The sequence below is a fragment of the Vidua chalybeata genome, chromosome 27, assembly GCF_026979565.1.
Source record: "Vidua chalybeata isolate OUT-0048 chromosome 27, bVidCha1 merged haplotype, whole genome shotgun sequence".
Taxonomy (NCBI): domain Eukaryota; kingdom Metazoa; phylum Chordata; class Aves; order Passeriformes; family Viduidae; genus Vidua; species Vidua chalybeata.
In genome coordinates, this window is record NC_071556.1 from 1089285 (window position 1) to 1157216 (window position 67932).

Below are 67932 nucleotides of genomic sequence, written 5' to 3' on the forward strand. Positions count from 1 at the left end.
CTGTTCTGTGCCTCGGTTTCCCTTGGCATCTCTTTCCCCCCTGGTTTTCCTGATGCCACTTTCTGCTGGTCCCTGCAAGATGCAATGATCCCATGGGAGTAACATGGTGACACCTTTGCTTGTGCCACAGAGCCACCAGGATCAGCAGGATGGCAGCGTGAGCCCATCACCTGGCTCCACGGCAAGAGGAAGCAGACGGGGACAGGATGGAGCCCTGTCTGAGCTCATGTCCCCAGTGATGGAGGTGGAGGTCTCTGCTTTACTCTCATGTGGGACCCCTTCCATGAGGGCCAGCACCTGGAGCTGGGTGCTGGTCCCTGTCTGGGACCACAGCAGCTTCTGCAGCCCCTGAGCTGGGATCACTGCCCATATCTGAGCATTTCTTTGGGATGTCACATTTGGTGGCCCAGAGGAGAGGGGGGACAACAATGGGGGGTGACAACGACAGTGTGCCCGCACCTGCTCAGACCCATCTCTGAGCATGTCCAGCACGGCCCCGGGGGAGCATGCCGGGGGGGTGGGGTAAATTCTGCACCCCAAAACCACCCCCCCTTTAAGGCTGTGCAGGCAGGACACAGCTCCCCCCACCCCAGCCAGACGACTCCACCCTCCCAGGGAAAGGAGGCACCACAGCCCCCCAAGGCTGTACGAGCCAGCCAGACGCACCCCCCGAGCAGCACCGTCCCCCCCTTCGGGCAGGATCTCCCGCCCGTTCCGCCGGGCGGTGCGGCTGTGCCGTGCTGTGCCCGTGTGCCGGGCGGTGCCGGTGTGCCGGGCGGTGCCGTGCCGTGCCGTGCCGTGCCGGTGTGCCGTGCCGTGCCGGTGTGCCGGGCGGTGCCGTGCCGTGCCGTGCCGGTGTGCCGTGCCGTGCCGGTGTGCCGGGCGGTGCCGTGCCGTGCCGTGCCGGTGTGCCGTGCCGTGCCGGTGTGCCGGGCGGTGCCGGTGTGCCGGGCGGTGCCGTGCCGTGCCGTGCCGGTGTGCCGTGCCGTGCCGGTGTGCCGTGCCGTGCCGGTGTGCCGGTGTGCCGGGCGGTGCCGTGCCGTGCCGGCGTGCCGTGCCGGTGTGCCGGGCGGTGTGCCGGTGTGCCGGGCGGTGCCGTGCCGGTGTGCCGTGCCGTGCCGTGCCGTGCCGGTGTGCCGTGCCGGCGTGCCGTGCCGGTGTGCCGGTGTGCCGGGCGGTGCCGTGCCGTGCCCCCCCCGGGCCCCCAGACCCGCCTGGGCCCCGGCGCCGGGCGGGGCCCGGGGGCGGCGCCGGGCGGGCGGGGGCGGCGGTGACGTCAGGCGCTGTCCGCGGTGCTGAGGGAAGATGGCGGCGCGCTAGAGCCGGGCGGCGGCCAGGGCCCCCCGCGCCCCCCGCGGCCCCCGGCACCCACACCGGCGCCATGTCGCTGCTCTGCGTCGGAGGTACCGGGGCACGGGGCACGGGGCACGGGACGGGCGGGGGGCGCGTCCCGCAGCCCCTCTGTGCTCGGGGCGGAGAGGGGGGAGCGCGGGGCTGGCGGGGCTGAGGGGAGTGTGGGCAGGAGGGGGGCGGTGAGGGGCGGGGGGGTCGTGGGAACGGCTCCATTCACGAGCGCCCGGCGCGTGGATTTATGAATGAACCGGCGGGGGCGCGCGCGCGGCGCGGGAGCCGGGCGTGGGGGAGGGGCGGGGGTGTGGGCGCGCCCTGCCCGCACAGGGATCCCCCGGAACCCCCCGGGATCCCCCCGAACGCTGGTCCTGACCCCAAAACCCCGCCGGGAGCGACGGGGCTCCCTCCGCGCCTCCCCCCGCCCCATGGGGACGGGACTCCCCCCGGAACCCTCCCTGGCTCCCCCCCCGCGGCTCCCGTCCCGCTGTGGGAAGGGGGCTCCCCCCGGAACAGCTCCTGGGCTTCCCTCATAACCTCCCAGCGCCGTGGGGCGGGAGCTGCCCCCATAACTTCCCACCGCCGGGGAGGGAAGGGGCTCTCCTATAAAACCCCCCTGGGCTCCCTCCGTGGCCCTGCCCCGCCGTGGGGAGGGGGCTCCCCCCTCGCCGCCCACCCCAGCCTCTCCAGCTCGCCGCCCCCTCGGAGCCCCCTTCTTCCCATCCCGCCCCCTTCACGTCTCTTCCCACACCCCCCTCAAGCGCAGACCTCCATGTGCTCAGCCCCCGGACACCCCTGCCCGTACACCCCCTCTGCCACCATCGCATCTCTCCCCCTATACCCCCCTCCCCAACCCCCCCAGAACCCCACCCCACCCAGGACGCCTATCCTCAGGCACCCCCATCCTGCAGACATAGCCCTCTCCATTCCCAAACACCCCCTCATAAAAAACACCCCATATGTGCCCGCAACACCCCACATCGATCCCCAACCCCCAGTTACACCCTGAAGCACCCCCGACCCCTAAAATCCCTCCAGTCTCAAAATCATCCATCCCTATCTATGTATCTCTACATTCCCACTCCCCCGAACAGACCCCATGCACCCCAAATCCCACACTCTCTCCACTTCCCTCTGTGAACCCCTAAATACTCCCCTCAAATTACAGCCCGAGCCCCAGCCCCACCTCCTGCAGCCCCCTATGCCCCTGCAGGTGTTGCCCGACCTGGCAAGGGGGGTGCTGGTGGGGGTCAGGGCAGATGGGGGGGTCAGGGTAGGAGCCTGGGGGTCTGGTGCTGGTGTGTGCCCAGTGAGGGAATCTGGTGCTGGTCACCCCATACTGGGATGAGCTGATGGGAGTGCTCAGGCAGGAGATCCCTGCATCCAGCACATTGAGCCCTGCCCAACTCGGTGCCCAAATGAGTCCTGCAGGCTTGGCCTCAGCCTTGCTGGTCAGTCTGGGTTGAATGCTCAGTAATGGGGGGACAGAAGTCGGGAGGGGGTCCCTTTACCCTCTTCTCAAGGCCCTATGACATCCTGATGGGGACAGGGTAGCACTCGTGTGTCTTGGGGTCATAGGATGGAGGTGGCAGGGTGACAGCTGGGACAAGGTGGGGCATAGAGTGCCTGGGATTCCCCCACCCCAGGCGAAATCTGGAGGAAAATGGGTCTGTCTTAGTGCTGCCTGAGATTGTCAGGATGGGGGCTGTGCCCCCACCACCACCTGACATGTCCTTGAGGTTCTGTCACAGCCCCCTCTCTGGTGGCAGTGCCACAGCTGGCATGCCCCTGTGTCCCCCCCCGAGCCAGCCCCAGATTTCGGTACTCTCCTCTGGCAGAAGGGCACCTCTTTACTGCCACTTAAAGGACTGTCACATGTGGTGACACCCTTGGTGGCGCTGGGGGTGGCTGCTGAGAAACAGCTCCGAGTGGGTTGGGGCTTCTCCCAGCGCCCTGTCACCACTCGCTGGTCACGCTTCTCATGCTATTTTTGGGGGTCCCGGGGGTGGGGGTGCCACCCCAAAGCCTCCCCCAGGCTTTCCCTGCCCCGCCTGGGGGGCTTTGTGCCTGGGGCTGTCCCTGTGTGACAGGCACTGGAGTGACCTGGGAGTGTGGGGTGAGTGGGGACAGGAGGGGGTGTCTGGAGTGGCGGGACGCAGACGGACAGATGGACAGGCGGGCGGATGGGCATCTGGAGAGACAGATGGAGAGACGGAGGGACAGATGGATGAAGGGGACGGGAGACATGATCACGGAGGCTGAGGGGTGGGCGGGTGGACTGACAGGGAGAGGAAGGACAGAGGGGTGGATGGAAGGACAGACGGGTGGGTGGACGGATGGAAGGATAGATGGAGGGGTGCATGGAGGGTTGGACAGAGGGTTGGATGAAGGACAGAGGGGATGGGGGATAGACACAGGGATGGGTGTGTGGTGGACAGATAGTGGGGTGGACAGGCAGAGGCATGGGTGGGTGAACAGAGAGGGGAGTGCACAGAGAGACAGGTAAATGGATGGACAGAGGGATGGACACACAGGAGATAGACAAATGGTGGGTGGTGGGGTGAATGGGTGGACTCAGGCAAGTGGATGGATAGACAGAAGGATGGGTGAGTGGAGAGACAGAAGGATGGGTGAGACAGGCCAATGGATGGAGAGACAGAAGGATGGGTGAGTGGAGAGACAGGAAAATGGACAGAGGCATGGGTGGATGGATAGAGTGGTGGGAGAATAGATGGACAGCAAGATGGGTGGCAGATGGATGGGTGGATGGCTGGAGGGATGGGTGGGTGGAGGGAAGGGTAAATGGACAGACAGCAGGATGGATGTACAGAGGGATGTGTGGACAGGCAGAGCATTGGCCTGTTGGGGCATGCCAACAGCCCAGCCCAGTTTTCATGCCATTCCCAGTCCAATCTCTGCCAGCTGCCTCCTGCCTCAATTTCCCCAACTGGTCAACATCCCCTGAGAGGAGCCAGATCACCCCAGCCTGGGAAGATCCCAGCTTGTTGATGTTACATGTGTGTCACACTGTCCTCAGCTCCTTGCCTGGGGCCTCAGGTTGAATTTAGCCCCAGGGTGGCACCCGAGGTCTCGCCACCCTTGTGCCAGCTTTGGGGACCCTTTGATGGATGGGAGGGCATCACATCCCGCAGATGGTGACAGCAGGACTTCTCCCTGGCAGGAGATGACAGCCAGGAAAGCCACGTGTTCCCTGGGTAATTGTTTGTTCCTGTCAGCTCGGGTATTTTTGGAGCTTTTCCTTCCTCTGCTCTCCCGTTCCTTTTTGGAAGCAGCAGCTGGTGAAGAGTAGTGGGTGCCCCTGGGCCCGGGGGAAGGGGGATCCCTGTCAGCCACAGGCAGGTTCTGGCTCCAAATGCTCCATTAGAATAGAATAATATCAATTTATAATCTGTATAATATAATGTATAAATACATTATATTTCATTTACATAATTATTACACACAGTGGTGCCAGTCATCCCCAGACAGCTCCCAGGCTCCCAGCCTGGTGTCACTGGAGGATCTTTGGGATCCCGGAGCCTTGTGCCAACCCCCCAAGTGTGAATTCCCCATCTCTGAGTGAAGCTGCAGCTCCTGGAGCCCTGTGATTCCCTGGGAACATGGCTGCCGGTGACGTAGCTGGTGACCTTCCTTCGGGCAAAAAGCCACCCAACGTGTCACCCTTTCGGTGGCACAGGGCAGGCAGCCGAGTCAAAGGGTCCCCGGTTGTTTTCTGAGGCGATGATTTCCCTTCCCTCAGTTTCCCCGAGGTTTCTGGTGGCCTCCTCCCAGCCCTGCCAGGCACGTGGTGCTGGCGGCAGCCTCACGTCCCTTCCAGCGCTGGTGGCGGGTGATAAGCGGCTGGCGAGTGGCACGTCTCCGAAATCAAATTACCTTTGATGTCGCCAGGGCTATTTTCATCCCTGCTCGGTCACGTTGGTCCTGCACCCGCTGGCACCCGCGTCATTTAAGTGTTCTCCGGGTGCTGTGTCATTCCCTCCCCGCCTGGTCCCCTCCCGACAGCCCCGAGGACACCCTGGCCCCACCGGCACTGGCAGCGTCGGTACCTGGCTGTGCTCGGCTCCTTTTGCCCCCCACCACTGCAGCCAAAAGCTGGGGACCGACCCCCACCCAGCGGGGTAAAGCTGGGGGTGTCAGCCAGAACTGGGGGAGCCTTCCCATGGAGCTGAGCAGGATCAGAGGGCTCCTTGCACCCCTCAATGGGAAGGATGGGAACCAGCCCCACAGTGCCCCCATGGGGGAGACAGGGCTGGGATGCAATGGGGGTGTTTTGGGGCTGTATAGGATTTTGGGGGGAGGGGCATCTCCACCACCCCTGGGGCTGCTTTGGGTCAGGGAGGGTTACAAGCCCCTTACCCACACGGTTTTCCTGTGGTTTGGGTTTCCTCTTCCAGTGGTTTGGGAGAGCCTTAACCCTGGTCCTGCTGGGCTGGTACCACCCAGAAGGGACTCGAGTGGGGAACAGCATTCCCCAGACCACAGATTTTCCTCTGGATATGGATGCTAACATCATCTGTTTCTCCAAATAAATCCCAAATCAAAAGTGTGGGGTGAGGGGGGGGGTAACACCCCCTCAACAGAGGAAAGCTGGTCATTTGGGGTTGCAAGCTGTCCCAGAGTAGCAGGTTTTTTGGGGGAGCATTTTCTCCTCATTGATGCCCACCTCCAACTCATATCTGATCCTTCACCCTCACTTGGCATGGGGGATCCCAGCACTTTTCCCTCCTGGCAGCTGGGGGGGACATGGGGGTCAACCAGGACTGGGGTCCTCCCACCACCTTGACACCCTGGTGGGGATCCCCAGCCTTTCCCCAGGGTCTCAGCCTGATTTTCTTCCCTCCCTTTGTCCCTGCAGTTAAAAAGGCCAAGTATGATGGGCCCCAAGGTAAGTGAGACCCCACCTGCCTGCCCACCTGAGGGGAGAGGGTGGGGGGCTCTTGGGCTGGTTGGATGTGGCAGAATCAGAGGAGGGGCTGGGGAAGGGGGTCGAGGGGACCCTTAGCTCTGGAGGCACTATTTGGCAAGTTGGGGACACACACACACAAATGCGGGTGCCCTGGATGGAGCGGGGGGCTCACATCCTGCCAGCCCTGGCAGATGTAGGATCCCTCCTGGGACTGGGGTGCTGAGGGAAGTGTGTGTGGGGGTGGCAGGGGGTGGTGTCGGAGAGTAGGGACACACTGAGGGTCACTTCGCCCTCTGCTTGTTCCCACAGAGAAGTTTAACACCTACGTGACCCTGAAGGTGCAAAATGTCAAGAGCACAACCATTGCAGTGCGGGGCAACTTGCCCTCCTGGGAGCAGGACTTCATGTTGTGAGTGTCCAGGGGTCCCCTGACCTCCCCCATCCCTGCTGCTCCCCCCCACAAATAACACAGGGAGTCCCCCACTGTCCTGACCCCAGACCTGAGGGGCTCACCTGAGTCCTGGGCTCAAGGGGACGGGTAGAAGATGGGGTGGTCCCAGGAGGCTGCTGAGACCTGAGAGGGGGTTAACTTCATGGCAGTAACCTGATACCTTTCCTGTCCCCAGTGAGATCAATCGGCTGGACTTGGGCCTGACTGTGGAGGTGTGGAACAAGGGACTCATCTGGGACACCATGGTAGGCACGGTGTGGATCCCCCTCCGGACCATCAGGCAGTCCAATGAGGTAGGGAGGCAGGCACAGGCTGAACCCCAAGGGACATGTGCCACCCCCAGCTGTCCTTTGGGCCAGGCAGAGCCTTCCCCATCCTGCCTGGGGCCACACCCTGTGTGCTGGGGTTGTGGGGAAATGAAATGGGGGTCTGGGAGCTCTCCATTTCTACCTGACAGGAGGGCCCTGGGGAATGGCTCACACTGGACTCCCAGGTCATCATGACCGACAATGAGATTTCAGGCACCAAGGATCCGACTTTCCACCGCATCCTCCTCGACACGCGCTTTGAGCTGCCGCTGGGTGGGTGCCCCATCCCTGGCCCCCAGGCCCAGGCTGTGTCTTTCCTCGCCCTCAGCCCCAGGGGTGCTCATGAGCTTTGGAGCTGAGGCTGAGGTCTGACCCTGTGGCCCCAAAAGCTTGAGGGCTGTTCTGGGGGAGGTCTGTGCACCAATTGGGGTCTTTGCCTTTGCAGATATCCCTGAGGAGGAAGCCAGGTACTGGGCCAAGAAACTGGAGCAGCTCAACGCGATGCGGGACCAGGATGATGTGAGTGCTGCCAGGCCTGGGGTGAGGGGGCAGGGGCAGTGCTGCCAGCAGGAGCCCTCACCAGCCCCTCTCTCTCCAGTATGCCTTCCAGGAGGAGCAGGAAAAGCCTCTGCCTGTGCATGGCTCACAGTGCTGTAAGTGCTGCCCTGTCCCTGCCCCACTGTGGGACCCCCACACCCTCCTTTCTCCCCACTCCCACACCGAGGAATTTTAAGGGGTGGGCTCTACATCTGCTTTGGGGCATTGGACCCCAACCCAAGTGGGGTTCAACTTCACTCCATACCCGGTCCCCATCTCCATTCCTGTTGTCCTTCCTGTGTTTGCCAGTGTTTCTCTGCTGTCTCTCAGCTCCACAGTGGCTGAGCCTTCCTGTGGGTGGAGGGGAGCAGGGCGTAGGAGCTATGGGGCTGATGAGGATAGTTCCTCTGGGGCAAGGGGCAGCAGGCTGGTTTTGAGGGCTGCTGGATGGGGGCCCTGCAGAGGGATTTGGGGTGGCAGCTCAGTTTGTTCCAACACATGCCTCAGTTCCCTCTTCTGTAACCACCCCAGGGGCATGCATTGTTTGGTGCCCCTGTGCCCAACCCCAGGCCCTGTCCCTTGTCAGTGCCACCATGCCTGGCCATAGCATTGTCCCCAGCCTGGGTCAGTGGCACCATGCCCACCCCAGGCACTGTCTCCAGTCCAGCTTGGAGTTGTCATGTTCAGGCCCAGGCAGTGTCCCAGTGCCAGTGTGTCCCGTCCCGGATGCTGTCCCCAGGGCAGTGTCCCCAACCCAGTGTGCCCTCTGGGGAGATGCTGGTTCCTCCCAGCCAGCTGCCTCCATCTTTATTGTTTCTGCCCCTTTCTTTGTAGGCAACTGGAATTATTTTGGCTGGGGAGAACAGCAGAGTAAGTATCCTGCCCAATCCTCTCTTCCCAGCCTGGGGGTCCCCAGCACATCCCTCTTTCCCTGGCCCAGGGCTCAGAGGACCTGGAGTTTGGATCTAGCCTGTGGCCTTGTGCCATGACTCTGTACTGGGTGAGGACAGTGTCACCAAGTGCCCTGTCCTGGGCAGGGCTGTCCCCAGGGGCTGGTGGGGACATGGCACCATGGGGCTTTGTGCCCTTGTGGTGTCCCAGTGGCAATGAGCATCTCGGGCTTTGCCTCTGTGGTGGAACATCGGTGGGGCAGAGGGAGGGTCCCTGCCCCCATCCTCTTCCCCCTTCTGTATGTCCCAAATCCCCCCTCCACCTTCCCCTCATCCCCCCAAACCCCTCCTGTGCTGATAACATGTCAGCTCGCCCCTCATCCTGCCCTAGGCCCACTTCCCCAGCACAGTCCCACAGCGGTGGGGACACAGTGGTGGCACTAAAGGGTCTGTGCAGGGTGGGGGCAGATTTGGGCCATCCCCTGCCCCACTCACTGTCGCCCCTTGCAGACGATGACCCCGACAGTACCGTGGATGACCGGGACAGTGACTACCGCAGCGAGACCAGCAACAGCATCCCCCCACCCTACTACACCACGTCCCAGCCCAACGCCTCCGTGCACCAGTACCCCATGAGGCACCAGCAGCAGAGCTCCCGCGACTCCTACACTGACTCCATGCAGAGCTACGAGATGGACTACTCAGACCAGGCTCCCATCAGGTAGAGTGGCCACAGCCAATTCACCCTGGGCCCGGCTCTCTCAACCTCCCCCGCCGGTGACAGAGGCCAGCACATCCCCAGGGTGACGCCAGGGATGGCGCTCCCAGTGCGGTGGGTGACAGAGGGAAGGATGAGGTGAGGAAGAGCGGGGTGGCGCTGGCCTCATCCAAGCCTTTCCTTCTCACTGGGAAGTTTTCAAACTCTTTTGGGTCACTGCCCTCCTCTGTCCTCACTGGGTTTGGGGCCCCCCATCCCTGGCTGTCCCTGCTGGGAACTGGGCAGTGGAGTGTGGGGTGGCTGGGAACACAGACGTGGCAGAACTCAGCCCAAAGTGCCAGCCCCATCCAGGTGGACAGAGCCTCCCTGCCAGTGTCCCCACAGCAGCAGGGGGTGGTGGGTGGCGGTGGGACCTCGCTGACCATGTTCCTCTCCTCCCCTGGCAGACGCTATGGTAGCGTAGACTCTGCCGCAAACGGGCGCAGCGACGCTGAGTCCGGTTCTGAGTCGAGCAGGCGGACCAGCCGCCAGCCTTCCCTTGAGAGCAGGCGGTCCCTAGACCTATCGGATAGGTGGGTCACTACCTGTGCCGTGTGCCGTGTGCCGTCGCAGAGTGCTGTGGTCGGTCCTTGCAGCCATGGTGAGGCCAACACCAGTCCTGGCAAGGGCGGCCTTGTGCCACCCTCCCCGTCCCGAATCAGCCTTGTACAGGGACAGCTTTGGGATGCTCCAGGTGTCCCCCCAGCCACTCTTGCTGCTGCACCCCAGTTCACGGGGTGACATCCCAGCATCCTGGTCCCGCTTGCTGGCACTGCGACTGTCTGGCACAACTGCTGCCTGTTCCTTGTCATGTCAGCGGGTGTGGGACCGGGCCCCTGGGGACTCAAATGCCACTCCCTGTTGCTAGTCAACTGCCAGGGTGTGCCTGTCTGGGCAAAAGCTTCATGCAGTGATTTGGGATCCTGCGATGTGCCAAGAGCACCTCTCCCATTTCTGGCCAGGATCAGGATGGGGAGGTGTGGGGTTTCCAGGCGTGAGCTGTGTCTCCTGCATCCCTGTGCCCCAAGTGCTCCTTCTCAAGGCACCTGGATGATGCCAGTACCCCTCCCAGCTGCGACCAGCCTGAGCCATCCCCCAGCACCCTCTTCCCTGCGGTGTCCCCTGGCTTCCCGCGGCCTGGCCACTCTGGGCTCTGCCCAGCCCCACCCCTCACCTTTGTCCCCTCACGCGCTCCCTGAGCCCTGGCTGCCAGTGCTGGAGACGTGGTGTCGGCCTCTTCCTCGGCATGTCCCTGTCCTGTCTGCATGTCTGCTTCTGTCAGCCTGTCCCCACGGAGCCACGGGGCTGCCCTGTCCCTGGCGGCCTCCCGGGGTACAGGGCCCCTGTGGGCCTCCCAGTGCAGGCAGCTGTGAGAGGAGGGAGCTGGAAGGGCCGGGGGGGGCAGATGGGGTGGGGGAAGGAGTCTGGCCTGGCAGCAAGAGCAGAGGCAGCCAGAGCCCCTGAGTAGGGATGGTGTCAAGAGGAGTGAGGGGGTTGAGGGGGTGTCCTGGGAGGGTGTCCTGGGAGGGCTGCGTGGAGCACTGGTGACAGATCTGTGTGTCAGGGGCAGGACAGGGTGTCTGGCAGCAGCAGGAGGCAGGATCTGGCTGGGGGTGCTGCTGCCCCCACCTCTGGCTGGGGTGAGCCTAGGAGACAGACACTGTCAGCCTCATCCCCACTCAGGCCAGGCACAGGCAGGGAGCTCAGAGTGCCCCCTGCTTGGGGGGCTGGTTCCAGCTGATGGAGTTTCCTGGTTCTGTGCCTTTGGCTCCCAGGACGAGGAGCCCAATGCTCCCGATGGGAGCTGCACATCCTCCCACCCCTGGTGCAGGGCTCTGGGGCTCTGCCTGGGGTGACATGGACCCACGGGAGCCCTGTCCTTGTGTCCCCTCACCCCTCAGCCCCACAGGGAGCAGCCGCTACGCCTCGTCGGCTGAGCTGAGCCAGGGCAGCTCCCAGCTGAGCGAGGACTTCGAGAACGAGAGCCTGAGGGACTCGGAGCTGGACGAGAGGGACGGGGACTCCTACCACTCCTGCCACAGCTCCGTCAGCTACCGCAAGGACTCACCGCGCTGGGAGGAGGAGGATGATGATGATCTCTACCTGGAGGAGGAGGAGGAAGAGTTCATTGAGGACTACAGTGAGACTGAGGAAGGCTACCCCAAGGAAGAGGAGTTGGAAGAGGAGGAGGAGGAGGAGCTGCGGGAGCAGGACAGCTATGAACCCCCTGAGCATGAAGCGTACCCACCACCACAGAAACCCCTGCCACAGCAGCAGCAGCAGCAGCAGCAGCAGCAGGTACCGCAGCAGCAGCAACAGCAGCAGCAGCAGCAACCCCAGCTGGTCCCACAGCAGAAGCCTCAGCAGCAGGAGAGGAAGGAGGAGAGGAAAGAGGAAAGGAAAGAGGAAAGGAAGGAAGAGAAGGACACCTCTGCTCCCCAGGAAGCCCCTGAGGCCCTCCAGGCCCAGCGGGCAGAGGAAGAAGTTCCCATGCAAGAGGCAGCCCTGGAGACTGAGCCCCCAAAACCAGCTGAGAGGTAGGAGGGGAAGCTGACCTGTGGTGTCCCTGGGATGGCACTGTGCCTGGAGGCACTGAGGATGCTCTGGAGGTGGCTCAGGGATGGTGCTGGTGCTTGGCGCAGGACCAGGGACCTTCTGCTGTGTCTGGAGCTTTTCCAGATGCCTGAGCCATCGAGGTGGGGGAAGCCCACCTTGTGCCACCCAGGCAAGAGCCAGCACCCTGGGCACGCTGCCCGGGCCCAGCCACCCCCTGTGCTAAGCGTGGCTCAAGGTGTTCAAGAACCTGCTGAGGTTACAGGGCTGCAGGTTTATAACCTGGGACAAACACGGGGCTGGAGGAATGGGATCTTGGGGCTGTGATTCCTCTCCTCTGGCACAGGCCCTTGGCACCCTGGGTGGAGCTTGGTCAGAGGAGGAGATTTCCTTTACAGAAGTCAGTCCTCTCCCTAGGCCTGGTAAAAGCTCATCCATGGCCTCCTGTGCTGTACAAGTGAATTAATTGGTGGTCAGGTTCCTGGTGCAGCATGTGAATAATTCATGTCTTGGGGACAGATTATTCAAATATCATTATTGACCATTTCCATTTTCAGTGAGTGACACTCCTCTGTGCAGAGGTGAACTGCTGTGATGGGCTTTCTCAGCCTTTTATTTAGTTTAAATTAAACACCAGGAATTGGGAATCTCTAATTTAAACCAATGTGTAATGAGCTATTAAAAAAAAAAATGGATATTTACCCCAAGAGCTGGCAGGAACCTGAGGGCCTCAGGTCATGTCTGCCTGCAGCACCCACAGGAGAGGGGGCTTAGGGGTCCTGTGCTGGGATTTGGGGACTGTGGATTAGTGCTGGGGACCATGGATTGTGCTGAGAACCCCAGATTGTGTTGGGAGCCCCAGATTAGTGCTGAGGGCCTCAAAATAGCACTGATAACCCCAAATCAGCTTTTGGGACCCCAGAGTAGCACTGGAGACTGTGGATTAGTGCTGAAAACCACAGATTAATACCGAGGATCCCAAGTTAGCACAGACAGAGCCTCCCAGGTCTGAGCAGGTTCATCTCCTGAGCACCCCATGGCCTCTTCCCAGAGTGGTTCTTGGTTCCTCTCTCCAGTGTCACATCACACCAGGTTCTCCAGGAGACTGGTATGTTTGGAGGATTTATTTTCTTTTCCTCCATGTCTTGATTTTGTAGGAGAGGAGAAAAAGCCCCACAGCACCCAGCATGGTCAGGCAGACACTTTTCCCTGGGCTTGGAACCACTGGGGTGTTGGGTGCTCTTTACCCAGGAAGCTGTGGTGGGAAGTGGCCAGAGGACATTGTGCTGGGGAGATGGGGGGCAAAAGATGTTTAATTCACATGCTTGTGTCACCAGCTGTCCCTGTATGTCACTTGGGTGCCCAGGGCAGGGTCTCTTGAGGGTGGGGAAGCTTCTGGCTTCTCCCCAATGCTCTGCCCTGATTGTGGCTGCCCTTTGCAGTGAGACCTGCTGCCTTTTCAGTCCTTCTTGGTACCAAGAGGCAGTTTTGCCATGGCCACACTGTCTCAAGGCACATCAGGATCCCCAAATGGCAGTCTCAGACCTGCTGGGGGTGTGGGGGCTGCTCCACCCTCCCTGGTGCTGTGCTGGGAGGTGACAGGGGATGTGTGTGCTTGCAGGGAGCCGGCAGAAGAGGAGGTGCAGGACCCCAAAGCACGAGCCAAAGCCAACTGGCTACGAGCCTTCAACAAGGTCTGCATGCAGCTGCAGGAGGTGAGGACCCCCTGGCCATTGCCACGGCTTGGGGCTGGGGGCACGGCCCCTTTCCACACCTGGGCAGCTTCCAGGGACATCCACAGACTTGGTGGTGCCAACAGTGGTGCCCACAACCCCATTCCCACCAAGTGGGACACCCCGGAGAGGCCGGGAGTGCTGAGGATCCCCCGTGTGTGCTGCATGCATGGCTGGTGCAAGACCCCCGCCCTCTCCCCTCTGTTGAGTTGACAATATTTTGTTTTGTTTTTAGACTCCATCCTCCATCTTTTCTTTTTGTTTTGGCTCTGGATTCGCTCCCCGGGGTCTCGATCCCCCTCCCCACCGCTTCTCTTTTCAGTTGTCCACCACCATGGCCCTTGCACCCGCGTCTCCCCTTCCTGCAGGGAAGGGGTGTAGCCTGCCTGCAGGTAAGCATGTCCACCTGGAACCTCCCAGCCACGTGTGTGCCTTCCCTGTGTGTGTGTGTACGCTCAGGGATTGCCCATGAAGGAGGGGTGATGGTCTCTCTCTGTCCTTCTCCTCCAAAATAATCCCCTGCCTGCAGGAGTAGGTGGCACTGCTGGATGATCCCCGCACACACACCCTCTTCTATGTGTTCTGGCTTTTCCCTGCTCTTCTTTCCAACTGCTGTGGGTCCCTGAGGACCTGCTGAGCCTTTGTGATGCTTCTTCACTCCCTCAAGCCCTGAATTGTCACACAGTGTAGCCATGTCCCCTGCATTGCCAGCCTCATCCCCATTGCTGAAGCCCACCTACTTGCTCACCCAGGTCAGCCTCCTGAAGAGATTTATTCCCAGTGCTGGCTTGGATGCCCTCCCCTTGGTTTTGGAGCACACTTTTCTCTGCCCACCCTGCTCATCCTTCCATGCCCCCTCAGTGCTGTGAGCATTCACTGCTCTGGGGGGGCTGTCCCCCTGCTGGTGGCTCTTGCTGTGCCCTGACACTGTCCCTTGTTTTCCAGGCCCGTGGGGAAGGTGATGGAGAAAAATCCCTGTGGTTCAAAGGCGGGTGAGTACAAGGGGAAGCTGGGTACACTGTGCCCCCTGGGATCTCAGCCCTCTCCTCATTAGGATGTGATTAATGAGCTCAGCATTAATGGGTTTGTGTGGGGAAGGGTTGCTGAGCTGTGGGCATGCAGGGAGGCCAGTCTTTTGGAGCTGAATATTGGGGCTGGTCAGTGCTTTTGGAGCAGCCAGCAGACATGACATTGCTCTGTGACCCCAAGAGCTGCTGCTGAGGGGGAGAGTGAGGAGGTGAGTTGAGATGGGGATGAGGAGGGGCGGCAACTCCTGCTTGCCTCATGAAACAGTGTCATGGGGAATCCTGAGCCTTTCACCTGGATAGGCTGGAGGTCTCAGTCCTGTCTTGCCCTCGCAGACAGCCCTGCTGTGGACCTGGGCAGAACCTGGTAGGTTGCCTGAGAACCCCCAGGTCACTCCAGGGATTTCTTTCCGACAGGGCTGTGAAGTTCCATTCCTGCCTTGGGTTCTCTTGCAGCAAAACTTGAGGCTCACCTGCTCAGTGCTCCCCTTTAGGATCCCAGAGGGAACCCCAGCTCTCCAGCCTCACACTGCAAAGCCAAAGCTGACTAAGCCAAATGGGCAGTTTTTCTCCTGAGTTTCACTGTTAAGCTTCATGTGGGGAAAAATCACCGTTTTTGCCAAAATCCCTTTCCCCTTAGTTTTTAGTTCAGTGATCCCTAGCCTGGCTGGGGTGGTGGTGGGGATGGGGATTCCATGGATAGGTCCCTGGCCACACAGGTGTTGCTTTGCAGTCATATTCACCAAGTCCTAGATATTGAGAAGAAATCCTTTCCTGTGACGGTAGTGAAGCCCTGGCACAGGTTGTTCAGAGCAGCTGTGGCTGCCCCATCCCTGGAAGTATCCAAGGCCAGGTTGGCAACCTGATCCAGTGGAAGCTGTGCCTGCCCTTAGCAGGGCATGGAACGAGATGGGCTTCAAGGTCCCTTCCAATCCAAACTATTCCGTGGTTCTCTGAAGTGCCGAGTGACCATGGGGCAACAACGGGGGGCCCCTTTCTGCCTCAGCTTCCCCTTGCCCGCTGACTCTCCTCTCTCTTGCAGGCCTGGTGGTGGGCTGATCATTATAGACAGCATGCCGGACATTCGCAAGCGAAAACCCATCCCCCTAGTTAGCGATTTGGTGAGGTTCCTCCCAAGGCACCCCCCCACAGCTGCTAGCTTTGCTCCTGCTGCGCCGCCCGTGCCCCGCTCCCCAGCTGCCTCTAACTTGGCTTGTGTTCTCTGTTTTCTTTCCTGTGGCCTGGCTGGGCCTTCCCTGCGGCAGGGGGGCGGCTGTAAGGTTTCTGCGCTGCATTAACAGCATGCCCGACATTAAGCCTGGACGCAAATCTCTCCCTCTAGTCAGCGATCTGGTGAGCGCGGTGCGAGGGGTTAAAGAGACAGCGCCCTTGGGGCTGCCGGCCAGCCCTGGTGCCCCCAGCCCTGCCAAAGAGGGGCGGGGGTGTCCCACACTGCCTGGGGGGCTCCTGGCCCTCCTTGCAGTGGGGAGCCGGGCTCTCCCTACCCCGAGGGTGCTTCTCTTTAACGGAGCTCTGGTCCCTACCCCCAAGCATCAGCCTGAGGTTTCCCAGGGCTGTATTTGGTTTTTTTACTGGTGCTGTATCCCTGGTCCCTTCCTGTCCCAGCTGCCACGCCAAGCTGTCCACAGCCTTGCAGCTTGGACCACACTGGTGCTGGACAGACAGACCCCCATACCAGGGGAGGGCTGGCAGTGGCTTTTCCAAGTTGCCCAGACCCTGTGCTCCTGTCCCCACTGTCCCAGTGTATGGGGCTGGAGACCCCCGATGTATGGGCCCCCCATGATGGGGTCCCCTCCAGTCCCTGGGCTCTTGCACAGGGTCACTCTGCTGGTCCCCTCTCGCTCCTGATGACAAGAGACAGCAATTTTGGAAACAAGACACCCTTGTCCCTCAGAATTAGGTGCCCTTCCCCCTCTCTTTACACCTTGTCAGCTCCACTGTGTGCCCTCCCTGGGGTGCCACCCTCCTGTTCCCAACCTGCCTTCCCCCATTCCCCCACCCCCTTGCTGTCCCCAACTTGGTGCCCCCACCCCAGCCCTGTTGGGCAGCTGCTGATGCTTCTGCACTGTGCTGTGTTGGTGTTTTGGGGGTGGGGGGTGATGGGGTGGGCAGTGTGTGGGGTTTGGGGGTCTGCTGCCTTTCCCTACTGGGATTTGCAGGCTGTAACCAGTGCTGTGGCTTGGGGTCACACTGCCCCCCACCACAGAGTGCTCAGTGCTGGATGAGGGGGTGTTTCCCCAATTCCCACTGGTTCTGGCAGGGAAGGGGCTCTCCTGGGAAGTGTTTGCACTAATGCCTTTTTATTCCCCCCTCGCTGGCCCTGGCTGCCCACAGGCCATGGTAAGTGCCCCCCACCCCATCTCCCCAGGGGTCTCAGACACGTGGTGAGAGGTTATGCCTCACTGGCGCTGAACTGGAAATGTCATAGGCTGCTGCACTGGTTCCAGTCCCACTGCACAGAAGTGGGGGCTGGGCTGTCCCCACTGCCCCCCGTGCAGCCTGGACCCTTCCCTGTCTGGGATCACAGTCTGTCCTGGGTGTTTCACAGCCACTGGGAGTGTAGGAGGGAGCTCTCATGTTCTGCTGGATCTGGGAACTCGCTTTCTTTCCCACAGTCCCTGGTCCAGTCCAGGAAAGCGGGAATCACATCCGCGCTGGCCTCAAGCACCTTGAACAATGAGGAGCTGGTAGGTGCTGGGGTGGGCTGGGTTGGGGATGGTTGGGAGGGGGAAACTGAGCCTCGGGGGCCAGGCGAGCAGTGAGGTGCAGAGCCTGTGCCCCACCAGCATCCTCTGGTGATGCCTGAGCATCTGGGATGTTCATGGCAGCACCTGGGGATAGAATCATGGGATCATTTGGGTTGGAAAGGACCTATAAGATCATCAAGTCCAACTGTCAACCCAGCACCACCACCATTAAATCAATGTCCCCAGGTGCATCCTCTGCCCTGCTTCAGCATTTCTCCCCCTCTCTCCCCTGTCCCTGCACAGAAAAACCATGTTTACAAGAAGACCCTGCAAGCCTTAGTGTACCCCATCTCCTGCACAACGCCCCACAACTTTGAGGTGTGGACGGCCACCACCCCCACCTACTGCTACGAGTGTGAGGGGCTGCTGTGGGGCATTGCCCGCCAGGGCATGCGCTGTGCCGAGTGCGGCGTCAAGTGCCACGAGAAGTGCCAGGACCTGCTCAATGCTGACTGCCTGCAGAGTAAGGACCTGGGGCCCTCAGCCTTGTCCCTTCTCACCTTGCAGAGGGAGGAAGGAGCAGCCCCAGAGAGCTCTGCTCCTGACCTGTGCATGGGAAAAGTGGTGGGCAGAGCAGACTCGTCCTGGGCGGGGGACAGATCACTCCAGGTTTGAATTAATTCATGCATGGCATTGTAGAATCATGGAATTGTTAAGGCTGGAAAAGACCTTTAAGATTATCAGGTCCAACCAGCAACTCAGCACCCTTGTGGTCACCACTAAACAGTGTCCTCAAGTGCCACAGCCACATGTGTTTTGCACACTTCCAGGGGTGACTCCATCACTGCCTGGGCAGCCTGACCCAGGGCTGGACAACACTTTTGGGGAAGAAGTTTCCCCTGATATCCAACATAAACCTTCCCTGGTGCAACTTGAGGCCATTTCCTCCTGTCCCTGTCCCCAAGCCCACCATGCCAACCTGTGAGAGCTCTTGTCTCTCTCCTGGGTACCACCAGCCCCCCAGCCCATCTCACCCATGCCTGTCCTCTCCCAGGAGCGGCGGAGAAGAGCTCCAAGCATGGAGCAGAGGACCGGACCCAGAACATCATCATGGTGCTCAAGGACCGCATGAAGATCCGGGAGCGCAACAAACCAGAGATATTTGAGCTGATCCAGGAGGTGTTTGGGGTCAACAAGACCACACACACGCAGCAGATGAAGGCGGTCAAGCAGAGTGTCCTGGATGGCACCTCCAAATGGTCAGCCAAGATCAGCATCACAGGTAAGCAGCTTGTCACCTTCAGCATTGAAGTGACACCCTGGGAATGTCCCCATTGCCCAACCCCTCATTCTGCCAGGCAGCTTCAGCCCCTGGGGGGACACAGGTGCCTGTTTTGGGGATCTTCGTGTGGCTGTGGCACTGACTTCTCTATGTCTGTTCTCTCTGCCGTGCTGTGCTGTGCTGCAGTGGTCTGTGCCCAGGGCCTGCAAGCAAAGGATAAGACAGGTTCCAGTGACCCCTATGTCACTGTCCAGGTTGGAAAGACAAAAAAAAGGACTAAAACTATCTACGGCAATCTCAACCCAGTCTGGGAGGAGAATTTCCATTTGTAAGTTCACCCCCGGTCTCCCCATTCCCCTCCCTGGCCACTCATGGTTGTGCCAGGCTGTGCTGGCTCTTGCCATGTCCCAGTAGGGTGGGGGGAGCCAGCTGGGCCTCATCCTGCCCCCACTGAGGTGCTGGGGTCCCTTGGGGTTCTGTTTTATGCCATGAGGATGTGACTCCAGGGGCTGATCCAGGCTGTGCTGGGGCTGCCTGGGTGTGGCACAGAGCCCACTAGGAGGGGGTTGGTGCCCCTGCATCTGCTCTCTTCCCCAGTTCCTGCTTTGTGCTAGTCCCTTTTGTTTAGGGAAGCAGTGATGGGGAGTAGCTGGAAAGGTTTCACTGCTTGTGCTGGAGCTTGCCCTTTGTCACCTCCCCAGCGAGTGCCATAACTCCTCTGACCGCATCAAGGTCCGTGTGTGGGATGAGGATGATGACATCAAGTCCCGCGTCAAGCAGCGCTTCAAGAGGGAATCCGATGACTTCCTGGGCCAGACCATCATCGAGGTCCGGACCCTGAGCGGGGAGATGGACGTCTGGTACAACCTTGGTAAGCAGCACAGCCTGGGACCCTCGCCCTGGGCTCAGGGGTGACACATCCTGCTCATGCTGGGACACCCTGCCCTGGATGGCAAGGGGAAAGTGCTGCCAGCCATAGGCTGAAGGCTGTTGCAGCATGGTCTGCTCTTAGAAACAATACCAAAAGCCATTAGGAGAAAGTGTTTTCATAGGGTCATTTTGAGAACCTTCTACCCAGGAGGTTCTAGAACACCAGGCTCCTGCAGAAGGGAAACTGAGGCACAAAAAGACCATATCTCTAGTGCTGGAAATGTGGTCAAATCCCACCCCAGCCTGGCTGCACACGGTGCTGGTGTCCCCTCAGCCCTGGCCCTGTGCCAGAGCATTGTGCCCCTCTTTGGGGCTGGCAGTGAGCAGGGTTGGCCCAGGGAAGCCTCACACCTTGTCCCTCTCCCTGCACCCACAGACAAGCGCACAGACAAGTCTGCAGTGTCAGGAGCCATCCGGCTGCACATCAGTGTGGAGATCAAGGGTGAGGAGAAGGTGGCTCCTTACCACGTTCAGTACACCTGCCTGCATGAGGTGAGCAGCCCAGACAGGCACAGGGGGCACGGCCCCATCCCCAGCAGTGCCACCCTGCCACCACCTGTGCTGGGGAGCTGATGGGACTCATTTGTACCTCCAGAACCTGTTCCACTTTGTGACGGATTTGCAAAACAACGGGGTGGTGAAGATCCCAGACGCCAAGGGGGATGATGCGTGGAAGGTGTACTTTGATGAGACAGCACAGGAGATCGTGGATGAGTTTGCCATGCGCTATGGGGTGGAGTCCATCTACCAGGCCATGACGTGAGTCCTCTGCCCCCGTCTGGTTCAGAGGGGCTGCAGCCACCCCCCAGCTGGAGGGTTACTGTCCCCATTTTCCTCTCCTGCTGCCGTTGGCACTCACCTCCCTGCCATGGGTGCAGACTGGCCCCAAACCTGTCCACCCATCCTTCCCCTTCCCAATGCGCTCTGGCACAGCCTCATCTCAAGTCCTGTGTCGAGTTTGGGCACCACAAGATCAGAAGGATCCAAAGCTGTTGGAGAGTGTCCCAAGGAGAGACACGGAGCTGGGGAAGGGTCTGAGGAGTGGCTGAGGGCACTTGGCTCGTTCAGCTGCAGCACAGGAGACTGAGGGGAGGCTCCTCGGGGGCTGCAGCTCCTCCCGAGGGGAGGCAGAGGGGCAGGGGCTGAGCTCTGCTCTGGGCCAGGGACAGGAGGCCAGGAAGGGCTGGAGCTGTGCCAGGGCTTGGCATGGAGCTCAGGGAAAGGTTCTTCCCCCCGAGGCTGCTGGCACTGCCCAGGCTCCCCAGGGAATGGTCCCGACCCCGAGGCTGCCAGAGCTCCAGGAGCGTTTGGCCAGCGCTCTCAGGGTGGGCTTGGTGGGGTGGCTGTGCAGGGACAGGGGCTGCACTGATGATCCCTGTGGGTCCCTTCCAGTTTGGGATGTGCTGGGATTCAATGACTTATGCACCCCAAACCCAGCATCCCCTCCTATGGCCCTAAACCCTCAGCTGCCACCTCTCTCCGTAGGCATTTTGCCTGCCTCTCCTCCAAGTACATGTGCCCCGGCGTGCCGGCGGTGATGAGCACCCTGCTGGCCAACATCAACGCCTACTACGCCCACACCACCGCCTCCAGCAATGCCAACGCCTCCGACCGCTTTGCTGCCTCCAATTTCGGGGTAAGTCCCATGGTACGTAAACGCTCTTTTCTTTTTCTCTCCTTTCTTTGGGAGGGGGTGGGGGGCTTGGGAAGCAAAACGAGCTGTGCAAAACACCCCACTCCAAGCTGCAGCCAGGCAGCAGTGGGGTCAGCCCCTGCTTGCCTCAAAAATCGTCCCACTCCTGTGTTTCAGGAAGGAAAAGAGCCACCACCTTCCCAGGAGAAGGGCTAAATTTGCTCCCCGGATTATTTTGGGAGCCTGAGCAAACTGGGACCCTGGGTGGCAGTGTGCCAGGAGGGGGGGCCACCTTGGTGGCAAAATCAGAAGCATGTGGCCATGACCCACCCCTGCATTTCCTGGGGGGGTCTCGCACAGCCTCGTGTGCTTTGGGGGACTCCAGCCTGCTGCAAACTCAGCCAGTTGTGCAGCACCACTGGGTGCCAAGTTGGGTGAGTTTGTGGCAGGGCTGGGTGCCCCTCGGGGAAGTGGGCAAGGAGGGGCTGAGCCCTCACCTCGGCTGCCCCACCCATGCCATCCCTGAGGCAGGAAATGGTCGCTCTGGGTGTGCATGGGTCGAGCCAGGGTCAGTGCCCAGCCCCGGGTGCAGCAAGGTGCTGGGTAGCCAGGGACACAGCCAGGGCCGAGCACAGCTCCGGGCAGCTTTGGCTCACCTCCACATTCCTGTTGCAGGGGGTAGCTAGAGCCGAGCGAGCTGTGCCTCCGGATCACGCAGGAGGAGGAAACCAAAAACCGCCTTTTCTCTAACATGGAGGATTTTAAAAACTTGTTTCTTTCTCTTTTTTTAGAAAGCCTAAGGTTGGGTCCTAAAGTGCCCGTCCGTGTCGCTTTAACCCATCGTGTCCAGTGTTAGAGTGCTGCAGCCGCTCCTTGGGTGCTGGGGACGCACGGCCCGGCCCAGGGCCCGGCTGGGCCATCCCCGCGAGCGCCGAAGGTTTGCGGTGGCCAGCACAGGCTGTGGGCATGGCCGAGCCAAGGACTCGCTGCCCCTCCCACCCCTGTGCTCTTGTCCCGGGACTCAGACGCTGGTGCGGACTTTCCAGAGCCCTGCGGGTCAGCCCTGACCCCGTACAGCCAGTGCTGAGGGGGGAACCCAGGGCTCTCATGGGAGGCCCACATGGCTGTCCAAAGCCTCTCCACCAGCAGAAACACAAAGGGAAATGCTCCCCAACAACATTCTGGGGCCAATATTGGGAAGAAATTCTTCCCTGTGAGGGAGTGAGGACTGAGGTTGCCCTGAGAGCAGCTGTGGCTATCTCATCCCTGGAAGTGTTCAAGATGAGAGTGGACAGGGCTTGGAGCCAACCTGGAATAGTGGAAGGTGTCCTTGCCCGTGGCAGGGAGTAGAATAAGGTGGTCCTTAGGGTCCCTTCCAACCTGAACCAGTCTGGGATTCTATGATGAGTTGCTTTGCCATCAGCTCTGACCCCTGATCCAATCCACAACCCAAGATGGGATTTGCATCTTTCTGCCCTGTGCTCTCTGGGTGGGAGCTGGGCTGAGCTGAACTACAGCCAGCCCCTCAGCCCCAGTGGAGACTCCCCACATGGGGTGTTTCTTGCCCATGTCCCTTGATGCAGCCCAGTGGAGTGAGTGAGGAGTCCATGGAAATGTCCAGCTCCTGGGGCCACCCTGAAGATGGGCAACCACTGCACATTCTTTCCCTGCCCTTTTTCTTGAGCTCTTGGAAAGCCCCAGTCGAGGGGCTACTGATCCTGCAGCCTCTCTCCCAACTCTTGTCCTGAGCCCAGGCTCAGAGGGGTTCCAGTGGGCAGGGCAGACAGAGCAGCCTGTCAGCCTCCCAGCAAAACAGGGGACATGTGGTGTCACCTCTCCATCCTGAACAGCACCTGGCATGGCCACATGTGCCCCAGGAGCTGCTGAGGGGTTTGAGTGAGCCCCAGCCACCAGCGGGGACATGCTTTTCTCTGCAGGCATGTCCTGCCCATTCAGGGCTAAGGAAGACAGGAAGGCAGGAAGGAAGGAAGGAAGGGAGAGGGCTGAGCTGAGAGCAGAGACAGACAAGGGCGGGGGGGTCGGTCCCTGCCGCCTTTGCCCTGTTCACCTGCCCCCGGGGCGTTTCTCCACAGAAAGATCGCTTTGTCAAGCTCCTGGACCAGCTGCACAACTCCCTGCGCATCGACCTCTCCATGTACCGGGTAAGGTGCCTGCCCTGCCTCAGTGTCCCCACCTGAAGCAGCAGGTGGCTGCTCCCTCACCCTCACTTGCCCCTGTGAATTTTGAGGGCAACTCCCCTCTTTCCTTTCCAGAACAACTTCCCTGCCAGCAGCCCTGAACGGCTGCAGGACCTGAAGTCCACAGTGGATTTGCTGACCAGCATCACCTTCTTTCGGATGAAGGTACTGCTGGGGGCCCCACTCACCCTGTCCCTCAGGGAATCTGATTCTCTTTGGCCCTGGTTGTCTGCGGGTTGGGGTTGTGCTGGCCTGTGGTGCTCCTGGGTGGGTGTCTGGGGGTGCTCCAAACACCATGCTCTCCCCGCACACCAGGTCCAGGAGCTGCAGAGTCCCCCACGAGCCAGCCAGGTGGTGAAGGACTGTGTGAAGGCCTGTCTCAACTCCACCTATGAGTATATCTTCAACAACTGCCACGAGCTCTACAGCCGCGAGTACCAGACAGACCCGGTGTGTGGGGCAGGGGGAATCCTGGGCACTGACCTCCCCATCCCGTCCCCTTCTCCTTTTCCTCATGCTCCTGCTCCCTTTCCAGAGTGCTCAGTCCTGTACAGAATGATCCCCAGACCTTGGAGTTTGAGCTGTGGGGTTGAGATCAGGACAGACAAGAGAGGGTTGCATGGGGCCTCCAGGGTATTCCCTCCTGCTCCCTTGTTAGCCCTGACACAAAGTTGAGCCCTGCACTGGGTGACCAAATTCTCCACTGTGTCCCTGCCCCTCCAGACTAAGAAAGGCGAGGTGCCCCCCGAGGAGCAGGGCCCCAGCATCAAAAACCTGGATTTCTGGTCAAAGCTCATCACCCTGATTGTCTCCATTATTGAGGAAGACAAGAACTCCTACACGCCCTGCCTGAACCAGTGAGTAAATGCTGGGGAAGGGGACACTGCTGTGCCCACAGAGGGTGCCCATGTGGAGGCACTAGGATCTTGAGGCCTTTGGAAGTGATTATAACATCCATAGGAAGGCTGAGGCTGCTGGGAGGTGTGTGAGGGATGTCTGTCCATGTGGAGGGCTGATTCACCCGGTGTTCACAGCCTCAAGCTGTGCCAGGGGAGATTCAGGTTGAACATCAGGAAGAATTCATGGAGAAGGTGGTCAGGCATTGGATGGGGCTGCCCAGGGAAGTTTGAAGTCCCTACCCCTGGAGGTGTCCAAGGAAGGCCTGGTCTGGCACTCAGTGCTTTGGGGGGGATCATTCACAGGTTGGACTCAATGATCTTGGAGGCCTTTTCCACCCTAAACGATTCTGTGATTCACACTCTCCCCTCGCCCCAGGTTCCCCCAGGAACTGAACGTGGGGAAGATCAGCGCTGAGGTGATGTGGAACCTCTTTGCTCAGGACATGAAGTATGCAATGGAGGGTGAGTCCCACCTGCCACCCTGAGTCAGAGAGGGAGGACCCAGGCAGGACCTGTTCTCAGCTCACACCTCCCCTGTTCCCTGGGCAAACCCATTTCATCTCCTCATCAACACCATGCATGGCTTAACCCCCCGCAAAAGCACTTCCACCTTTTTACCCTGGAGCTGCCCCTGGGGAGCCACAGCCCAGATTTGGGACTCAGAGTAAGCCCCAGGCCCTTTCCCCGTGCAGAGCACGAGAAGCACCGCCTGTGCAAGAGCGCAGACTACATGAACCTGCACTTCAAGGTGAAGTGGCTGTACAACGAGTACGTCACCGAGCTGCCCTCCTTCAAGAGCCGCGTGCCCGAGTACCCCGCGTGAGTGCAGCCCTGGGGCCGGGGAGCGGGACTGCCACCACGAGGGCTGCTGGCCTCACCATGATGGGTCTCTCTTCCAGCTGGTTTGAGCCCTTCGTCATCCAGTGGCTGGATGAGAATGAAGAGGTGTCACGGGATTTCCTGCACGGAGCACTGGAGCGGGACAAGAAGGATGGGGTATGAACAGGACTAGGGACGCAGTCTTGGAGCCGAGGGGCTTGTCCCTTGATGCCCAGTATGTCCTGACTGGGGCCAAAATCTCCCCCACACATCCTGCTGACACCTCGTCTCACTCCTACAGTTCCAGCAGACCTCGGAGCACGCGCTCTTCTCCTGCTCTGTGGTGGATGTTTTCTCCCAGCTCAACCAGAGCTTTGAGATCATCAAGAAGCTGGAGTGCCCCGATCCCCAGATTGTGGGGCACTACATGCGACGGTTTGCCAAGGTGGGCACCTGCCAGGGCAGGGGTCAGCACCACCCCTGGGACCCCAGTGCCAGCCTGGCTGGGGCTCCTGGGCTCTCTGTGCCCCCTCCATCCAGCTGTGGGCAGCCAATATGCTACCAACACACCCTGGGACACTCCCAGCTCTGCTAGCACAGGATATTAATTAATTAATTATGAGCTAATTGATGAGTTATTTTCTTAATTAATATAGATTAATTAAAACTGGCTTGCAATATAGGAGGGAGTTGCGTGCAGGCTTGGTGGCTGTTGCCTTTGCAGCTGTGCTGGAGCTGCCCATGGAGACCACTTGTGCTGGATCTGCCTTCCAGTGGCTGTGCCCATGTGGCTCCTGCTGCATGAACATGAGCCAGGTGTGCCCAGGTGGACAAGGAGGCCAATGGCACCTGGCTTGTACTAGCAATGGTGTGGTCAGTAGGACCAGGGCAGTGGCTGCCCCCCTGTGCTAGCACTGCTGAGGCCCCACCTCAAATCCTGGGGTCAATTTGGGCCCCTCATGACAAGAAGGACACTGAAGGCTGGGGAGGCTCAGCCTGGTGAAAAGGAGGTTCAGGGGGGACCTTGTGGCTCTGCACAACTCCTGACAGGAGGGGACAGCTGGGGTGGGGTCAGGCTCTGCTCCCAGGGAACAGGGACAGGAGGAGAGGAAATGGCCTCAAGTTGCGCTAGGGGAGATTTGGGTTGGATGTTGGTAAAATGTCTTCACTGAAAGGTTTGTCGAGTCCTGGCACAGGCTGTGCAGGGCAACAGTGAAGTCACCATCCCTTAAAGTGCTTAAAAAACATGTGGATGTGGCACTTGAGGATATGCTTTAGTGGTGAACATGGTGGTGGTGCTGAGTTGATGGTTGGACTTGAATTTATAGGGCTTTTCCAACCTTAATGATTCCATGATTCTGTGTTCCATGAGGCCAGAGGGTATGTATCCAGATATGAGGTTGTTTCATTGCTGTTGGACTAATGGTTTCCTTCTCTCCCTCCTTACCCTTTGTTGCTGCTGTCTGGGTGTCTTCCTTGGTGTCCTGTTTGGCTGCAGACCATCAGCAATGTGCTGCTCCAGTATGCTGAGATCATCTCCAAGGATTTTGCCTCGTACTGCTCCAAGGAGAAGGAGAAAGTGGTGATGTATCTCCCTTTTGCTGTCCTCACATGGTGTCACCTCAACCCCAGGGTGGTTCGGTCCCTTCCTGATGGCAGTTCCTGACACACTGCCATGGTGGCTTCTGTCGCACTATGACATGAAATAACTCATACACACTTCTAAAATCAAAAGAGCAAAAGGAAACAACTTTTATTTTTGACCTCGCAATATATAGAATTCCAAAAGTAACAGTGGATTGGAGGAAGAAATTGCTAGTTCTCCCACCACACTGGTCAAACTAACAGTCTATTAATTCTCTCCTCCCACAAAGAAGAATGCAAAACAATCATTATTTACATGACAGTGCATGAGAAACTCCAGTAGAAATAGGTAAACATCAGAAGGTATAGAAAACTTTTAAAAGAACTTTAAAACTTTTAAAAGAACAGGGTGACAGGCTTCCATGTCCTCATGTCCAAGGTGGGAGGGTCCTGGGGCTGGGGGCAGCTGTCCCAGCCATATTTATTGGTGCTGATCTTCCTCTCCATCCCACCCCTCCAGCCCTGCATCCTGATGAACAACATCCAGCAGCTCCGTGTCCAGCTTGAGAAGATGTTTGAAGCCATGGGTGGAAAGGATGTGAGTATGGGGGGTTCCAGCAGGGAGCCCTGTGGGGGGTTGGATCATTCCCTTCCCCCCTTGCCCAGTTCCCCAGTGCTGGGAGCAGGCCCCTTCCTCAGTCCTGTGTGGGGTCACACTGTCCTGCCCCATGGCACCCTGCTCTCCCACAATATCGGACTGAGAAGGGCTTCACCCTGCCCAGGGATGCATTTGGGATGCAGAAACTTCCCTGAGGGCTGGTTCAGGAACCCTGTCAGCTTCAACAACTTCTTTCTCCTGCAGCTGGACACAGAAGCCAGTGATATCCTCAAGGAACTGCAGGTGAAACTTAACAATGTCCTGGATGATCTGAGCCGAGTCTTTGCCACCAGGTACAGCTGGGTGAGAGGTCAGGGGCAGTGGGCAAAGGAGAGGTCTGGGTGTCTCGAAGCTGTGGCTGGGGGCTCTGGGGGGATATGCTGAGCTGCCTGCATGTTGTGGTCCCCAGTTTCCAGCCACACATCGAGGAGTGTGTGAAGCAGATGGGTGACATCCTGAGCCAGGTGAAGGGCACCGGCAACGTCCCCGCCAGCACCTGCAGCAGCGTCGCGCAGGATGCTGACAACGTGCTGCAGCCCATCATGGACCTGCTGGACAGCAAGTGAGTGTGGGGGGCAGCTGGAGCCCCCACCCTGCCCCTCCTGGCCTCGTCAGGCAGTGCGAGGGACATGCAGAAGGGACATGGGAGGGGTGACACGTGGGATCTCCTCTGCACAGCCTGACGCTCTTTGCCAAGATCTGCGAGAAGACGGTGCTGAAGCGGGTGCTGAAGGAGCTCTGGAAGCTGGTGATGAACACCATGGAGAAGACCATTGTCCTACCCCCACTCACAGACCAGACGGTGAGTGATGGGCAGAAGGACCAGGGACCCTGAGACACAGGTGACTGACTGGGGCCAGTGTGGGACATGGCTGGCCAGGTGCCCTCACTGGCATGTGAGAGGGTGGGGACTTCACTGACATCTCCAAACTCTTGTCCAGCTCCTGGCCAGGGAAAGGATGGAAGAGAGATAGGTCATCCTTGCTCCAGAACCTTCTTGGTTGGCTTTGGCAAAGGACCTTCCTGCCACCTCCACTGTGGCATCAAGAGGGGACACTGGCCCTTTCTTATCCATCCTTCCCTCAGAGCTGGGAGAGCATCCCATGCCACACTGATCCACACTGGCTGTGGGCATGCTCCCTGTGCCAAGAGATGAAGCCAGGGGCCCCTGGAGTTTGGGGAGACGCTGCCTGTTCACCTTGCTGAGGGGCTGAGGGTTTCATGAGGATGGGGGGACATATTCCCCAGCAGGGCTGAGCTGTTCCTTGCTCCTGGGGGGTTTAGGAAAGCAGAGCAAACCCAGGGAATGGTCCCTCTCTGAGGCTCCATATCACATTGCTGTTTTTCTGCTCCCCCTGCACCTGAAGCTTCCTGAGGTGGTTCCTTCAAAGTCAGGCAGGAAAGGGTGACACTGAGTGCTCTCAACCAGCCACACACCTGTCACTCTTCGGTGGCTTTTGTCACCATTACAAAACTCAGGCTCTTCCTTGGAGTTCCTGGAGCTGTCTGCCTTTATGTCACCTTTCTGGGACTGTGGAGCTCCTGTGCTGTGTCTGTGAGGGACAGCACAGTGACGACATGTCAAATGTCAGCCCTCAGTGGTGCCACCTCACTGTCACCATGTCACAGCCCTGAGCCTGGCTCAGGTCAGCCCCACGTCGCTTCTGACCGGGCTCACACACCCTTGGCCAAAGGTGGCCAAATCTCATAGGAATGCTGGTGCCACTGAGTCGCAGTCCCCATCCCAGTCTCTTTCCAGCTGGGCTGTGGAGACAGTGCTAGGGCAGAGGAGAGGGCATGGACACATGGCTCTGTTGGGTGTTTTTCCTGAGGGCAGACAGTCCCTGGAGAAAGCTGTGCTGGGACTGGTCCCTCGGGCAGGGGACATCTTGCCCACATGTCCCTGGGTGCTGGCCCACAGGGTGGCTGGACAGGCTGGTGGTTTGGGGGTCCGTGTCAGAGCCGAGTGTTGACTGGGGTCCCTGGAACTGAGCCCCCTGGGGCATAGCCCTCCCCCGACAGTCAGGAGGGACCAGGCAGGTGAGGATGGGGCTCCTCGGGGGCTCTGGAGGCCTGCGGTGCAGTGGCAGGGCAGTGACACTGAGTGCTGTGCCTGGGGGACACCCATGGCGCTGTTGGGGGTGGGGGGAAGCCAGGGCTGGCGCTGGGGAGGATGGAGGAGGCGGGGGCCGACACTCACGTCACGGTTGTTCTCTCCAATTGCTCCTCTCGCCTCTCAATGGCAGATGATTGTAAGTACGGCAGCTCCCTGTCTGTCTGTCTGTCTGTCTGCTCTGTGTCGGTCCTGGCCTCGCCGGTTCTTGTCTTGTGTGGCTGCCCGTGCCCTGCCCACACCCTCCTTCGGCTCCTGACCTGGTCCAGCTCCTGGTCCCCACCCCTGCCTGGCACTGGCTCCTGGCCGGAACATGCCAGCCCCTCCGGGATGTGGTGGGTGGAGAGGTCTTGGACAGATTGGCAGTGCCGGGATGTGGGGAGGGACAAGGGGGGGGTGATGGGGTGGGAGGGGACGGTGGTGGCAGTGCCATGTCATCAGGGTCTGCCCAACCTGGGCTCCATGCTGAGGGGAGGAATACTGCGGGAGGCACGAGCAGGGGGTGGTGTGTGCCTGGAATCAGGGCTGCTCGTCCTTTCCCTCGTGCCTCAGTTTCCCCTTGAGGCCCTGGCTGGGGTCTGGCTGTGATGGGGGTGAGGGCAGAGGTTTTCCCTGCTGGGAGGAGGAGGAAGAGTCTCTCGGGGGGGACACGGTGGTCCTTGGCCCGGGTGCTCAGTGTTGGGGCAGGCTGCTGGCACAAGTTGTGAGGCTCCTTCCCTGATCGGGGTATGACCCTGGGAACCTGGACTGCTGGTTCCCTTCTCGGCATCGCTGCTGGGTCCTTGCATGGCTTTGACTGAGCAGTTTCCTTCTGTCCTCTTCTGACCAGTCTGTGGCTGTGGGTTTATGCCCTTGGAGGCAAGGGAAGGGCAATTCCCCCCTACAATCCTGTCCCCACCCCTGTTGTGACCCAGGCACCTGTGCAGGAAGAGCAGTGGGAGCCAGCTGCTGGGTGCTGGTGCCAACCCCTGCAGGGACAAACACCCCTCTGCTGTCCCCCAACACCTTTGGTGTCCAACAGCAGCATTTGAGGAAGCCTTGGGGGCAGCGTGGGGCTGAGTCTCCCCTCAGATCTCATGGGGACCTCATGAGAACCTCATGGGGACCTCGTGGGGACCCCATGTCCCAGCTTTGCTGCTCTGTGGGAAAGAGCAGTGTCAGCTCTGTGTGGTACAAGCTCCTCTTGTTCACCCATCACCCTGTGCCGGGGCCAGAACCCCTCCTGGGCCAGAACCCCTCCTGCCATTTGGCCGTACCTGTGCTGCTTGTTCCTTCTGAGGCTTCCCAGCTCCCCTCTCCAGATTCCATGCTCCCCTCTCCTGACTCCAACAGTCCGTGCTGAGAGCCGAGTTCATCCCCCCCATGGCACTGTGGCTCATTTCACACAGTTCCTCTTGCCTGGATCAGTGTGGGGCTGACACTGGGCCCAGCCCTGCACAAACCAGAGCTCTGCGTGCCAAAGCCAAATCCCAGCTACTCCCTCCCTGCTCCCTCCCCAGTGCTGGGAGCACCTGCCAGAGCTGAAGCAGGATGTGTGGGGGCACCAGAGCCTGCCCACACACAGCTGGATCCTGTATTCCAGCAAGGATCATCCCTCACGGATTCAGCATCTCTGTATCCCAGCAGTTTCCCAGTGTGAGGACAAGTTCTCCAGCAGTGCAACATCCTGCTTCCCAGTGGGGATCCAGCACCCTGATGACACCAGGCCCTCACTGAGTATCCCGTGGGGACTGGTCCCCCACTGGCTGTCCTTGAGGAGCTCGTGATGTCTCTGCCACCTGTGCCCCTGTGTCCTGTCCCATGCTGTCGCCCCACCCCACACTCAACCTCTGACATTGCTTCTACAGGGCACGCTCTTGAGAAAACATGGCAAGGGGACAGAGAAGGTAAATAGCTGTGGGCTCCGTGTGTGTCACTGCCCCGGGGCCACACCTGTGGTCTCACACCCGCCTGCTGTGGAGGTCCAGGCTTGTCCGTGCTTCCTCTGTTGTGCTGTCTGGATGTGCTGTTGCCTGCGTGGTGTTGTGGTGAGGTGTGCTGTGCTGTGTGCTGGGGACAGCCCCAGTTCTGTGTGTCCCCGGGGTAGGGAGCGGGGGCTCTGTGGCGTTCAGTCCCCGTGGGGCAGATGTGGGGTGTCGCCCATCCCCGTGGAACACTGCCCCACAGCCCTCAGCACCAGCTGCCTGGTGGGACAGCGAGGGGTTGAGACCCTGTGCATGGGAGACCCTCCACACAACCCCATCCCACTGTGGGAGCTCAGGAAGAGGGGACCCTCTGTGCTGGGCCATGCTGGGCACAGTGAGGGCCCCAGGGCTGCTGAGATCCCCCGGATCTCTGAGCCTGCTCCCCCTTCCTTGCTGAGCCCCGGCCCTGCTCCAAGGGCTTTCTCCAGCATATGGGCTCTTGCCCTGTCTGAGGGCTCCTCACCACAGGGTGGGGGCCCGGCAGTGACCCCAGCCTGCTCCCCAAATCCTGGTTCTTGGGAAGAGCCATACCAGCATCCATCTGGGCAATGCCTGCGGCTCCCTCTCCTCTCCTGGGGGACACTGGCTCCTGCCCAGTTTACTGAGTGTGCTGGGCGAGCTGATTCCCTCTGATCCCCCAGCCCCAAATGGGGTGGGGAGCAAACCTGCCTGCCCTCAGAATAGACCTGGCACACTCATCACAGCTTCACCAGTGCGGGCACGGGGCTGAGAGCCTTTGCAGCTGTGAACTGGTGCCCAACCAGCGGCACCAGCGGAGAGCTGGGCAGAGCCAGAGGAGAGTACAGGGCCAGAGCCCTCATGGCCAGGGGATGTGGGGGGCCTGGAGCCGCGGCCGAATGCTGCTGGGGCCACCAGTAACTGTCCCTTGCTGTTCTCTTCCAGAGCAGGGTGAAGCTGCCCAGTCACACTGAAGTAAGGACATGGCTCTTCTGCTCCCCACTTGGCACTGCTCTCTCCCCTTCCCTCCTCCCTGTCCCTTGTTCCTTGTGCTCTGGGTTGGGGGCTCCCAGCTCAGTACAGTGTCCTGTCGTGCTCTGTTTTGGGGACACCAGTGTCCCCAGCTCCCAGCCTGTCCACTGACTAGGGGAGATGGGAACAGTGAGGTTGGAATTAATGAGACAGAACTGGGTGGGCAGAGGGGTGGGCACAAAGGGTTAATGGGGGCATACAAAACGTGGGCATGGAGGGGGCAGACCCCTGTAAAAGGTACTGGTTAATGGGAGAGATGCTGAGGTTCCTGTGCTGGGAGGGACTGGAACTACTGGTGCTGGGAGAGGGAAGGTAGTGGAGGTCTCTGGGCCCCAGTTTATGCAGTTGCATTTGCACACTGGAGGAGGAGAGCTTGTGCTCAGCCCAGTCGGAGGTGCCAGCCCAGGGCAGTGAGCAGGATCTGCCCATCCAGGGAGCTGTTGTGCCTGTGGGCACCACGGAATGGCTCCATGGCCCCTGCCATGGTGGGGGCACAGGCCAGGCAGAGGCAGCCCGGGTCTCCCACCTGGGGGACTCCCTGGGGTGCCAAGGGGCTGGGAGCCTCCCTAGGACTGCTGGGGCTGGGCAGGGCTCCGTGTGGCTGGGGGCTGTTTGGTGCCTGTGGGATACAGGCTACATCCTCCCCATGCCCGCTGTCCCTCGCTCTCTGCTCCCACCGTGTCCGATGTCCGAGTGGTCAGTGCCGTGCTGTGCCAGGCCCTGCTGGATGCAGGAGCAGGTGCTTGGAGCACAGAAAGCAGGATTGGACTCCTGGGCTGAGCTGCTTGTGCTGAGCAGAGCCAAGGGTGACGCCAGGGTGGCGTCCTGCCCTGGCGTCCTCAAGCCTGCAGCCTCACAGCTGTGCTGAGAACTTGGGGCTGCCAGCCTGGTACCTGTGTCACCTTCCTGGCTGCTGTCCCCTGGAGCCTGGAGGAGCCCCTGGAACTGCAGCAAGCTTCTGGCATGATGTGCCCAGCCTGGGCATGCCACCCCCATCCCCCCTGCTCACCAGGGCTGTCCCTGTTTCTTTGCTCTCTGCAGGGCACACAGATGATTTTCAATGCGGCCAAGGAGCTGGGGCAGCTTTCCAAGCTGAAGGTGAGGGCTGGGGGGCTGGGCTGGGGGTCACCGAGCTGAAGATGAGGGCTGGGGGTGCTGGGTTGCTCTCTGTTCCAGGGTGGGTGCCAGTGCCACTGCTGCCAGGACCCAATCACTGCCCCCGTGCTGGCTGGGCTGGGCTGGGGGCAGCGGGGTCCTGGTCCTGTGCTGAGAGCAGGATCTGTGTCCCCCAGGACCACATGGTGCGTGAGGAAGCCAAGAGCCTGACCCCGAAGCAGTGTGCCGTGGTGGAGCTGGCGCTGGACACCATCAAGGTGAGGCCACTCTGGGGCATTTGGGGTTCCCCTGGGGCTCTGACCCTGAGGCCCAGGCACAGGGAGCACCAGCGGGACCCTGTCAGAACTGCTGAGCATCCGGAGGCCTTTCCCCCTCCAGCAATACTTCCACGCCGGCGGCGTGGGGCTGAAGAAAACGTTCCTGGAGAAGAGCCCTGACCTGCAGTCGCTGCGCTACGCCCTGTCCCTCTACACCCAGGCCACAGATCTGCTCATCAAAACCTTTGTGCAGACCCAGTCGTCGCAGGGTAGGACACGCTGCCCTGGCCCCCGCTGGGCCCTCGTCCTCCCCAGGCTGTGCCACAGCCGGGACCCACCTTGGCTCCATCCCAGTGGGGCTGGGAGTCCCAGCCAGGCTCACGGTGGGGAAGAGATGGGTGGGGTAGGAAGTGCTTTTTCCTCCCGTGCCTTGCAGTTGAAGAGGGGCTGTAGTGCCTAGTAGCAGCTGCCTGACACTCTCCAGTTCCCCGCCAGCAAGAACAGTGGGTCCCCAGTGCCAGGGCATTGCTGGACTGGCATGGAAATGGGGCCTGTGGGTGGGGGGGAGGTCACCCTCTGGCCAGGTGTCACAGTGTTTGTCTGGATGGCCCCAGGCACCCAGCCCAGGCCAATCACAGGGTCAATGGGATCCGGATGCTGTGCCAGGGCCTGTCTTGGGCATGCTGGGTGCCCAAGGCCCTGATCTGGACTCTGGGATGCTGGGGTGCAGTGCAGGATGCTGGGCACCTTCCAGGGCAGGATCAGCTCTAAAGGCTGCCTTTTATTCTGTCCCTTGGCTGCTGGAGGAGGGCCCTGAGATGCTTGGTGGTGGTCACAGGCCATCGCAGGGTGCCCCAGCCAGGCTTGTCTGCGTCCTCGGGGAGTGGGACGTGCATTTGCTGTCCGTGAGTCTCCTTCAAGGGACATCTGTCCTGTCTGTGCCTCCTGTGCCAGCCGTGTCGGGGGTGTGGGGTTGGGTCTGGTGGGTGCCAGCACCCCTGGGTGTACCCTGTCCCCAGGAGCCCACACTTGGAGCTGGGGGTGCCTGGCACTCCTGTGTCGCTGCAGTGTTGTCCGGGTGCTTGGCCGTCAGTCTGTCTGCGAGATCTGATCTCTCTTTCTCTTTGTTTCCCCCCCTCCCCACTGTTCCTGTTCCCCATGCACATCATCTCCTTCCTCCTCTCTTCCTCATCTCCTTCTCTCTTCTTCATCTTTCCCTCCTCCCTTCTTTTGCATCTGCTCCCTCCTCTCTTCGTTGTCATCTCCTTCCTCCTTCATCTCCTTCCTCCTCTCTTTGTGTACTCTGTGCCATGTCTCTGTCTCTTTCTCTCTCCTTCCCACTAGTTCATGGTGGGAAAGGGATTAGGTTTACCCTTAGTGAAGAGGTTTATCCTGAGAAGGGTACGTGTGCTACTCGCCCACCCCTGCACCTGCCTGCCGCCAGCCTGGGCTAGTAACAGTCCCAGCATCGCGGGCTGGGGTGGGCTGGGGACCCCCCAGCATTGCCGGCCTTGGGGACCCCCAGAATGGGCAAACTGCCGATCCCAGGGCTGCTTTGGGGGGAGTTTGGAGGAACTGTGCTCAGCCACCCCCAGAGTGGGTCAGGGGCTGTCCCCATGGGAATAGGGGTGTCTGCCCGCACGCTCTGGGCACCCCACATTGTCCCCAGCACTGCTGCCTGGTACAGCACTGCTGCACCCACTGTGACCTCCCCCTGGGACATGTGGCCCTAGGGGAGGCCATGCCACATCCTGTGCCCTTCCTGCCCACCCTGCTGCCCTAAGGACCATTACTAGCCCTGCTCCAGCGCGCTCCGTCTGCCTGTCCTGGGGTGCAGGGAATGAGCCCCCCGCAGGCCCTGCTTGGCCTCCATCACACCCTGCTGGGGGCCGGGGCTGCACCCCCGCTTGGCCTTCCATGCCCAGACCCCCCTCCCCACCCGCCATCGCCTCCATCCCGGCTCAGCATGTGGGGTTGGGGGCCGGGGGCTGGAGGGGAATGTGCCATCGCCAGCCTTGGCCTGGCCTGGCACCCTCAGTGACATGTGGGGACGTGTCCTCCTTCCACTGCTATTCCCACCCTGAGAGCTGCCCACTGAGCCCTGTTGGATCTTCGTTGCCCCATCAGACTCACAGAGCCTGTCCCTCTGCCTTGCACCCCCATCCTTCACCCACGGGTGCATGCACAACTCTGGGGTGGCGTGGGGTGGACTGACCTGTTGGCCGAAGGTCACCCAAGGTTCCCAGGCTTGGTGTGGTCCGTGGGATGGAGGGGTACGAGGGGGCGGGTCAGCCTCGAGACACTGGTAGGGCTGTGGCTGCCCTGGCTGGGTCCCTCCTGCCCAGGGCTGTGCCCATGACACTGTCACCCCTCTGTGGCCAGAGCACGGGGAGGTGGGCCACTGTCCTCTGCCCCATCCTGGACAGACCTCTCAGCCCTGCCTGAGCAAGGGGGGGTTCACAGGGGTGGGATGGCAGAGGCAGCGTGCTGCTGGGGGTGTCCTGCCATGTCCATCACAGCTGCTGCACCCGCACTGCTGTGCCCACAACCCTTTGGGACACACCCTGATGCCCATCCCTTTCCACCCCGCGGTGGGTGACCTGCCTCCTCAGTGGGGTTAGTGTTGGGCAGGGCATGTCAGGAACATTGGGAAAAGAGGCACTTCCATCTCCTCCCTCTGTCACAGGCTCTGGCGTGGATGACCCCGTTGGGGAGGTGTCCATCCACGTGGAGCTCCTGACCCACCCCAGCAGTGGCGAGCACAAAGTCACCGTCAAAGGTGGGTCCTGCTGGCTGGGGTGCCGGGGTCTGGCTGGTGACAGCGCTCCGTGAGCCTCACCTGTCCCCTCCTTGCAGTGGTGGCTGCCAATGACCTCAAGTGGCAGACCTCAGGCATCTTCCGGCCCTTCATCGAGGTCAACATCATCGGGCCCCACCTCAGTGACAAGAAGAGGAAATTTGCCACCAAATCCAAGAACAACAGCTGGGCCCCCAAATACAACGAGAGCTTCCAGTTGTGAGTGGCACCATGGGCTGGGGGTGTGGGGACAGGCTGGGGGACGTGTCCCCAGCACATGGGGACCTCCTGAGGTCTGTTCATCCCTGATGGGTTTCTTTAGGTATTTTCTCATTGGTAAAAGCAGGGAGAGGGGAACAGGAGTAAAAAGGAAAAGGCTTTTCTAGGGGTGCGGGTGGGGGCACCAGCCATGTAGGGGCTGTTCTACGGCCGGGCTAGGGGTGAAGAGTGACCCGATCTGCCAACACTGCCCGTCCCTTGCCCCCCCTCAGCACGCTGGGGATGGAGACGGGCCCCGAGTGCTACGAGCTGCAGGTGTGTGTGAAGGATTACTGCTTCGCCCGGGAGGACCGCACCGTGGGCATCGCCGTGCTGCAGCTGCGGGACATCCTGCAGCGCCCCGGCTGCGCCTGCTGGCTGCCCCTGGGCCGCCGCATCCACATGGACGACACCGGGCTCACCGTGCTCCGCATCCTCTCGCAGCGCAACAACGACGAGGTGGCCAAGGAGTTCGTCAAGCTCAAGTCGGACACGCGCTCAGCCGAGGAGGGCAGCAATTAAAGTCCTTTGCCCCCCCCCCTCAGCCCTCGGTCCCTGCTCCCGGCCCCTGACAGAATCCTCCAGCCGTGCATAAGCCATAGGAGTGGCCACAGAGGAGTCACTGCCGCGGCACTGGGGAGGGGGTGCCGTGGCTGCAGTGACAGACCCTCCCCTCCCTCCCCGGCCACGATGGCCGGCTGACAGCGGTGCCGAGCACAGCCAGGCCCCCGTCACACCCCGCAGGAAGGTGCTGGTGTTGGGGGGGAGGGCTGCAGGGATGGGCTGGAGCCGAGCCTGGCTGAGGGGAGCAATCTGCCCTTCCCCAGCCTGTCTGAGATGGAGGAACCCCAGTGGCTCATCTCTGAGCCTCCGCTGTCCCACCCAGCCCCACACCTCACCGAGTGACACAAGGAAAGGGCTGCGGGGGGTGCGTGTGTCTCGTGCCATGTGCGGGTGTTGGTGAGTGGCTGGCACAGCGTGACGGCCCCTTGTCCCCATCCTTGAGCATGGTGGTGTGTCCTGAGGGCAGGGCAGCTGCCAGCCCTGAGCACATACGTGTACATATGTAAATACCTGTACATACAGGGCAGCTGGACAGGCTGTGTCCTGCACCCGGAAGGGCTATTGGGGCTGTTGGGTTGGCGGGTGCAGCCCCCGCGGGCCCTGCACAGGGTCCCCTCCCTGGCTGGCAGCAGCATCACCAGGGTCGGGAGCAGCAGGGAGCAGCCCCCGGCCCATATCCTGTCTTCCCTGCCTTGCTGCCACCGTGGGCTACCCCACTGCCCCCCACAAGGTGCCAGGGCTTGCGGAGGCAGGGGCTGGGGGCATCCAAGCAGAGGGAGTCGTTCCTCTTTGCTCCGGCCAGTGGGGACCAGCATCCCTGAGCAATGCAGCCCGTGGGATTTCCTTGGCGCAAGCAGAATCCTTCCCACCCCACCCCAGAGAAGCCTTCCCTCCAGTCCCCCAGTAAGCACCAGTTCTGTGCCCCCCAGTTCCCCAGTGAGCACCATTCCTGTGTGCTAAGTGGTGTGCATGTCTCGTGCGAGTGCCTGGGAGGCCTGGGTGTGTGGTGTTGGGGTGGCCACCCCAGCTGGCCAGTTTGCCCCCAGTCCTGGGGCAGACAGAGGCCTCATGACCCCACAAATGAATACAGCTCTCTCAGCCCCCTCCCATCCCAAAACAGGGTACCCCAAACGGCCCCCATGCTCCTTTGTCTAGAGGGTTTGCCTGGGACCAAAGGGTTTCACTTTGCTCTCTCGTTTCTGTTCAATGTTTACACCCTTTTCTACCGGCTGCTCCTGCACGGCCGGGCTGGGGCTCGGCCCTGCAGCCCGACCGTGGTGCCCTGGCCCTGTGCCCCTCCCCAGACCGTCCTGTTTGGCATGTGATTGAACTGACCAATTCTGCTCCTGTAGCACAGTGTCACCGATGCCTGTGTGTCTGTCCCGCCCACCGTGGCGGCTCCCATGGATGCATGACAGTGAGATGTTTTGCACTATTTTGAATTTTTTGGGCTCTGTAAAAATATTTTATTATAACTGACATTAAAAAGCACACCCTTCACTGTGGCTCCTGTGGGGAGTTGGGAGGGGATGGGCACCTGGGGGCATTCCCACCTCAGTGCAGCACTTCCACCTTTAAAGGGAAACCCAGGGATATCCAACCTCAAGGTTAACCAGCTCCAATGATAACCAGCTCCAAGGTTAACCAGCTCCAAGGACCAATAGCCCAGGGATGATCCCTGTTGCCACTCAGCCTCCCTGAGGGTGCCTTTGCCAAACCAAGGACAGGTGTTAAATGGAATTGCAGCATCACAGAATCCTGGAACATCCTGAGTTGGAAGGGACCCACAGGGATCATCAGCCCAGCCCTGTCCCTGCACAGCCACCCCACCAAGCCCACCCTGAGCATCCCTGAGAGCGCTGGCCAAACACTCCTGGAGCTCTGGCAGCCTCGGCGCCGGGACCATTCCCTGGGGAGCCTGGGCAGTGCCAGCAGCCTCGGGGGGAAGAACCTTTCCCTGAGCTCCATGCCAAGCCCTGGCACAGCTCCAGCCCTTCCTGGCCTCCTGTCCCTGGCCCAGAGCAGAGCTCAGCCCCTGCCCCTCTGCCTCCCCTCGGGAGGAGCTGCAGAGCTGGGACAGATGTGTCCTGGGAAGTTGCACTGCTCCCCAGCACAATGCTGATAATTCCCAGGCATGGGAGTGATCAGGACAGCCAGCACAGCTTCACAGAGGGCAAAGCCATCCCTCGCTGGTCTTATGGCCTTCCATGATGGGGTGACTCCATCAGCAGATAAGGGGTGAGCTGTTGATGGCACCTGCCCAGACTTCTGTGGGCTTTTGACACAGTCTATCAAAACAGTTTCCCCACTAAATTGGATTGATGTGGATTTGATGAATGCAGGGCCCTGATGACCTACAGAGAGAGCTGCGGCTGTTCCTGGGCTCTGGCAGAGTCCTGCCTCACCCTTGAGAATTGTGGGGCTGTCACCAGGCTTTGCTAGAAACATGGAATGGCTTAGGCTGAAAAGGACTTTAAAGCTCAAGTCCAACCCCATCCTTGTTCTTGGCTCTTGTCTTTTTCCAGTGGTCCTTGATGGATACACCCTTTCTTGAGGTTTTCTACATTAATTAGCTTTAATCATCATAGTTTCTCGTGGGGCTCCTGTGCCTGTGTGAAAAGAGAGCAGAGGTTCCCTGGGAGGCCATGGTAGCACAGGCTGTGCCCCTGCAGCCCAGGGAGGTGCATGGGGAACAGAGATGGACCTGCAGCCCCTGGAGGAGCCTGAGCAGAGCAGGGGATGTGCCCTGAGGGAGCTCTGAGCCTGTGCAAAGGCTGTGCTAGGACAGGCCCCCGGGGCTGGAGCAGCTCGTGCAGAACCTCAGGGATCCATCTGTGGTGGAGGCTCCTGGAGTTCTGGGCCCATGGGAGCCCCACGCTAGAGCAGGGGAAAAGGAGGAGGAGGAAGGAGCAGCAGAGACATGGGGTGATGGACTGAGCACAACCCCCATTGCTCATCCCCCTGCACAGCTGTGGGGGAGGAGGTGGAGAATTTGGGATGGAAGTTGAGCCTGCAGAGAAGAGAGAGGTGGGGGGAAGAGGTTATGTGATGTACTTTTATTTCCCATGATCCTCAGAGGAGTTGATTAACAATTGAAACAATATAATCATTTATGCACCAGCTGCCCACTGTAGGCAGGACAATAAATATAATCCATGAGAGAGCTGCCCTCAAACCCTGTTCAGTAAGTCCAAGTGAAGCTCTGAGCGAGCCTGGTGGCCTCTTGCTCTGTGAGCTCTGGAATGCAATGCAGGGCCCTGGAAAACCCAAACCCACCTCAAGTGGGAAAGTGGAGTCCCTCCCCACCAGCAGGACCTGGTATAACCAAACCCCTTTAAGCCTGGAGAAGAGAAGGATCCAGGAGAGCTCAGAGCCCCTTTTAGTGTCTAAAGGGGCTCCAGGAGAGCTGGAAAGGGACTTTGGACCAGGTGACTTTGGACCAGGGCCTGCCAGGACAGGACAAGGTGAAATGCCTTCCCAGAGGGCAGGATTGGCTATTACTGGTCCATCTTCCCACCATCAAATCTCACCTCAGCCACACAGTGGAAAATAGTTGGGTTCTTGAATTTAAATTCAAATCCCTCTGAGGCCTGACTCTCATGACACTTCATCCTACCACCTTCATGTACCTCTCAGTCCTGAGGTTCCCAAAGCCACTATAACTCAAGACCAGGACACAGCATTTTCATGGAAACAGTTCATCTACTCTTGAAATAGATCCTGTTTATGAAGAAAGGAGGAGGCTTGTCTTCAGGAGATACTGCAATTCCTCAGGTCTGGAGAGAGGATGCTGTGGGACAGTGTCTAACTGGAACTGCGCAGGTGTTCAGGGAGGAGTGTACAATTATTTACTCCTGCTCAAGAGAAGCCCAGCTGTGATTAACTGCACCAAACCTCTCTAGAAATGCTCTTGTTCCACCTGGTGACATTACTCCTGCTAACAGGCTGAGGACTAGGGGTCCTAACCCCAACAGGCTGAGGACTTAAAGTCTGCATGTCATCAGCTAAGCCAGGTCATTCAAACAAATCCTCCCTGTCTTGACAGGAAGCAGGTAAGTGTCCCAAGCCTGACCACCCCTTCTCCAGGGGCTAAGAGCTCCTTCACACCTCCCTCCCTCCTTGAACCCTGCAAACAGCCTCAAGGCCAGAGTTATGTGCAAAGACTTCTATTAGCTTCAAAGGATTAAAAAGTGGCCAAACAACCCAGTGAAAACTCAAAAAGTGCTGAACCCCCACCGTCACGGCCTTCCCAAACTTCAGAGGGCTCAGACACCTTGAAATGGGACACTGGCAGCAGCCCAGGGGCAGCCCAGGCTCAGAGGCAGCCAGGGAAGGCCGGGTTGAGGGTCTCAGGGATGTGGAGCTCCCCAGGGGCAGCGGGGAGCTGGTGAGGGGAGCTGCACAGGGAAGATGAGGCTGGTGTCCCCCAGGAGTTGGTCAGGTCCCTCCCCGTGGGGTCCTGCAGCCGCCTTTGCGGGGACAACGCTGAGATCGGGACTGCCCCGGGGTGGGGCAGCCCCCCCGGCCCCACTCACCTCCACGCTGCTGAGGAGGGGGGGCTGACGTGCTGCTCCAGCCCCAAGGCCGGGGTGCACGCCCGGAGGATCTTCACAGCCTGGAGGAGAGCGTGGGGACACGACAGGGAAGGGCTGAGCCATGGCTGGGTACAGCGTGGTCCCCAGCCCAGGACAGCCAAGGAAAGGGTGCCTGGAGGCTCCAGGTTCCCTGCCAGACCCTGTGGAAGGCCACCTCATCCCGCAGCTTCTCCTAGTCCTGCTGCAGGTGGGCATATTTCAGCACCAGCTTCTGCAGCAGCCTCTGTCTCTGCCGCTGGTGCAGCTCTGTAGGGTCAGCCACAGTTCTGTGGGGACAGCCATAGCACACGTGGGGACAGTCACAGCTCTGTGGGGACAGCCACAGCACACGTGGGGACAGTCACAGCTCTGTGGGGACAGCCACAGCTCTGTGGGGACAGTCACGCCATGACCCCTCGGGAGGGGACACACCAAGCCTGCAGGACCTGCCCTTACCCAGGGGGATGAGGGGGTCAGAGAACCCCTTTTACCTTGCAGACCCTGTGACTGCTCCAAGGTGTGCTGGTCAGGGCTCTCCTTCCCCAGCTGCCTCCATCTCCACCAAGCGCTGCGGGGAGGCAGAAGGGAGGCACAGCCTGAGCCCTGCCCAGGGGGCTCCCCGAGGGACCACCACACATTCCCAGGAGAGCCCTGTGGAGCCCCAGAGGAGCAGGAGCATCCCCCAACAGACCTGCCCAAGCTCCTTGACCTCCTGGCCCAGGCAGCCGTGCCTCTCCAGCTGTGCCAGCTGCTGGACCTGGGCATCACGGCTGTGTCCTCCTGCAGCTGCTGCGTCTCATCCCACAGGCCCTGCAGCTCCTCGGCCCCAAGAGCTGCTCCTGCAGCTGCTGCTTCTCCTGGGCCTGAGGAGAGGGGCAGAGCTGATGCCGTTTGGTTTTGCCTCTTTTTTCTTTTGTATTTTATCTGGATTTGTCACACATATATTTGTAACTCTGTAGCCTATTGTACTGCTAACTCGTTTCCCCAGTACTTTTCCATGGCCTTTCACTAAGCAGAAAGACAAAACAAATTCCAGAGCTCCGAGCCCTGCTGTGCTATCTTGGCTCTTCCTGGGAACCAAGGCCGAGAACAGCCCTTTGAGATACATTTCATGGACAAAGCACAGCTAGTACCAAGGCAGGGGGCTCCAGAGTAGGGGTTTGCTCTGGGGGGAAATTGAATCACCATTTGTCCTCCTAATTGGTGCTTTCTATCAATTATGCAAATTTCCTAAAACCTAGAAATATTTACTCATCCCTGTGGGGTTGGGCTTTTGTGGACAACTTTCCATGACTGCCTCTGAAGGTCTTTATGATGGAATAAAGAAAATAAAGATCTGCTCTTATATTACCTCCTTACTAAAATTATCTTGAGTTTCATTTCCAGGTTGGGAAAAAGGCAACAGAGCTTCAGGCAGGGCTGGGAACAGGGGCAGGGACACATCCCCGTGTGTCACATAGCTGAGAGCCCCATGGACTCAGAGGCTGCCCCTCTTTGAGACCCCATTTCCCACCATCTCTTCGGAGCTCTGAGTCTTGGAATCCCCACACACAGAGCTCAGGCCTGGGAGAGCAGCTCTGCCTGACCTGCCACCCCCACGGGCTCTAAAGCCCATGTGAGGGGCCCTTCCCCATCTCCAGGCTGATCCCCACAGCAGGATTACCCTGCCCTGTTTCCTCCAAGTCCCAGACAGGATCACACCACCCCCCTCATCCTCCAGAGACACCCCCAGAACTGGAGCAGTGACAGAGAAACCCAGGTGGTGAGAAGGGACACTGCCAGCAGCAGAGGGGAACATGTCACACCAGAACTGTCCCTGGCACATGGCACGGCTGCACCCAGGAGGGTGCCCCACCCATCCCAATGCCACGAAGGAGCACAGAGATCCAGGAACCAAGCCCAGAGGCACAGCTTCTCCTGGGGACCCACACCAGGCAAGCAGCTCCTGCCCCAGGACAGGGCCAGGTAAGAGGTGGCCAGCACAAAAGCCCCTGGATCACCTTCATCTCCGTGCCCTTGTGCAGTGCGGGACCAAGAGAGGGGCCTGGATCACCTCAGCCTTGTGGGACCGCACCATTTTGGGGGCAGAGACACCACTGGCACCCCCAGAGGGGCCCCAGGCACCCCCAGCCCTGCTGGGCTCCCACCTCTCGCTAACAGCCCTGGGCAAACGGGCCCCGGGCAGAGGCCTGGATGGTGGCAGTGGCCTGGCACAGGGGCAGGGACAGGCTCCAGGCCATGCCCAGGGTCCTCTGCAGCACCACGGCAGCCCTGGGCCTCTGCAGCATCCTCGGAAACCTGCAGGGAGCTGGGCAGGGAGCACGGAGCCAAGAGGCGGAACAGGGAGCTGGGCAGGAGGTGGCAGAGCCTGGATGGGAACAGAGCTGAGCAAGGGGTGGCAGAGCCCAGACAAGGGACAGCAAGGGCTGAAAGAAAGAGCAGAGAGCAGGGCAAGGGGCGTCTCCCTGGGCAGAGGGAGACAAAGCCCTGGGCAGAGCCTGCTCCCCATCCCATGGGGCCACCCGTGCCCAGAGCTGGCAGCACTGCCATCTGTCCCCAGCGCTGTCCCCGCTCCCCTGCAGGCCAGCAGCCCCCGGGCGGGCACTGCAGGCACAGCACGGCCCCGCAGAGCCGCCCGGAGCCCCGCGGAGCCGCCCGGAGCCCCGCGGAGCCGCTGCAGCCGGGTGCGGGCTGCCCGCGGCTCCTCCGGCACAGCCACCTGGTGTCTGTGCTTGAAAAGGCAGGGGTCTGCTGAGGAAGGCAGGAGCCTCCCCTGAAATGGAAAATGTGAACCCCCTCCTTCCGAATTGTTATAATTTTGAAATTAAGGGGCTCTCGGGCAAAGATATGGGAGCAGGAATAACAGTTCTTTAATAGGAAAACTGAAAATACAAATGCAATAGTACAAACAAAACCAAACCACTGACAGGGTCAGAGCAGGCCCTGGCACCCTGTGGGTCAGGGTGTGGCAGCAGTGCCATTCCATGGGGGCTCAGCCCTCCTGCAGTGCCAGCTGTGCTTCTGCTGGAGCAGGATCCTGGACAAGGCTGGAGTTTTCCTCTGGAGCTCCAGGGCTGGTGTGGATGTGCCTGGGCTCCCTTTGGGAATGCAGTGGGGCAGAAAGCTGCTCCTCTGGGAATGCAGTGGGGCAGAAAGCTGCTCCTCTGGGAATGCAGTGGGGCAGAAAGCTGCTCCTCTGGGAATGCAGTGGGGCAGAAAGCTGCTCCTCTGGGAATGCAGTGGGGCAGAAAGCTGCTCCTCTGGGAATGCAGTGGGGCAGAAAGCTGCTCCTCTGGTAATGCAGTGGGCAAAGGCTGCTGTGCTGTTCCAAGGTCAGATTGTATCCAGGTAGGAATGCTTGGCTCCTCCCCTGGGTGGAGCATCTCCCATGGGATGATGGAATTTTCTCAGCCATGCAGGGACACTCACTGGCCATGAGCAGAAGATAACTAATAATTAATGGCTCATTAACAGAAGAGATCTCCTGGAGGGAGGATTGGCTGTGGGAGAGATAAAGAAAACTGCCCAATGAACAGAAATTAACTGCCCCACCTCTGACAGATGGGAAATAGAATTCACACCCCCAGCCACATCTTGTAACTTAAGACACCTGGCCAGCCCATGGAATCACCTGGGGCTTCTCACACCCGAACTCACTGGGGTCCTGTGGCAAAGGGACAGTCAGTGCCAGGACAGAGCACCCTGCCAGGCTCCTCCAGGAGGGATCCTTCCCATCCAGCCTCCCTAGAGGCAGAGTTCATCCCCAGCTCACCCAGTTCTGTGCCTCACTGGGCACCAACACACAGGGAAAGCACCTGCAAGGGATGCTCTGCTGCCACAGCTGCATCCCCAAAGCAGGACCTTCACTTGAAGCAGTCTCCCAAGGGCAGTGCTGCAGATTCATGTTGGTGCCTCTCTGCTCACCTGTACCTCTCCAAGAACTCCTGGTACATCCATCTGTGAGGGACAGAGTGGGGTCAGAGGTGTCACAGCTGCAGAGGGGGAAGCACCCAGGGTGCTCTGGGGTAGGGGATACCTGGAGGGTATCTGGATGGTCCCCAGGACCCTGCAGCCTCGGAGCTGCTCCACCACTTGCCTTAAGTCAAACCTGGGGCACAGAGAGGCTGATCCAGAGCAGGTCCCGGCCAGCCTGGCACCCCCCAAACCATGCAGGGCAAGAGACACAGGGAGTGGAGACACTGCAGTGCCCCAGCAGTTCCCCCATCCCCATCCCCATCCATCCCTGCAGGCAGGCTCTCACACAAAGGGCTCTTTCCCACTCTGGGGGCTGATGCAGTGGATGTAGGGGGTGGTGCTGCCCAGCTCCTCCCTCAGCCACCTCAGGGAGGCTTTGAACTACAGGGGACAAGGCAGGGGGGGCTGAGGGCCAGCAGGAACCCCTGGGGCTCAAGGAGGTCCCCAGGGCACACAGAACTCCTGGTGGAGAGGGACTTCTTGCTCTTCTGGCTCCTGGGCAGGGATGTGCAGCCAGAGCAGCCTGACCCCGCTGGACCTGTGGGACTGCAGGGACATGGGGACATCCCTGTCCTCCAGGAAGAGCTTGGTGAAGAGGGCAGACTGCCCAGAGAGGGCCGTGGGAGCCAGGCAGTCCTTGCAGAGTCACCACCAATGGCCACAGCCCCAAAAACCACCCACCCAGAGACACAGCCCAGATGTGCTACATCCAGCTGTGCCCTACCTGCTTCCTGCCCCAGGAAGAGCCTTGTGCACCTTCCCAGGTGAGCTCAAGAACCTTCCCAGGTGCTCCTTCCTTCTGCCAGGTGCATGGAGGGTGGAAGGGAGAAACAACTCCTTACACCCATGGAAGCAGCAAGAGCCTTAAGGGCTCTGAGCAGGGACATGGCCAAGGTGGATCCTGAAATGGGGAAGCCAAAGCAAGGGAAATGCAGCAGGGAGCACCCACAGCTCCTGACACACACACAAACGGCTGGAGCTGTGCCAGGGCTTGGCATGGAGCTCAGGGAAAGGTTCTTCCCCCCGAGGCTGCTGGCACTGCCCAGGCTCCCCAGGGAATGGTCCCGGCCCCGAGGCTGCCAGAGCTCCAGGAGCGTTTGGCCAGCGCTCTCAGGGCTGCTCAGGGTGGGGTTGTTGGGGTGTCTGGGCAGGGACAGGGCTGGACTCGACTGCCATTGGTCCCTTCCCACCCAGGACATTCAAGGACTCTGCTCCCAGGGTACCCTGACCAAGGCCAGCTCTGCCTCGGGCTGCACACAGGGATTTTCCTCCTGCCCCGTCAGTCCCTCCCAGGCTCCCACAGCCCAACCAGGCTTTGCCTGCCCAGGGGATCTCACCTGGCTGAGATCCCACCTGGCTGGCTCACAGCAGCCCCACCAGCTCCTCAGGAACAACATCCCTGTTCTCCCCCACAAGCCATCCCACTGCTGTTCCAGCGGGCAGAACACAGCACCCACCCAGCCCCAGCCTGCAGCTTCCCAGAGTAGTTTGGTGCAGAGCCCTGCTCAGACACAGCCCAAGCACTTGGGAAATGTCCCTGCAGGAGTCAGAAGTGGTGGTGGCCACAGCTTCTCTTGCCCTGCTGTGAGGCTGCTGATGGGAGCCAGCACACAGTTTCCATAGTTTTCCCCTCAGATGAGGAGTTTCAGCCCAGCAGGATCCACCCTCCCACTTTTATGGAGCCCCTGCCCAGCTCAGGACACCCACAGAATTCCCTACCTTTCCAGCAAAGTGGGACACAATGAAAGCAGCCATGTGTTTCTGGGAGCTGCTGAGGTGGGTCTGGTAAAGCTCCTGGGCCCAGCTCCCATCACTGCCTTGAGGCATCTGAAAAGCAAACGGGTCAGAGGGGGCAGTGGGGGGCTTGGGGTGGTCACAGCAGCCTGTTCCCAGCAGCCCTTGCCCCCCTTGCACTCCTCATTCAGCAGGTCCAGGATGCCAAGCTGGCCCTCGAGGAGCTCCAGGCACGGCTGTCCCAGGTGACAAACACCCAAGGGATCCCCTCGGTTCCTTTTTCCGCTGATCCAGCTTGAAGATGTGCTGGAAGGCAGAGGCAGGAAATCAGGAATGGCCAGGAGGGGACAAAGGTGTTCAGCTCCCAAGCAGCACCTTGGTTTCCACATGACCCCTGAGCAGCCCTTTCTGTGGAGCACTCTGGGGGAGAACAGTGACTGCTGAGCCCTGGGCTTGCAGGGACTGAAGCACAGCCACGATGGACACAGAGAGCATAAAACCAGCAGGGACATGCAAGGCTCTCCCTCAGTGGCTCACAGCAAGGGGACACCCCTGGGGACACCCCTGGGTGATACCCATGAGGTTAAAGTGCTTCTGGAGCTTCTCGTTGGTGCAGTTGATGCAGAACTGCTCAAAGCTGTTGTGCTCAAACATCTCAAACCTGTGGGCAACAGAGAGGCACCTCCTAGGCAGAGCCACCTCAGGCACCCAGCTGTCCCCAGTGCAGGGACAGGCACGGCTGTGTCCCAGCAGGAGCAGGACAGGGATCAAGCTCTTCCAGGCAGCCCAGGAGAGGGGAGCTGCTCTTACCCACAGATGTCCAGGATGCCAATGGAGGTGTGGTGACCCCTCAGTGCCCACAGGGCACGGTTGACCCTCCTGTTCTGGATGAGTAATGAGATGGTGGCTCTCACAATGAAGGGGTGTACATTTTGTGTGTGTGAAGAGAAGTTTTGTAGATGTGTAGCTGTGTTACTGCAATGTGTCCTCCCCCTTGCACTGTTATCATGGGATGGCCTCGGTACTCGGGGCATTTGGGAGGGTTGGCTCGTTACTGTGGCAACACCTGAGCTCCAACCAAGGTGTAAGAAAGTGATCTCCACCCCTGGACAACGAGGAAGGAGCCACTGACAGGACTTTAGGAGGAGCTAGAAGTACAAAAGATGGAGCATCCATCTTGAAGAGGAGCACGTGGCTGGTAGTCACAGGGGCTCCCAGTGTGTAATTTTTCCTTATTTAGTCCTTTTGTTGTAGTTTTTGTTAAGGTTTAATGACCCTTTAAATTTTTTAAAAGGTGAGCAGTCGTTTCTCACCCTCCTCACCATCCAGCTGAAGACCTGGCCATGCATGTCCTTGGCCAGGGCACCCCGGGCATGCAGCGCCTGCTGCCTGGACAGCGGGGTCACCTTATAAAAGGTGTCACCAGCAGTGACCACCTTGTGCTGGCAGAGCCAGCCTGGGACACCTCCACGCCCAGCAGAGCCCAGGGCAGCCCCAGGGCGTCACTGCCTGGATGCAAAGGCACAGTCCTGGTCACTGAGGCCTGGCCTGGCTGCAGCTCTGGGGACAGTTTGGGGTGGCATCAAGTCCTCTCCCACCTCCACAGCACAGCTGTCCCCACGGCAGTGCTGCCTTCTGATGAGGGTGTGTCCCAAGGGCAGGATGGCAGCCAGGATCCTGAACAGCTCCAGCTGCTCGGACCCTGCAGGCACAGCAAGGGAAGGATCCCTCTGGTGCCTCAGGTTTGATCTTTTCTATTTTTCACATTCTGTGCTGCTTTAGTGTGTGGCTCTGGGCTTCATATCAGGGGATGGGGAGCTCTCTGCACAGAGCAGGGAGACAAAACAATTCCTTCTCCAGCTGGGGACCAAGGACAAATGATCCAAATCTCAGGCCCAAGAGCACAAACAACGTGGGCTGGAGAGAGAAAAACAAGCAGGATGGGACTGCATGGGCTGGAGCTGGAATTGGACAATTAATTCCAATGTGCAAATGGAGCAGAACTGATCAAAGTGAGAGACCCCGTGACCAGTTGTGCATTTTGTGACCATTTTGGTTCACCTTGGGTGCAGCCCTGGCTGGGCTCTTGTGCTGCCCAAGGTGGATCCACTGAGGCCTTTTAATAAATCCCTGCTTTATTCTTTAGCTCTGTCCAGTCTCTGTTCCAGCTCAGCCTTCACAAGGCATCAATCCTTTCTGGCACACACCAGCACAAGGACAGAGCCAGGCCCATCCTGCTGCCACTCTTGGTTCCTGATGGGCAGAGCTGGAGCAGCTGCCCAGCCCATGCCCAGGGCAGAGGATGGGCAGCAGCACGGCTGGGTGCTCAGGTGACACCAAACTCTCCTCTCAGCCGTGTCGAGCCCCCTGCAAGGTGCTGCAGGCCACCAGGCTGAGCACCAGCACAGAGGTGACCCAGGGGACACCCAGGCCACCACAGCCCCTACAGCTACAGGGTGTGGAGCCCCCAGGTCAGAAATGAGCCCCCCAGACCCGCGGGAAGCCCTCTCCAGCTCCCTGCAGAGCACCGTGGGTGGGACCCCTGAGCCCCTCACCTGCACGTACAGGTCCCTCACAGGCGTGGGGTCTGACCCCCCGCTGCTGCCAGTCCTCCCGATGCCTTTTTCTCGGGCTCTAAAAATACAAATCAGACACCATCAGAGTGATAAAAGGTGTCCTTCGTGTGAGGAAGCTCAGGTGCACAAATCTGTCAGGTGGAAAAGGCTGAAGGTACACGCTGGGCCTGACCCGTGGGCAGTTTTTATAGATTCTGCAATTAGCATATCTGACAAGAACCCTCCAATTAGAAATCCCTGGTGAAGTGACTCCCAGTCCTAGCACCTCGGAGGTTCCTCCCTTAGGATAAGATCCCTCTTTACAAAAGTGTGTCTTGGAAAGCTGCTTTCAACCTTGGTTTCTAAGTAAAACCAAGATAGAACAGGTGTTGTTTTTTTTTGTTTCTTTTCTGCCTGGGTTAGGGTTGGGATTGGAAGTGTTTGAGATGGTATTCTGTGTTTGGACTCAAATGTTTATTATTTCTTCTCTATATTACAGTCTTACAAGTTGTGAGCTCTACAGTGTTTCATTAACAAGCTATAAAATGGCTCTGTATTTATTTCTATGAGATCTTTTAAGGAAAAACTATCTAATTAAGAAATGACACAAATTATTTTTACTTTTTTACTTTTTTACTTTTGCTTTTAATCGAATAACTAATCACTTATGTGAACTTTCTGTCTAATTACAAAATACCACCCAAACCCATGAAGAAGAAGGTGAAGAAGAAGGACTAGCTACTGTCTTAAAAATTTTATCTTAGTTCTGTATATATTAATATATTCTAAAAGTTTAAACTTTAAGTTTTCTATCACGTGATATTACACACTTCTATTCAAACTACACACTCATAATCTTAGTTCTAGCATTCAATTTTGGAAACCCTCTCCACGGCCTCAGGTCAAATGCAGTGTTCTCTTGAGGGTCTGTGCCTTTCAACACGGAAAGTCTGAAATTCTCAGTGTCCAGGGTTCCAGCACACAGGGACCCTGGAAATTTTGTCTTTCTGCCTGGGAAAAGTGTGAAACTAAGCTACAACATGAAGCTACAAAGCAACAGCTATATGTGCAAAGGATACAGAGAATATATAAAAGCAAAAAAGGGTAAACCCCAAAGGGCATCACTCCCCCTGCCCCGCCTGCTGCCCTTTAATTCACCGTTAATTGGAGGGGGAGGGGATTATGTTCCCTGCCCTGGGGGTGCTGGGGCTGGACCCCCCGTGTAGCACCCCGAGACCTCGGTAACCCCGATTCGGGACGAGCCAAGGTCCCACTAAGAGGCACCCCAAGACCTCACTTGGGGTGCACAAAGAAGCCTCATCATGCACCTCCAACACGGGACACCCCAAACTCTCAGTCGCCTCCCACCTGGGACACCCCAAGATCCCATCAAGGCCAGCCACAGGCCTGTCCTGTTTAGGATACCCCAAAACTGCCCTCACTGAAGGGCACCGCGGGCCCTCCAGGGCCCTCGTGCAGGGCACCCCAAGGACCCCAGAGCACGGCCCCACTCCCCTCACGGCAGGGACTCCGGGAAGGATGGACAGACAGCCGTCACCCTCGCCCTGGTGGTGCTCCAACACCTCCGTGTGTCCCCTCTGCCCACAGGTGTCACTGTCTGGGCCCCTCTGCCCGTGTGTCCCCCCAGCCCTGGGGGCTGCTCTCAGCAGGTCCCGGCTGTCCCCACACGCCTGAGGGGCCCTGCAGGGCCGGAATGAAACCCTGGTGCCACACGGAGGGTGGGTACAGCTGGGGACAGGGTGACAATGGGGCGCCCAAGTGAGGTGAGGGATCATGAGCAATGGTTTGGGTTGGAAGGGACCTTAAATCCATCCAGTGCCACCCCTGCCATGGCAGGGACACCTTCCACTGTCCCAGGTTCCTCCAAGCACTGTCCAGCCTGGCCTTGGGCACTGCCAGGGATCCAGGGGCAGCCACAGCTGCTCTGGGCACCCTGGGCCAGGGCCTGCCCACCCTCAAAGGGAACAATTCCTGCCCAAGATCCCATCCAGCCCTGCCCTCTGGCAGTGGGAGCCATTCCCTGGGTCCTGTCCCTCCAGGCCTTGTCCCCAGTCCCTCTCCAGCTCTCCTGGAGCCCCTTCAGGCCCTGCCAGGGGCTCTGAGCTCTCCCTGGAGCCTTCTCCTCTCCAGGGGAGCACCCCCAGCTCTCCCAGCCTGCCTCCAGAGCAGAGGGGCTCCAGCCCTGGCAGCATCTCCGTGGCTCCTCTGGCCTGGCTCCAGCAGCTCCACGTCCTCCTGCTGCTGTTCCCCAGGGCTGGGGCAGCTCTGCAGGTGGGGTCTCACCTGAGCGGGGCAGAGGGGCAGAATCCCCCCTCCCCTGCTGGGCATGGATGGATTTTGGGACTGGGAGCAGGAGCATCTGTGGGGACGAGGAGAAGGCCAGAGCCAGAGCAGGATCACCCAGCCTGGACGTGGACAAACCCCCCTGTGGGAGGTGGCAGATGTCCCCACTGCTCCTGCTCCTGCCCCCAAGCTGGCACCTTCTCCCTGGGCCCAAGGAAATGGGAACAGGTACCAGGAGGCTCCAGGCAAGGAGACACTGGCTAGCTCAAGGATTCATATATAGTAAAAAGTCTTTATTAAGAAGGCTTTGAAGTCAAAAAATAAAACTCTTGATACAATTTTCATAACCGTCAAGTCAGCTCAGCAAATATATAATCAGTACTTTAGCCATGTAAGGTTAAAGGTCCGTTATTTTCTTTTTAAAATAAAATATATTTTAGTTTTTAAAATTTATTCAATAAAGTACATATTTTCCTATAAATTCCCTACATATACATAAAGAGGTAAAAAAGAAAAAAATAAAACAAAACCAAAGAAACCTAAAAAAAAAATCCCAAACCCAACCAAAGAACAAAAAACCAAACCAAACCAAAAAAAAAAAAAAAAAAAAAAAAACAAAAAAAACCAAAACCCCAAAAAAACCCCAAAAAACCCTAAAAAAAAAAAAAAAGAAACCAAACTAATCCCAAAATAAAATGGAGATAGAAATCTGTCTGGTTTTTGTGACATGGTGTGTTAACTGTGCCCCCTCCATTCCATGACCTCTTGACCTCACATCACACATTTTTGGGCAGTTTTCACATTGGCAAAATACAAGATAGACCTGCATTACAAAAAAAAAAAAAAAAAACAAAACCAAAACCAAAAATTATAGAACCACTGAGAATCATCCCCCCCCCCAAAAAACCTACATACAAAAAGAACCACAAAAAAATTATTATAATAATAATAGAATGATTTTAAAAAAATAAAAGACAACCCTTGTGTGTCCTAAAATAAAAAGTGCAACCGGACCTTTTCTTTCTGGTTATTTCAGTTTGCAAACGGAATACTGGTATTTGGGAAGGACTGGTGGAGAACAGCCGGGCTCCCTCCCCAGCCCCGCAGCCAGGTGAAGAGTTAAAGCTATTCTGTAAACATCGGAGTTTCCTCCTCGCGGAATTCACGCCCCTCTTTCCTCATCCTCATCTTCTTCTTCTTCTTCGGCCCCTTCTCCCCACCCTCCCGACCCCCCGCATTTGGCCTCCCCCCGCCCCGCCGTGCCCTCTGCGCCTCTCCAGCTCCGCCGCTGCCTCTCCCCCCTCCCCGCCCCGTGCGCCCGTCGGATCTGGTATTAAATAAAAAGCTCCATTTCAACAGTAGAAAGTCCTTAAAACGCCGTGGTGTTGGGGTGGAGGGGGGGGCCGCTGGGCGAGCCCCCGGGCTAGGAGAAGATGTGGATGGCTTGGGTGGCGGGCACGTGGCACGCGGGGCACTGCGGCTGCGCCCGGCCGCAGATGCGCAGGGCGCACTCCATGCAGAACAGGTTGTGGCCGCAGGGCACCAGCGCGGCCATCACCTCGCTCTCCAGGCACACCATGCACTCCCGGGAGCTCTTGCGGTGCCCGTCCGAGCTGCTCGAGTCGGTGGGCGAGCCCGAGGCGGCCGAGATGCTGCCGGGCAGCGAGGAGGAGGAGGAGTAGCCGGTGCTGTTGGAGAAGGAGGAGAGCGAGCCCTGGGCGGGCAGCCAGGCCAGGGCGCCGGTGGGGTCGCTGGGGATGCGCCGTGCCGAGGGGTGCTCCAGCCCCGCCGCCCCGCTCTCAGGCAGGGTGGGCGAGTGGCGCGGCGTGGCCGGGCCGCTGTTGCGTCTCTGCGAGCTGTTGATGGAGGAACAGCTGCTGAAGGCTTGCAGGGGGTTGCCCGAGCGCTCGAAGGGCGACCAGATGGTGGTGGTGGGCGTGGTGAGGTCAAGGGCCAAGAAGTCGAAGCCAAAGTCGCACTCGTCGGAGCCCAGCGGGGCCGGGGGCTCGCTGAAGGTGCTGTAGGGGCTGGTGGGGCTGGCGGCCGCCACGCGCCCGCTGTAGAAGGACTCGGTGGAGCCGCTGCCCAGGGAGCTGAGGCTGTCGTTGCGCAGCGCGGCCGAGGGGCGCTGGGCAGGGTGGGGGGCCTTGGCCCACGGGGCGGCCGCGCCGCCCTGCAGGTCGAGGCAGACGTCGGTGCCGTTGGAGTGGAAGTCGTTGTCGGCGTTGACGTCGATGAAGGAGCCTGTCCTCATGGTGATGTGCGCCTCGATCTCCTCCCGCGCCCGGTCCACGTTCTCGGGCATGCCCGTCACCTCGAACACGGGCTCCTTGTCCCGGCTGGGCGTCACGATGTACGTGTGCGTCTGCTGCTGGATGCGCTTGATGGTGGCTCCCTTGGGTCCCACCACCAGCCCCACCACGCGGTAGGGGACCCTCACCTGGATGGTGGTCTGGCCTGGCAGGTTGGGGGGCCCCTGCATGGCCCCCGTCAGCCCGTTGACTTTGTTGCGCGTGGCCCGGATCATGGAGAAGTGCTCGGCGGCTGAGAGGATCTCCCGCTTGGCCATCTCCACGTCCTCCTTCCTGCCAGTGACGATGAACACGGGCTCCTCGCCCCTGACCGGTGTCTTGATGTACGTGTTGGTCTTGGCGCGCAGGGCTTTGATTTTGCAGCCTGCAGGGCAAGGACAAGGGGGAAAAATGACACATCAACACTGGGCCTCACAGTGACCCTCTGCTCACCCAGGATGGGGACACAATGGACCAGCAGAAACCAGCAGGTCCGTCTGGCTCTGCACCTGCAGCATGGACACCCTTGGAAAGAAGGGTCCCTCCTGCCTCCAAGGCTGAGTGGGGCTCATGGCTCAGTGCTGGGGGGCTGCCCTGGCTTCTCCTGGCTTCTGGCACTGCTCTGACCCTCAGGGGTTGGGGATCAGCAGGATGCAGCCTGCAGCCTTGCTCCACAGGGCTGGGACAGGCATGGGCAGAGGTGCCAGGGCAGGCAGCTATGGGGCACCATCAGGGCCACTGAGCAGGTGAGAAGCTGGATTCACTCCAGAGGTGTTTAAGGAGGTACAAAGAAAAAAAAGATGCCAAGATGGAAAAGAAGGAAAAGGCTGTTTGGATCTTGCAGGAACACTGACACCTCTGAGCCAGCAGCTGAACCTGAGTAACAGCCCTGGATGCACTCCTGGAGGGACAGGGGAGCTGGACCTTCCCCAGGTGCGGGACACAGCTATCACCCCCCCACCCTGTCCCACGGGAGGGATCCCCCGTGCCTGGGCTGGGGCAGGGGTGCTCCCAGGGCTCCTGCTCTCCGTTCTGGAAAGTCCTGCTTCCCCTGCAGGAGGAACGTGATTTAACAGGCAGAGCTGCCCACGGCTGGCTGTGGGATTGCGAGATGGGGCTGCAGCTCTGCCCTGGCCCCATAGAGCCCTGGGCACGGCCCAGCTGGGCTCTGGCTGTGGGTCCTGGCAGCATCATCCAGCCAAAGGCTCCCGCTCTCCTCAGGGGCTGCAAAAGGCTCCAGCTCTCCTCCAGGGCCACTTTGCTCTGCTCCACTGAGGAGCAGTCTGTGCCTGCCAGCCCAGCCCCACTCCCTGCACCCCCAGCCCTAATTGCATCCACTCTTCATTAAGTCCCCGTGAACCAGGCACAGCGCAACCGAGCTGAGCTCAGTGACCACTGGCACACAGCAGTGAGTGACCCCCTCTGTCCCCTCCCAGCCCTGAGCTTTGCAGGGCATCCAGCACAAAGCTGGGAGCCAGCAGGGATGGAGGGTGCTCCACTGGAGCCCTGGGCTTGTCCCTGGCCATGGCAAGTGCTGCAGATCCCTGTGGATAAACAGCTCGGCTCCTCTGGGCACAGCCGAGCAGCTGCAAGTGCCTGGCTGGCTCAGGGCACTCCTTCCCCTCCTCCTCTTCCCAGACGCTCCCTGAGGAAGGGCAGGGCTGCTCTTCCAGCTGTGAGGCTGGAGAAGGAAAGGCCTAGAAGGCTGAAGGGCCTCAGCACATGAAGGATGCACAGCTGCTGGACAGAGCCCAGAGATGCTGCCAGGGCTGAAGCCCCTCTGCTCTGGAGCCAGGCTGGGAGAGCTGGGGGTGCTCCCCTGGAGAGGAGAAGGCTCCAGGGAGAGCTCAGAGCCCCTGGCAGGGCCTGAAGGGGCTCCAGGAGAGCTGGAGAGGGACTGGGGACAAGGCCTGGAGGGACAGGACCCAGGGAATGGCTGCCACTGCCAGAGGGCAGGGATGGATGGGATATTGGGCAGGAATTGTTCCCTGGGAGGGTGGGAGAATTGGGGTTCTGTAGCCAGGTTTTGGTAGCAGCGAGGTTACAGGGCTGGTTTCTGTGAGCAGCTGCCAGAAGCTTCCCCTGTCTCCACAGAGCCAATTCCAGCCAGCTCCAGGATGGACCTGGCACTGGCCAAGGCCCAGCCCAGCAAAGATGGTAGGGACACCTTGGGATCACAGATTTAAGAAGGAAAAAACGTCTTGAGCAGCTGTAATTTGGTCTAGAGAAGAACAGGGTTAGAACATGTGAGAGAAGCAGCTCTGCAGACACACAGGGCAGGAGGAGGGGCAGGAGCTGAGATTCCCCTGCAGCCTCTGGGGAAAACCATAGTGAAGGCCATGGAAGTCCACAGGGGTGTAGGTGCACCTGCAGCCCCAGGAGGAGCCCACAGGGAGCAGAGGCATGCCCAAAGAAGGCTGTGAGCCTGTGGGAAGCCTGAGGTGGGGCAGGGTCCTGCAGACCTGTGGAGAGAGGAGCCCATGCTGGAGCAGGTTTGCTGGAAGCACCTGTGACCCTGAGGGGACCCAGGCTGGGACAGCGTGTGGAGACCTGTGTCCCGTGGGAGGGACTCACACTGGGGCAGGGGCAGGGCTCCAACTCCCCTCCCTGAGCAGCAGGAGGAACATCGTGGGACGAAGTGACTGTGATCCCCATTCCCATCTCCCTGCACTGCTGCAGGGCAGAGGGAGAGCCCAGGAAGGATGGAGGGGATAGGGGAAGGTATTTTAAATATTTACTTCTCATGGTCCTGCTCTGATTTTGTTAATAATAAATTCAGTTAGTACCCCTAAGCTGAGTCTGTTTTGCCCTTGTCCATATTGGGTGAGGGATCTTTCCCTGCCCTTATCTCAGCCCATGAACCCGTTGTTGTATTTTCTCTCCCTGTCCACTTGTGGAGGGCAGTGATGGAGCAGCTTTGGTGGGTGCCTGGAACCAGCCAGAGTCAACTCACTCCAGTGAAACAAGGTGCCCAGAGCAGCTGTGGCTGCCCCTGGATCCCTGGCAGTGCCCAAGGCCAGGCTGGATGGGGCTTGGAGCAGCCTGGGACAGTGGAAGGTGTCCCTGCCATGGCAGGGCTGGCACTGGATGGGCTTTAACATCCCCTCCAGCCCAAACCATTCTGGGATTCCGTGACTCAGCAGGGCTGCGGTGGCACAAGAAGCTGAGTCAGGTCTGTCCCAAGCAGGTAAATCAATCCAGGCTCTCCAGCAGCACCCAGAGAGCAGGGGGGATGAGGAGCTGTGCTGTTCCTGCAGCCCCAGCTGTGCTGCAATCCCAGGGCACAAAGCCTCGTGGATGACAAGAAGTAAAAACCTGTCACAGTGAGTGGTGTCACACTGGGTGGTGTCACAGCCAGGCTCCTCAGCACCACCAAGCCCTGGCAGGTGGATTTATGGCTGGGGCACACAGTACAGCAGTGGCCCAGGGACTGGGGTAGGGCAGAGCCACCGAAGGGGACATTTACTGAGGCCATCACCACGTGCCAGCTCCTACAGGGCTGTGCTGGGAGAGGTGCCTGTAACTGCCACGTTCCCCTCCTGGATTCTTCCTGGTGCCTGCTGTAGGATCTGCCCCAGCCCCGCTGCTGGGCAAACCAGGACAAGCCCAGGGCAGTGGGAAGAGGCTCTGCTGTGCCTCCCATGGGCACCAGCCTCACGTCCAAGGTCCCAAACTCACCCTTTGCAGCATCACAGAATCATGGAATATCTCAACTTGGGAGGGACCCACCAGGATGGAGTGCAGCCCTGTCCCTGCACAGGCACCCCACCAAGCCCACCCTGAGCATCCCTGAGAGCGCTGGCCAAACGCTCCTGGAGCTCTGGCAGCCTCGGGGCCGGGACCATTCCCTGGGGAGCCTGGGCAGTGCCAGCAGCCTCGGGGGGAAGAACCTTTCCCTGAGCTCCACCCCAACCCTCACCAAGTGGCAGTTTCAAAGGCAGGATGCAAAGCCCCTGGCAGCTCCAGGAGCTGCACACAGAAGCCACGCAGGAGCCACATCCCACAGGGCTCATGGTCCAGTGAGGCTCTTCCTCACCCACTCCATCACACCAGCAGCACCCCTGGGACCCAAATGATGCCATGGCAGCACCAAAGAGAGGAAGAGATTGTCTGGCTGCTCCTGTGAGCTCTTCACAGGGACCAAGCCAGAAACCTTGGACAGAAATCAAAGGGTGCCTGGCTTGGCCAGTTCCACCCTCCTCAAACCAGCAGCACAGGAAAAATGCCCCCAGCCTGTGGCTGCTGGATGCTGCCAGGGCCATGGATGGCACCAAACACCGCTGGGGTGGGAGGTGGGTTTCCCAGGGGAGGGGTAGGAGAGGAGCATGGCAGGTCTGGGAGGTGTGGGGTCACCCCTGCCTGTCCCAGAGCCACAGCAGGAAACGCTGGCCAGGGAGGCACTGCCTGAGGCTGTGTGCTGGCACCAGCACCAGGAACTGTGCCTGCCAGGAGGCTCCAGCACCGGGACACACCAAGGGACTGATCTGTCCTGCCCTGTCCCCAGGCCCAAACTCCTCCTGACACCCCCTGGCTGCAGGGACTCCCAGGCAAAGATCCCAGACCTGGAGCAGGCAGGATGGGCAGGAGGGGCAGCCTGCCCAGGCTGGGGTGAACTGGGCAGTGTTTAACACTGGCACAGCAAGTGATGGCTCTGGGACATGGGGACTGGTGACACAAGGTCCCAGCTGGACATCCCTGTCCTCCAGCACACCTGCACCCCTGAGGTGGCTGAGCCAGGGCTGGCCCTGCTCCTGCTCAGGAGTGGGGGATGGCACCTCATGGCTGAGCCCCCTAGAGCCAGATGGACTTGAACTGCAAGCTGGGGGAATCATGGAATGGCTTGGGTTGGAAAGGACCTTAGAGTGGATCTTGTTCCACCTCTTGCCAAGGGCAGGGACACCTTCCACTATCCCAGGCTGCTCCAAGCCCTCTCCAGCCTGGCCTTGGACACTTCCAGGGATCCAGGGGCAGCCACAGCTGCTCTGGGCACCCTGGGCCAGGGCCTGCCCACCCTCAAAGGGAACAATTCCTGCCCAATATCCCATCCAGCCCTGCCCTCTGGCAGTGGGAGCCATTCCCTGGCTCCTGTCCCTCCAGGCCTTGTCCCCAGTCCCTCTCCAGCTCTCCTGGAGCCCCTTCAGGCCCTGCCAGGGGCTCTGAGCTCTCCCTGGAGCCTTCTCCTCTCCAGGGGAGCACCCCCAGCTCTCCCAGCCTGGCTCCAGAGCAGAGGGGCTCCAGCCCTGGCAACATCTCCGTGGCTCCTCTGGCCTGGCTCCAGCAGCTCCACATCTTTCTTGTACTTGGAATGATCTGGACCAGCACAAGACACTTCAGATGAGCCCTTGCAAACCTTCACCCCAGCACACCGTGACTCCATCCTGGATGGCCACATCCCTGTGAAGCTGCTGCAGGACCAGGGTCATGCCCGAGGGGGCCATGGAAAGGACCTGGAGCTGCCTGGAAGTGCTGGTGAGCTCCCAGCCCAGACAGTGCCAGACCTCAGCCCAGCAGCAGCACGTGGCATCCACACATTCCCCTGGCCAAGGGCTGCTGTGCAGCACCAATGGCAACAGAGCAGAACAAAGTGTCAGACTTTGCTGCAAGTCTCCACCAAAGTGGCTTTAAAGATCCAAGTAACACCAGCCCAAAACCAGAGGCAGGATAGAGAGGACAGACCCAGGGATGCTTCAGCCCCAACAGCCCTTTGTGAACACCAGAGCCCAAGAGTGGCTCAGGTGCTGCTACGTCTCTGGTGGAGCTCTGAGTCCCCGTGGGCACAAACTCATCCTGACACCGAATGGCCACAGTCAGCTGCTAGCAAACCCCTGCATTCCAGAGGGCTCACCCCCCTCCAAGTGACAGCCCCCGTGCCACCACACCCAGCTGTGCCTGCAGGCACAGCCCCGATGGGGGGTGAGCAGGACACTCCTCCCAAACCATCTGTCTCAACTCCATGCCCTCCTCTTTCACCCTCTCCCCATCCCACACGGCTCCCATTACTCTCCACTCTGCAAAACTGCCCTGGCTGAACCCATCCCACCTGCCCTTGGGATGGGACATGGGTAATTTCTGACAAGGAACAGAATCCCAAGGAATTCTCTCTGGGATAATGTGGTGGTGGAGGCAGCACCCCAGGACAGGCGGCTGCTCTCCCTGGGCATCATCACAGAAAACTCGGCTCTCCGTGAGAAGCCCCAGACAGATCAGGGCCGAGACCTCTGCAGGAGCCCATGAAAACCAGTACAACAGTGGGAGAGAGGGCTGGGAAGGGCCTCTCCATCCTCTGTGCTCCAGTGATGGATCCCACACAGCTCATCCCCACCCTGATCCCAGCATGGCCCGGGCAGCCTCTGCTCCCACATCAGGTGCCTCCTGCCCACGAGGAGGACAGAGCCAGCTCATGCCCTTGCCCAAACCACATCTCTGCTTGACCAAGGAGGTCTGTGCTGGCAGTGCCCAGCTCTGAGCTGGTAAAACCCAAAAAGCGCCAGCAGAGCTTTTCTGGAGGAGCCTCTGATGGCACCAGGCAGGAGGATGGTGTCTGTCACAAACTCAGGAACCCTCTGGTGCCTCACTCATGGCTCTTCCTCTTCCCCAGCTCTGCAGCATCTCCTGGTCTCTGATCCAGAGTTCTGAGCTCCCAGTCCCCTTTGTCACCAGTGGACTGCACAGGATGGGCCAGAACTGGGGCCAGGCGTGGAGGAGAAAACGCTGCACCTCCATCACAGCCCCTCTCCCCCTGCTGAGTGCTCCTTCCCAACTCTGCACACAGGAACAAGCTCATCCCTGCAGCCCTGCTGCAGGAAGCCAGCACATCACACCTTGGCTTCTTCTCCAGACACTGAAGAGTGGGGCAGGGAGGCTGGGCTCCTCTCCTCGGGACACAGTGTGCAGCCAGTGCCAGCTCTCAGATGTACAGGCAGATCCTTCAGCAACCACTTCCATCTGTGTGACCAAGCTCAGGAGTTCCCAGCTCTGCTACGACCCAGCTGGGAGAAGGCAGCCAGGAAGATGTGCCAGGTGCCTCCAGGGACATGGCACCTGGGCAGGAGACAACAGAGAGCAGCAACCCAGCGCTCCAAAATGAGAGGATTCCTTGCACCCCTGTGACCCACAGCGAGGTTACGGTGCCCAGGCTGGCCCAGAGGGGCCCATGGTCACCCTGTGCATTCTCTCAGCACTGGAATGCCAGCCACACTCCAGCAGTGAGGACAGGTGCCAATGTGCCATCCTTCCCTGGATTTACCCTTCGAGCATCCCAGCATCTTCTATAAACAGCAACTTTCCTTCTGTAGAGCTGTGACAGTCCCTGAGTGTCACAGATGGGGAGAGGAGCTGTGGCCCCATCCCACGGGGGGCACCTGGTGGGGAAGGGAAGAGCAGACGCTGCTGGAAATGCCCCTGCAAAGCTGGCACAGCAGGAATCCACAGCAGCATGGAGCGCCCAGAGTCAGGGCAGCTCTAACACCTGCCCCGTGCTCCTGGTGACTCCTGCTCCCCCCAAGGCTCTCTGTGCTGGATGGCAAGAGGGGCCCACACTGCTCCAGCCGGTGCCACAGCACTTTTTGGAGACGGTCCCTCCCACAGCAGGAGTCACGACCAGGCTGGCAGGCAAAGGCACAGGCAGGGAATCCCACCAGACCCGTGTGGGCAGGGGGGAGAGGAGCCACAGATCCCAGCTGGAAGAGCAGCCACAGATCCCGGCAGGCAGATGCTGCTCTGTGGTGGCACCGATGCCAATCCAGACACGGGCTCATGACAAACACTCCTCCAGCTCAGGGAAGAAAACACCAATTTGATTTAGAGAACAAAGATTTACCTGATGGGCTGCTGCTGCTCCTTTGTGAAAGGGTTAAATTAGGGCATCTGAAGGAGAGAAACTGAAGAAAAGAAGTAGGAGAAGCTGTGTCCACCTGCCTGTGTCCCACCTCAGCCAGCACAGGACAGGACATCCATGTGCTGGTCCTGGCTGCCAGGACCTCCCTGGTCCCCACTTGCCACAGCAGCCAGGTCTGGGCAAAGCAGGACGGGTCCCCAAGAGCCCCAAGGTGTGTGGGGAGAGATCCTGAGCCTTGTCCCAGCTCCAGCCCCTTCCAGGGCACCCGAGGTACACATCTTCATCCCTTCCTATGTTCCAGGCGTGGCAGCACCACAAATTTCTGCTCTCTGGATCACAACCAGGCTGGACAGTGAGGGAAAGACAAGAATGACAGGGGCATGGCCTGGGTGACCCAACCCAGCCCTGCAGTGTCACCAGCAGGGCACATTTTGTCACCACGATGATGATGGTCCAGCCAAAAACCCCAAGTCTCACCTCTACAGCCAGACCTCACTGCCACGGGGCTCCCAAAACTGAGGGAGACTCGCAGGGGGGCCCTGGGAACCAGAAGGTCTGGAGGGAGAGCAGCACAGCGTGAGTGAGAAGGGCTCTGCTCCATGTGAGCCCTGAGGAATAAGCTCGGTGTTGCTCAGGCTACACCTGAGCATCCTTGCTGTAATGCAGCTGCCAGCAGCACGGAGAGCAGCTGGAGCACAAAGACGCCGCTGCCAGCCCCGTGCTGCCCACCGCCCGTCCTGCAGCGTGACCGAGGGTGCCGAGTGCCCCTCCTCAACGAAAGCCCAGCACAAGGCCACCACACTGCATCCCGGCAGGCCAAGGGCAGGAGAGGGGCAGGAAACACAAAGGGAAACCCCTGGAGAGGGCTGCTCCTGCCCATGGGCTGCGGCTGCAGCAGGGAGCTTCGGCTCGCAGCTGGCCCCAGGTCACCTCCAGGCCCACACGGTGCCACTCCAGCACCCCTCCTCAAGCCAATATAATAATTTCTTCGGCAGTATTTTTTTTCGTAAGTTTCACGAGCCTGCGAAGCTTAGCAAGCACCCAAACTCCACCAAGGTGTTTGGGCAGGTACCTGGCTGTGCCCCAAACTCCTCGGGGAGCTGGAGGGGCAGCACCGGGGTCTCACAACAGCGAAACACCCAGGGCAAGGAAGGCAGCGGCCGGCAGCTCCCGGGCCAAACGCAGCCATTCCCCGGCAGATCCAGCGGGCTCCCGGCAGAGCCCAGCCCCGGCACAGGCTCTGTTTCACGCCGCCGCACCCCGCGGCTCGGCAGAGCCCGGCGGCTCGGCCACCAAATCCAGGTCTCATCGAGCCCGGGAGGAGGAGGAAGAGGAGGAGGAGGAGGAGGAGGAGGAGAATCCCCGGGAGCAGGGCGCGGTGCCACACTCCGCTCCCCGGCTCTGCCCCGCCGCTCGCGGGGCCCGGCGGGGTCCCGCAGCCCGGGGGGACCCCCGGCCGGGGCGCTGGGACCGCAGAGGGGTGCAAGGAAAGTTGGGAGGCCGGGAAGCGGGGCCGGCTGGGAGGCAGCGCAGGCCAATGGGAAGCGCAGAGCATGATGTCACCGCGCTCATCACAGCATGGCTCTGGCTAACAAAGAGAACAATGAGGCTGCCCAGTTCCCCGCTTCCCCCCTGGAAAAAAAGCCCCCCGACCCCCGGCTCGCAGCCCCCCGGGCAGGGAGGGCTGGGAGCCGCCGGGCGAGGGCAGGGCTGGGGTGCTGGACCCCACAAGGGCGAAACACCCCGGAGGTCACGCTCCCTGCCAGGGGATTCCTGCCGGGATCCCTGCGGGCAGCAGCTCCCTTCCTTTCCCTTTTTTTCCCCTTATATCCTCCGCCCTGGGTCTTTTCTTTTTGATTTTTCAAGGTGAAAGTTTGGTTTATTTGGTACGTCCTGGAGACAAAGCCCACTCCAGGCACACCCACCCGGCGGGGCTGGGGCGTCCCTTTGTGACAGGTGGGTGCGAGCGGCTCCTCGGCCGCCTGCGGAGCTCCGGCCACCTACAAACGAGCGGGTTAATGACCATTTATATCGGATTTATCAGTAAGATTTGTAAACGAAGTCTAAGATAAGGGGCACCGTTTACACGCCGGGTCTGAGATATGGAGCTGGAGGGGAGGGGGCAGAGGCACAACTACAATGAAAGCAAAGCTCTCGCCTCGCTCCATGTCCTGGCAGCTCCCACGGACTCGCGTGGCTCCCGGGAACTTTCCGTAGGCAGCCGGCGTTATCCCCACCCGGGCCGATGGAGTTTAATTGCTATTTCCAGGCAGTTCGCCGGGACCGGGGCGGAGCGCAGCTCCCGGGACCCGCGGCCGACTTTCGGGGCCGCGGGATGTGTCGCCGTTAAGTTTCCGCCTCCGCGGAGACAAAGCCCCGAAACTGCCCCAAATCGCGGCGGGCCGGCGCGAGGGAGGAGGGTCCCCGTGTCCCGCCGTGTCCCCACGCCGCGTTACCTTGCCGGCCCACGATCTCGGCGACGTGCTCGGAGCTGGGCACGGGCACGCACTCGGTCATGTTCACGCTCTTCTTCCTGCTCGCCGGCGGCTCGGGCAGCAGCGCGGGCGGCCCCAGCGGCGGGGCCAGGCTGCCGAAGGCGCCCGCGGCCGGGGCGGGGGCCGGCACCGGGGAGCCGCCGCCGCGCTCCCGCTCCCTTAGGCCGCCCGGCCCCGCGGCCCCCGCCGGCTCCTCCGCGCCCTCCAGCCCCAGCAGCGAGAGCTGGTCCAGGGCGAACCTCAGCGCGGCGGCTTCGCCCTGCGCCGGCGGCCCCGGCGGCCCCTCCCGCTCCTGGCCGGGCTCGGGCTCCGGCGGCGGGTCCTGCCCGGCGGGCGGCGGCGGGCTGAGCAGGGTGAGGCAGCGCGGCGGGCCGCGGGCCGGCTGCCCGGGCTCGGGCTGGTACATGGAGCCGGGCATGGCGCGGAGCGGGCGCGGAGCGCAGCGGGCCGGGGCCGGGGCGGTGCCGCTGCCCGGGGCCGCCGCCGCCGCCTCCCTGCGCCCCCCGCCCCGCCCGGCGATGGGCCGGGCCGCGCCCGCCGCGCGCATGCGCGACACGGCCCCGCCCTCCGGCCCGGGCCCTCCCCGCCGGAGCCCCGCCCACCGGGCCACGCCCTTCTGTGCCCCGCCCTCCTCTCGGAGCCGCGACCCGGGCGAGGGGTGCGAGCATTTGGGGGGGGGTCCGAGCATTTGGGAGGGGTCCCAGCAGCATGGAGAGGTCCGAGCATTTGGGGGGGGGGGCGAGCATTGTGGGGGGGGTCCCAGCAGCATGGAGGGGTCCGAGCATTTGGGGGGGGGGGCCCTAAGCATCGCAGGAGGAGGGGAGGGGTCCAAGCATCGCTGGGGCGTTCTGAGCATCCCAGGGGTGCTCCGAACATCCCGGGAAGGATCCGAGCATGCCCGGAGGGGTCTCCTAAAATTGCAGGGGGTACTGAGCGGCCCAGAGACACTCCAGCATCGCAGATGGTTCCGAGCATCCCGAGAGGTTCCCGGTATCCGAAGGGGGCCCCGACCATCGCCAGGGGCGGGTGTCGATCACCCCGAGGGGTTCGAGCAGCCCCGGGGGCCACGAGCACTCCCTGCGCAGGGCACAGCCGCCCTCCCCCATCCGCAGCTCGGACACGGCTGTTCCCATCGCGGAGCCGCGGCTGAGTGCCTGAAAAGCGCCGCCGAAACCGAAGGAGGCGGGAGGCAATCGGCGCGGAGGGGACAGCCCGGCCGTGCCACCGCTGCCACCGTCCCTCGGCAGAGAGGAGCGAGCAGGTCGGTGGGAACGGAGCCGCGGCAGCTCCTCCCGGTACCGGGCAGCCGCGACCCCCGCCCCTTCCAGGCACTCGGGCACAGAGCTATGGCACAGCCCCGCACCAGCACCGCTGGATTCCTCCTTCTCGCCGAGTTACTAAACTTAAGAAAACATCAAATCTGTCTTTCTCCCCACCCCTTCCCCTTGGATCTTCAGTTTCTGTTTCACAGGGTTATTCCGCAGGGTCCCAGAGCACTCTGGGCTGGAAGGGACCACGCGGCTCCAAGCCCCAGTTTTGCTGCTCACGCTCAGCAGCAGCGTCACCGGGTTCTGACAGAGCCATAAACCCCTCAGCAGCCGGGATACCCCGAGGCCAGGGATCCCCATCACCTTCCCCACAAGGTCACCAGAGCAGGTCCCCATGGCTCACTGCCAAGCAGCTGCCTCCAAACCCTTTGTCCCAGCTGGGCCAGGGCTCCACAGGGCCCTTCTGCCTGCTGGCCTGGCACACTCCTTCCCTGGAAAAACAGGGACCAATTCCCAATTCCCCCAAGACCCCACATGCCCAGATATTCCCACTCCACACTCAAGTTTAATTTTCTCCATTTACACATAATTGTCTTTCCCAATCACTGTCTTTGGGATTAATTCAACCCTTTGGCTTGGGATTGTTTTTAATTGCAAGAATCACCAGTGCCTGGGCTAGAAACCCCCCCTTCAATCCACCCACTCTGTTCCCATTTCAGATCCCAGGAAACATTAACCCTTGCTTCTCCGTGGCCCCAAAACAAGCCACATGGGCTAGCCCTGTGCTTCCACTCTTTATGGACAGAGACATACGAATTCTGATACTTGGAAAAGGACACCTGAAACTTTTGTGGGATCTTTTCAGCAAAGTAACAGCCACCAGGCTCTGTCTCCTTAATTCTTTCCCCTCCTCTCACTTGACAACTAAACTCATAGTCTTCCAGATGCTAAAAAGTTTAATGAAAACAGTTAACAAGCTGCTTCTCCTCCTGCTTTCTCTCCAGAGGACTCAGCTGTGAACTCCCACAAGCCCTTTCCTTCTGTGGCTGTTGCACAGAAAGCTGAATAAGTTCTGTTCCCCCCCGCTAAAAGCTCAATTTCATGGAGATGTGTCCATATCCATCCCGATTCCTGTGCTTACACAGATCCAACAGCATCAGCACAGCTCTGGGAATCCTCCCACTCCAGACCTGCCTTCTCCATGCCAGGAGCTGTTCAGGGAGCTGGCAGGCTCCAGGATTATTGCATGGAATCCTTGAATATCCCAGCTTGGAATGGACCCCCAGGGAACCCTGTCCCTGCACAGCCACCCCACCAAGCCCACCCTGAGCAGCCCTGAGAGCGCTGGCCAAACGCTCCTGGAGCTCTGGCAGCCTCGGGGCCAGGACCATTCCCTGGGGAGCCTGGGCAGTGCCAGCAGCCTCGGGGGGAAGAACCTTTCCCTGAGCTCCATGCCAAGCCCTGGCACATCTCCATGCCAATTTTGGCATGAGGGTTTGCACCTATTGAGAGAATCTTCACCTCCAGGGTCAGACACAGGAAATCCAAGTCTGAGCTTGAGACATCTCCCCCCACTGCTACTTCACTTCCCAAAATATTTA

At 59.9% G+C, this 67932-nt stretch overlaps 2 protein-coding genes across 8 annotated transcripts; one reads left to right on the top strand and one right to left on the bottom strand.

Moving 5' to 3' along the window:
- The first annotated feature begins 1295 nt into the window (after positions 1-1295).
- Positions 1296-38798, top strand: UNC13A (unc-13 homolog A). Of its 6 annotated transcripts, none has more exons than XM_053965714.1 (42): positions 1296-1403; positions 6224-6253; positions 6584-6683; positions 6901-7018; positions 7183-7306; positions 7479-7552; positions 7632-7686; positions 8405-8440; positions 8971-9181; positions 11119-11754; positions 13392-13485; positions 14449-14495; positions 15571-15649; positions 17165-17236; positions 17540-17759; positions 18291-18518; positions 18705-18846; positions 19220-19389; positions 19825-19940; positions 20044-20207; positions 20934-21084; positions 23175-23243; positions 23355-23444; positions 23595-23729; positions 24003-24136; positions 24555-24640; positions 24871-24997; positions 25078-25174; positions 25299-25442; positions 26496-26579; positions 27102-27179; positions 27444-27532; positions 27649-27801; positions 27918-28041; positions 31200-31238; positions 32220-32249; positions 33348-33404; positions 33599-33679; positions 33801-33948; positions 36366-36458; positions 36536-36695; positions 36968-38798. In XM_053965714.1, the coding sequence occupies exons 1-42, from the start codon at positions 1382-1384 to the stop codon at positions 37254-37256; spliced, it is 5196 nt and encodes a 1731-aa protein (XP_053821689.1). In that variant the 5' UTR covers positions 1296-1381; the 3' UTR covers positions 37257-38798. The 6 variants fall into 6 exon arrangements, with proteins under 6 accessions (XP_053821689.1, XP_053821690.1, XP_053821685.1 ...); XM_053965710.1 differs by lacking the exons at positions 1296-1403; positions 15571-15649; positions 32220-32249 and adding exons at positions 4501-4562; positions 9625-9750; positions 15794-15881 and having other exon boundaries at positions 20934-21096; XM_053965713.1 differs by lacking the exons at positions 1296-1403; positions 31200-31238; positions 32220-32249 and adding exons at positions 4501-4562; positions 9625-9750.
- A 14942-nt stretch (positions 38799-53740) lies between these two features.
- On the bottom strand, positions 53741-65481 carry MEX3D (mex-3 RNA binding family member D). 2 transcript variants are annotated; one of them, XM_053965811.1, is made up of 2 exons: positions 65025-65481; positions 53741-55116 (listed from the first exon to the last, which is right to left on the bottom strand). In XM_053965811.1, the coding sequence occupies exons 1-2, from the start codon at positions 65479-65481 to the stop codon at positions 53864-53866; spliced, it is 1710 nt and encodes a 569-aa protein (XP_053821786.1). In that variant the 3' UTR covers positions 53741-53863. The 2 variants fall into 2 exon arrangements, with proteins under 2 accessions (XP_053821786.1, XP_053821787.1); XM_053965812.1 differs by lacking the exon at positions 65025-65481 and adding an exon at positions 61553-62112.
- Between the last annotated feature and the right edge of the window lie 2451 nt (positions 65482-67932).

Excerpts from the sequence above, each read along its gene's own strand:
- UNC13A (XM_053965710.1), top strand. The coding sequence starts at position 4,532 with ATGACAGCCAGGAAAGCCACGTGTTCCCTGG. Across the intron at positions 25,175-25,298 it reads AGCGGGACAAGAAGGATGGG|TTCCAGCAGACCTCGGAGCA; the intron begins GTATGAACAGGA and ends TCACTCCTACAG. Across the intron at positions 33,405-33,598 it reads GGCAGCTTTCCAAGCTGAAG|GACCACATGGTGCGTGAGGA; the intron begins GTGAGGGCTGGG and ends TGTGTCCCCCAG.
- MEX3D (XM_053965811.1), bottom strand. The coding sequence starts at position 65,481 with ATGCCCGGCTCCATGTACCAGCCCGAGCCCGGGCAGCCGGCCCGCGGC. Across the intron at positions 55,117-65,024 it reads CGAGATCGTGGGCCGGCAAG|GCTGCAAAATCAAAGCCCTG; the intron begins GTAACGCGGCGT and ends CTTGCCCTGCAG.